At 39.9% G+C, this 68,827-nt stretch overlaps 2 long non-coding RNA genes across 3 annotated transcripts; one reads left to right on the top strand and one right to left on the bottom strand.

Moving 5' to 3' along the window:
* Positions 1-15,537: 15,537 nt before the first annotated feature.
* Positions 15,538-20,776, bottom strand: LOC124856235. 2 transcript variants are annotated; one of them, XR_007035285.1, is made up of 4 exons: positions 20,608-20,776; positions 16,084-16,126; positions 15,684-15,945; positions 15,538-15,588 (listed from the first exon to the last, which is right to left on the bottom strand). It is a non-coding gene; the product is annotated as an uncharacterized LOC124856235 (long non-coding RNA). The 2 variants fall into 2 exon arrangements; XR_007035284.1 differs by lacking the exon at positions 16,084-16,126.
* An 11,971-nt stretch (positions 20,777-32,747) lies between these two features.
* On the top strand, positions 32,748-33,466 carry LOC124857156. The gene is made up of 2 exons (XR_007035523.1): positions 32,748-32,942; positions 33,015-33,466. It is a non-coding gene; the product is annotated as an uncharacterized LOC124857156 (long non-coding RNA).
* The last annotated feature ends 35,361 nt before the right edge of the window (positions 33,467-68,827 follow it).

The raw sequence follows: 68,827 nt of genomic DNA on the forward strand, positions 1-68,827 counted from the left end.
ACTGCTAAACTGTCTATAATGCTATATAAAAACATAAACAGTTGGAAATTATCCATTGAAATATAAGGGGAATGGATACTGCGAGTTGATCAATAGAATCAAATAACACATGTTAATGTAATGACCTCCACAGAGTATTGGCTGAGCAGCAACTGTGATGAAATGTTATTCACTCAGCTTAAACGTTCCCTTACATGGTCCAAACAACTAATACCACAAAAGAAACATGTATTGCTCCAGGAAATGTCGGGTCACTGCTGACACAGAGATTCTTTACTCATGGTGAAATAGGAGGATTCTTATTTAAACAAATCTGTGGTTAAAATAGCCAACATTTTCCTAAATGGTCACAGTAAATTGTGCTTTTTATTTGAATGGCCCTGGTTTTTTAATTAAATCTTTCTTTAAAAAGGGGGATTACAGCTGGGTATTGTTAGAAAAACTATTTTCCACATTCCACACCTTTTTTGGAGCCATGAAACCAGGTCATGTAATCAAAAACTGGGAGCAGAAACCGTTCGTCTCACATCAGCTCTGCCATCTGTGAAACAGAGGCCCTCTTCCATACCACAACGACAGATCCCAGGTGCAGCGGGCGCACAACTAAAAACCGTATCTCCACTGTTTAGGGGGAAGAAAAGCCATCTACTTCTGGTATAACGCTTTGAGAGTGTGCATGCATGTGATTGCAGAATAAACTTCCCCCCTTTGCAGTTGGGCAGATACCCAGAGGATTTTGGCTCAATAAACTCTCTGCCCTTTGCACCTTAAAGGAAGTCCATCTGCTCTGTGGAGCGTTAAGCAGCCTCCGGGCCGCTTAAGAGATGAATGCAGAAGCGTATGTTTTACCACTGATGACCATGTTGAGATTTCCTGTTCCAACATGGCATGTTGTTGCTTTGCAGAAATACTCATGCTCTGTGACATGTTTGAAATTGACTATAATTAATACCGCAAAGGCTGCAACAAAAAAATCTTCATATGAAGATGGAGAGACCCCAAGAGAAAAAAGCAAAACTGACTGAACTTAACATCTAGTTGACCATTTTAGATTTTATAGATGTTCAAAACCTAATATCTAAAATGTAGTTAAAACATATTTTTTTCCCTGTTATATATTTTTTTTCTAATGAGAATATGTGTGCTGGTTTGTGTGCACTGGCCTTTCAGAGAGGAAGTATGTGCAATCACTGTCACAAGTGATATTTTCTGCAGATGTAGACAGCTCAACATGTCTGTCAACATATGGGCATATTATTTGGTGCGCCAAGCGCTTCATAATCCCTCTGGATCCTTCAACACACAGCGTGATGGGAGAATAGTTGCATGGAAGCGCAGTTGGCATATAGCTGCATGCCAATTTTATTTTTCCTATGTCATTACTGTCACCTAGTAAAATATTAATAAATAAAATTTTCTATTATGTGATATGGCCTCTTTCTTTGGATTTTGCTCTTTGTTATTTTGGATTAACCTCTTCTTGGTGAACAGATATGTAGCATCGGCATTTAATTGTCATTGCCTAATTTAATATTTGCTGACGAAACTGCCCTAATTAAATACTGACCCATATCTTACCCATCTTTCCTATCAAAATCTTGAAAAAGTTGCTAATCAATTGAATGATCATTTACACAGTTATCACCTGTTTAAAGAGTTTCACTCAGGTTTCAAAGCTCATTAAAGCAGTGGTGTAAGTAACCTACATTATGGAGTACCACAGAGCTTGGTGCTTGGCCCACTTCTCTTCTGCAAAATTTGGTAGCAACTTTTAAGGTGATTCAATGTTGTGGTGAGAGTTACAATGGGGATTAAAAGGAGGCAATATGTTTCTTCAATTTGAACTTCTCTTCATTGGCTTCCTGTTAAATTCAGAATATCATTTTAAAATGTTCTTCCTACATATAAAGCCATGAGTAATCAATATTCACATCATATTAAATGTCTGATTTGCTCAGTAATGTCCTGAAATTGTGTTTTTGAGGACCCGAATGCAGAGATGAGGAATGGAGGTGGATGATGATATTAATGGTAAGTGAACTCAGGAAACCAAGAAAACAGGCTGGTGACAACAACAGAGGATCTGACACAAACTGAGAAAACCAAGAACTGTTTATGCTGGGGAACATGATTGTTGAAATGCTACACAGCTGAGTTAATGAGCAGATAAGAAACTACTGGGAAGTGCAGGGAGCCGCGACAAAGAGGAAAGGTACTCAGTAAATCAGGGAACACAGGAAATAATAACTAACAAAACATAGTAAACAGAAATGCAAACTTAGGAATACACATAAACTCAAAATACTACCAATCGTGACAGGGATGTTCCTTACTGAGCACTTTGCTTTCAGATTACAGGTTTAATTTTACCAATTGGCATTATAAACCTATTTGGACAGGATTTTATGATAGTTGTTATGTAGGTAACTGAATTTAAATCTGTCAATTTGTTTATATTGTTTCTGATTTATCTGATTTTATTTGTCTTGAAAAGTACATTGAGATGACATTTGTTGTGAAATTCAGTTGAAATATTTTTATATCTTCACAATGGACACTGATATTAAGACTGACCAGAAGTACAGATGGAATTAATACATTTAATATTTCAACTATGCAAAAAAAATAAATAAATATTTGAAAGATACTGGGTTTTAATCTTTCTGATTTTGAGAATATAACTGAATGTTAAAACAGAATTGTTTGTAAATGACTGAAGCTTCTGTCATTGTTGACCTGATATGTTTTTGATGTATATTTATTTCTGAGACAGCTTCAACACAGGGGCAATAAATAAATCACTTCAGCATTTAATAACATTACCCATTACATTGCTTCACTATTCACTATCTCAGGTCTGGATATCACAGAACAAAGGATTAATAGGATTACCTGATCTAAATCTCACCCTTTGAGAGTCAACATGGCCTCTGTGCACCAAATCCACCTGCAGGTCTGACTGTATAATCAGGTAGCAGAGGGCTAGCTAAACCTCTAGTGGTCTGTGTTTCCTGCCATGCAGATCTTCTGACTATTGCTCCTGGCAATGTGTGACGTTTGAAATGTCAGGAATTTGATATAATATTTCAGGGGAAATGTGTCCTCCTACATTTCCTTGTTGCATTCAAGTTCTATATGTGTCCTATTGCTCACAACTGGAAACCCCAAAGCTCTTGTTTGCGGCAACTATTCACAAATTTTGCATGACAGCTACATAAATCCTTTTAACAAAATGTGAGAAGCTTCAGGATAAATACCCAAAAGAAAATGTATTTAGACTTCTGAATTTAAAGAAAATGATAAAAACAATTCTCATTTTCATTCTGGCAATCAGCATATATAAATTATTTTGACAACCCTAACTGACCTAAAACAATAATTTGTCTGATTCATGGTCAGACAATGAGAAACAACATGTTATGTGTCTTTTGATAAAGTATATGTAACATTTTTCCCCATACAGGACTGTACTGAAAGCCCATTCTGAATGAATATATACTCCCCACATCTCAATGCCTCTTTGTTCTTTTCCTGCTGTATCTACTTTTGTCTTTAATACTGTATTTCAAAGTATTTTCTTCTAGAGAAAGCATGAATTGGGTTGAACCTATTTGTACCATAAAAAAAACACATTTATGAATTTGCAAAACAAAGGTCTGAGAGACCTCTACACCATTTAAACTTCATGTACCTGTTTTTTGTCCACCTGAAAGGCTCCATTTCTAAATAAACTTCAAATTACCGTGCAGCATAAATCATAATATGCCTGGTTTTAGTTTAGTCTGTAATTATTCTACATCCTGACACGACTGCTATATTCACATAGATTGTTTCATTCCCGCCCTGACATAGTAGGAATGACAGAGCTGCTCCAGAACAACAATTGAGCTAAAGGGATACTTACACAGGGGAAAGGTGAGCAAGTTAAATGCTCTCCAATCTGCTGCACATGTGTGGTGAAATATATCACTGCTGCAGGAGAACTGACAGCCTATGTCAGAATTAATCAACCTTTCGTGACAGACCCAGGAAATCTCGGAAATAAATCTGCACCTACATGAAATTCAAACAAACATCATTTTACTCACTGATGGAGCTCGTTGTCGATGGGACCTGCTTTTCTCTTCATGCAAAAAAAGTTACATAAAAATGAACAAACTGGAAAGCTGCTGACATACAACTTGCGCAAATCTACGTTCAAGCATCTTTAAAATCAGCTCCACGCAAAAAGGAGCCATCTTTATTTTTTTGCATGAGCCTAAAGAGAGGAATATTCTTTAGATGTGTTTACAGCTCTGCTGACTTCTTTCTGTTATGTGCTAAGGATCTCTGATTACAGAGTCCTTCACATACTGTCCATGCTCACCCCTCACACTTCAAACACACTGCTCCATTCACGCAGTCTGCAAGCTGATAGAATAGCAGCCACAGCTGTCGCAGTGTCATCATGGACTCATCCAGCAGCAGGAGGCCAGAGGTCGAGGACAGCTGGGTTCATGTTTACCTGGAAATACCAGATTCTTTCTCCATGTGATCATAATAACATCAGAATTGTTTTGTTGATGCTACATTAGTTCTACAATAGAGCCGAAAAATTATTAGTTTGATTCAAAATGATTATTCTTGCTATAGCATAAAGTAGCTGACAGTTCTGCAAAAAGTCCTGACCTCAGCCTTATTCAAAAACATTAGGATGATTGAACATTTGTGCACTATCAAGTTTGGACAAATTTCAAAATGTTTCTGCTGTTTAATTAAGTGCAGCTCACTTGCAGCTTAGCAAGGCATCATTTTAGTGGAGAAAAAAGTTTAAAGTTTAATTCGTTTTCAGAATATGCAAAACTTATTATTTAATGTGTCTTTAAACCAACAAAATAGTATTTATCTAAACACTATATTTTACCCAGCATTATGTCAGCAGCAAATACCAATATTTAAGCTTGCCATCTAATATTCAGCAATTTTACAGTCAAAACAAACCGAGGATTGGGCGGTAGATGGAGGTGGAGACCTCGGCGGCCCGATCCCCAGATGCTTAGGCTGGCTCTAGGGACGTGGAATGTCGGCTCACTGGGGGGGAAGGAGCCTGAGCTTGTGTGGGAGGTTGAGAGATATCAACTAGAAATAGTCGGGCTCACCTCCACGCACAGCGTGGGCTCTGGAACCCATCTCCTCAAGAGGGGGTGGACTCTCTTCTACTCTGGGGTGGTGAACAGGGAGAGGCGGTGGGCTGGGGTGGGTTTGCTTGTTGCCCCCCAGCTCAGCCGTCTCGTGTTGGGGTTTACCCCAGTGGATGAGGGGGTCGCATCCCTGCGTCTTCGGGTTGGGGACAGGTCTCTGACTGTCGTTTTGGCCTACGGGCCGGGCGGTAGTGCGGAGTATCCGGCCTTCTTGACGTCCCTGTCGGGGGTGCTGGATAGTACCCCTCCCGGGGACTCCATTAGTCTGCTGGGGGACTTCAACCCCACGTTGGAAATGACAGTGACACCTGGAGAGGCGTGATCGGGAGGAATGGCCTCCCCGATCTGAATCCGAGTGGTGTTTTGTTATTGAACTTCTGTGCTAATCACGGATTGTCCATAATGAACACATGTTCAAACATAAGGGTGTCCATCAGTGCACTTGGCACTAGAAGAGAGGGGCTGAGCTGTCCACTGATCACCACCTGGTGGTGAGTTTGGATCCGCTGGAAGAGGAGAAAAGCTGAACAGACCTGCCAGGCCCAGGTGTATAGTGAGGGTCTGCTGGGAACGTCTGGTGGAGCCCTCGACCAGGGGTGTATTCAACTCCCACCTCATGAGAGCTTTGACCAGATTCCGGGGGAGGTTGGAGACATAGAGTCCGAGTGGACTATGTTCTCCGCGTAGTGACCGGAGGGTGTGTTCCAACTATAGGGGGATCATACTTCTCAGCCTCTCTGGTAAGGCCTATGTCAGGGTATTGGAGAGGAGAGTCTGGTCGATAGGTGCGGCTACCGCAGTAATGGAGGCACTGTGCCGGTCCGTTGTGGTGAAGAGAGCGCTGAGCCGAAAAACGAAGCTCTTGATTTACCTGTCGGTCTACGTTCCTACCGTCACCTATGGCCATGAACTTTGGGTCATGACCAAAAGAACGAGATCTCGGATACAAGCGGCTGAAATGAGTTTCCTCCGTAGGGTGGCCGGGCACTCCGTTAGAGATAAGGTGAGGAGCTCGGCCATCTGGGAGGGGCTTGGAGTAGAGCCGCTGCTCCACCACATCGAGAGGAGCCAGTTGAGGTGGCTCGGGCATCTATACCGGATGCCTCCTGGACACCTTCCTCGGGAGGTGTTCCAGGCACGTCCCACCAGGAGGAGGCCCAGTGGACGGCCCAGGACACGCTGGAGGGACTATATCTCTCGGCTGGCCTGGGAATGCCTTGGGCTCCCCCCGGAGGAGCTGGAGGAGGTGTCTGGGAAGAGGGACGTCTAGGCGTCTCTGCTGAGTCTACTGCCCCTGCGACCCGGTCCCGGATAAGCGGAAGATGACAACGAGGACGACAAACCGTATCTCGTGGGTTAAACAAACTCATGGGTTATTCATGTCTGAATTAAATGAAGCAGATCGCTTCACACATAATTCATTTTTCAGACAGATACGCCTTTAAGGAAGGATTGAAATAAAAAAAAACGTTAACCAGAATTTCTGTAACTGGATCTTTAATTTAGCTATAATAACTCCATATATCTGTCTTGTTTTGCAGGGGGCTGAATACAAAACCAAACTATAGTCATGCAAAAAAATTAAGAAAACCCAATAATCTTCAGGTTTTTACTAAGAAATGTTCACCTATTTAATTTTAATTTAACCTAATATTATTTTTCTAATGTATCTCTTGAAAAGGAAGTGTTTTAATTGCACTTAAACAGAAATGATTGTTTTCATCCTTTAACAAGACAACATAAAAAATTTAGGACACCCTACCCGCTAACAGCAAGTCTTACCCTCTCACTACTACCAGTCTCTGACATCAGTCTGAGGAAAGTTCATCCCACTCCTGACTGTCAGCTGTTTGAAGTTTAAGTTTTTGTTTTTGCATGAACCTCCCGTATCAAATCACCTCACAGTGTGGCCTGGCCAAAGTGGCTGAAGATGGGCAGTAAACAAATGTTGTGCAGCGTAACAGGTGGTTTATTTACAAAATTGTAATAACAAAAGATTTTACATAAATCCAAAGTTGGTTAACTTAAAAGTTAGGATGGGTCAGATAAACATTACTGAACTTAAAGTGACCAAAATTAATGTGCAATCAGCTAGACTGGTAAACCAAATTATTCAGTTTAAATACTCAAGCTACAAAATGATTTCCAAAGGAATATTCCAAATGACAGGTAAGACTAAACATTACAATCCTCAACTTCACACCAGCAACCATTACATGACTTTTAGAGTTCAGCCATTACATTCAACTAAAACATACAAACTATAACAAACACAAAATCCTAAAATTGCCAGCTGGTCACTTCCTGAGACATCAGTTATACACAGGAAGCTATAAATACAGGAAGTGAGGCGGCATTTCCTCTTTTTGCTCCTAGAACACAGGTTAAGTGAGGTAAGTTTCATAAACCAAATAAAGTCCACACATTTACTGTTCTGAACAATAAACTATATGCAAATGTAATACTTGTCTGTGTGTTCATTTAAACCAAGATGTTATCATAAATAATCGGTAAAAAAATGCAAAACATAAGCAACCCTGGGATAATAAATGTTTGGTGATTTCAGAATATTTTATGGGTAAATTAAGCAAACAAGAATCTTAGCTGAAAATAGTAAACTAAACTATTTGGGGCAAATGTTGTTGTCACAGACTTCGTCAGATACCGCATCTTAATGAGATCAAATTCTACAATTTCACTAGGTCCAGGACTTTCTATTTGATCATTCTCACCCACTCCTTGGTGGATTTACTGGTATGTTTCGGGTCATTGTCATGCTACTGTGTCCAGATCTGCTTGAGCCTAAATCTTTTTTACATATGGTCTACCATTTTCCTCAATGACCTTCTGATAGATGGTAGAATTCATGACTGATTCTGTGATGATTACCTGACCAGGTTCTGCAGCAGTAAAGCATCACCAAACCATCACACTTCCCTCTCCATGCTTTGCAGTTGGTATGAGGCTCCTGTCCTGCAATAGCATATGGTTTATGCCAAACATGTCTGCTGTTCTGGTCATCAGATAATTTAATTTTAGACTCATCTGTTCAAAGAAAGTTATTCCAGAAGTCCTGGTCTTTGTCTACATTCTCTCTGTCAAACTGTAGTCTGGCCTTTGTTATTTTTATTAGGGAGCACACCTCCCATGAAATATGAACTTCTTCTGATTGTAAATGCATGCACTTTCACATCAACAGTAGCAGGGGCATGCTGTGGCTGTAAATAAGTCAATTCAAAGTTGAAACCACCAAGGAGTCTGTGATTAGGTCACCCTGCTCTATTTCCTTTTCTGTATTTTCTTTCCAAAGGACTCTTGAGTAATCTCTCAAAAAGAATAACATGTCTTCTATTCAACTTTGACTTTCCGTCAGACTGACATGATTGTTTTGCCTTTGTTGAAGCTTAATTGATTTAACAAGTCTCCTCTCACTGGCAGACTCACCACCACTGGGGTAAAGGTGCTCTCAAAGCTCTTTAGCTTTTTTAGATATAGTTCTAAAGCCTTAACACAAATACAATATTTTAATAATCTACTGCAAACACCTTATGTTCTGATTAATAAATCAAATGGAGATCTGCCTGCAGATTCTGTTGTAATCTGTGGTACAAACCAAGCATACCTGTTGGAACCCAGAAACATTGTTTCCTTTCTGAAATACAATTAATATAATTAAATTAGGGCACTATAGCCAGTGGGTACCCTGGTTCAGACATTTAACTATTAAATTATGTTGGCCTAAGAAGCTCTTGAATTCGAATCTGACTTTGCGCCAATCTTTATTAAATGTCAGCTTAATAGAAAAAGCTGTGTTGCTACAATTAAATCCTTTTATGTGTAGTACGTTTAGTCAGAGGTGAGGTCTGGGTTTGCTTAATTAAAAGTCTGTAAATGTAGTGTAAACTAGAAAAACAAGACACTATAGTGCAGCAAAAAAACAGAGAATGTGATTTTGGTGATTTTGATAATCATTTTGGTAAGAAATGCAAAAGTGCCAAAAAAAATTATTTCCACAGCAAAAGTCATCAAGCACTATTTAACAAAATGCTGGTAATAACGAATGGCTTGATAAACATTAAGATATCTAAAGCAAGATTTATTAATTTACATTCCACACCACAAAAAAGGCCCTTAAAGTGTTTTGATCACTACAGCATATAAAAGCTGGCGCTATATCCTGAATGTGTCCAACAATGTTGTTATTGTTTGACGTTTTGTATAATTTTTAGCGCTGTATTTACTTTAAGCTTGGAAACAGGGCCAGATCCCCATTGAGCTTGCGTGCTTCTTCACCTAACAAAGCTGCCATGAAACAAACATACATGACACAGTGAGTAATGAGGCTTTTGTTTATGTAGATATTCAACAGCAAAGATCTTTTTGTTTGGAGTGTACAGCTGGTCTAAACTAATCACCAAAACAAAGAACCGGATGAAATTTCACCCCTGAGATACTGACTCACCAAGGTAATACTGCAGTGGGTGACAGTGTGAACCAACCATATAGTCATGTCATCTCTCATACAAATTTATGTGAAACACCAGCCATATGTAGTGTGCAAAATCAAGGTCAGTCAAAGTCATATTTCCTCAATGCTTGAAGCTGCTCTGAAACTTTTGCTGATGCTGGAGAACTCTGGACTTTGTCTTTTCAATGATATTACACCTGAGGTGTAGTCACAAGTCAAACGCTTGGAAGAATTTGCTTATTGTTTAAGTTCCTGCTAAAAAAGCCACAGGTTTCTCCAGTTTGCCATGGACAAATTCAAGTTTTAGTAGGAAAGACTTTCAGTGGATTTTTTATTTATTTACAAATGTATTTATTTATTCAGACTGGTAGCTCAGATATTCCAGATAGAACGGCAACATCACATGGCCATATACCACCTAAATAAACAGCCACATTGGATATAAAACTTTGACACAAGGTTTTGCTGTGTTCCTGTAGAATGTCATTTGGACAAAAAAAGATCTGTCTTTTGCACACACCACCCATTGCTACTTCTATAGTTAGTGGATGATTAAAGCTTCTTATAGCATTGATGGGACCCATAGGAGATTATCAAACTTGGCTTCCAAGAGGAAGTAATAGTCGTAACAAGCTTTCCATAGGTGAACTTGCAGAGGGATAAACTTTCTTGTCTCACCACTTAGTTTAGCCAGCCCTTTTTTCAGGCTTGGCTTGCCCTGAGAACCATGGCTTAGTTCCAAGCTGTCATTTCCAGGTAAGAGTCTGAGTCTCTTTCCTGTTCAGTCGAGGGAGCTATCTTGTGTAGTCATTTGGCTGCCCACCCTCTGACCTTCTTGCCGGGGGCTTCAATGACTGTAACCCCAGACACTCTGAGGGGCCCACTGTCACACTGCCTGGGTATCCCATAGTCTAATCACTGTTTGGCTCTGCTGCAATCCAAGCTAAACCTTAGTTCACCGAATATGAGACAGGCTACCTGCCAACACATCTTATTGTCTCCTTCAAAGCCATTTTCCAAAGGAGCACTGTCGTAGACCAGGGTTTTGCAACTTGCTTCAGAGCCTGAAGTGGCTCTTTCCACAATGGCTCTTAATATCTTTGGCTAAAAATGATAAAGAACCAACTAATGGTTTTGATTATAGATATAATAAAAATGCAGGTTGTATAGTTTTTCGGCTTTTTCATGGAATATTTTTTCATGGAAGTGTTTGATTTCCATAATAGAACAACAATAAAAGTACTAGTAATATTTTTAGAGCTATTTTTCTTGTCATTAGGTGGAAACTATGTGCATTCAGCTAAAGTGCTATGTTTTTCTTTTTTAAAACCTTAAATAGGAATAAAATCATGGTTCTTTAAAACAGATAACATATTCCCTATAGTAGATATTTATCAAAAAATTATAAATTGTCCTTTTTCAAAATGGCACCAAACATTTGCGGCTCTAAACTATTTCTATTTATCTCTTAGGATTGTAAATATTGCAGATCAATGTAACAGACCAACAAAAAGTCATGCTTTGTTTTTTGGTCGAAGACAAATGTTTAAAAGGTTTCGCCTAGTGACCAGAACAGACCTATTTTTAATTTGATAAACCCTCGATCAATCTCGCTGGTTGGAAACTCAAAAGTCAGATTTTTTCCTTGAATGCAACATGTTTAAGCTCAACCATGGTGAGGCAACAACATCAGTCTCCATTGTGATTGCTTTTACCAAGTCAAGCAGATTCAGTTAGCTTTTTTTCAGTAACAGTGACAGTAACAGTTTATTACGGTTACAATAGATGAGAGAGATCACGACATCAGCAGATAACAGGAAGGATGGCCGTATTACAACAAAATTGCTTTGTATTATACTTCTAGCCTCTTTTTTTTTTTTTAAGTGTGTTTTAGGCACTAGCAGCCTTTATTTTTTCCAATTTCTTTGAAAGTAGGTTGACAGGAAATAGGGTGGAGAGAGCGGGGGAAGTGTATGTAAATATCGACGGGCCAGGATTCAATCCCGCGACAGCCTGTGTTGAGATTTAAGGCCTCCATGCATAGGTTGCATGCTTGTCCACTAGGCCACCAGCAACCCGCTCATCATTTTGGGTTTAAAATGTATATTATGAAACATGCCAGATTTGGAAATATTGGCGTCATTTTAAAAAATGTAGTAAAATATGGATCTACATTTTCAAACAAACACACAGAGAGATTGCAGCTTTACTAATTCAATTCAATTCAATTCAAAGATACTTTATTGATCCCCGAAGAGAAATTAGAATTCCAGCCTCACTAACCTAGCTAATCGGTAATGTCCTAAGTCTTAATCATTTTGAATGCTATTATTGTTTTTTCCTATATTAAAGTTCTTAACTTAAAACCAAAATACGACAAACTCAGCATCAGTCAGTAAAAGCTTTACAAAACAAAGGGATTGGAAATCGGAAACAATATTCTGAACAGTGCATCCCTTATTGAGGTTTCTTAAAATCTAACCCCTGACTCATGTTTATTTTTCTCAGTACATGATTTCTGAATTGCGAGATAAAGCTGGGTGTTGTCAGCTGTGGTTCAACACCTTGTCACCAGGTATTACAGCGCTCCCCTGTAGGGTTGCAACATCCCCAGGAGAGCCTTTAGCCCATGTGTACACTAATTGGCCATTGATACGTATTATGGTTATCTCTGCTTACGAGGTAATTACGTAGTGTCAGACTCACTAAATCAGGTTTGGAATGGGGCTCTTTGAGTATTAGGGATTGAGGGAGAGAGGGGTGCCTGTCTGGGCTCCTGCGTTATCTCCATTCCTCTCCTGTCCTTATCTTCAGAGCATGAGGCCGCAAGGAAACAACAGCCGGGGCAGACCGACAATTGGAGTGCCAGGCATGCAAGCCAGAGACGCAGAGTGAGAGTATCATCCAGATAACACACACAAAGATAAACGTTTGCATTATTTATTTGTTGCTTCTTTGAGTGCCACGGTGAACAAAAGCTAACACCTTTCATCTCTCATTTGACAGATGAAACATCTTTCAGTGAAGGATGAAACTTCCAGGGAAAACAAAAAAAGTTGTGCATTAGACTCCAATATCTTGTCAGCCGCAGCTTTTGTTTCAATGTTTCACCATAACTTTAACTGGATCCCAGAATTAACACATCCAACAAATTTTTTGTCTAAACTGGTGGTCTACCATTTTATGGCTGGGTGTTTTAACATAACATGTAGTAATGTGGAGCATTTGCTTCACCTCAAATCTCAGCCAAGACTGAATTAGCAGAACAGCTTTCTTTGCCACCATTTCTTAAACTGAAAGAGAGCCTATGGTCCAAATTGACACAAATGCAGTGAATGCAGAAACATTATGTTCCAATGTTACTTTGGGAGCTTTTATACATCTAAACTTTCAGATGGATACTTATAAAATGACTTGTGTATATATAAAATAACCTAACATTTACATTTGACTTGGTTTTTTATCTCGACCACATCTCTGTATTATTATTTATAACAGGGAACAGATCTTTAACTGCAAAATCTCCTCGTTTCCGCATGTCTTTGTGTGCGTTGGCTCAGACTGTTTAAGGAATGCAGGTCAATCACAGCAGCACCAAGAGAGCGACGTTTCCACATACAAAATACCTATAATAATTATTCAGAAACAAGAAGTCTGTCTGAAACTTAATACTACATCAGTGACTTTAGACACCGTTTTTAAGAATAAAGGCTTCTTGTTATGTTAAAGGCACAAAAAGTTCAATCCCAAATCAAATTCACTCATAAAAGTGTAAGAAGAGGCTAAAATTACAGCAGCATTAACTAAAACATAACACTTTGTCCTGTTTCCTTCTGCAGCAACGCTAATGTTTTCAGAATCACAAACTGACAACACTGTTTTAGGGTGATCAGCTCTGATCGGTGATCGACAGGTGGAAAATCTGGGGGTTTTTTCTTCCAATTTGTCCATCCACCTATAAATCAACCAACAGCATACTTTAATGAGCTCTTTAAAGTTTCATAAAAAAATCAGATAAAGGTTAAGGATTTTTGTCTTTAGTTTTTAAACGTGGATAATCTTGGAATTACTTCCCCTTTGTTGGTTTCAAAATGTATGCCTCTGTCAAAGAACGTTTTCTTGCATGTGCTACAGTCCTTAGAAAAAAAAAATCCTAATTGGTCATAATCAGAATTTGCAGGTCAGACCTCCAATAAAGCTGGAAACTAACATTAAAGACCTGAATGTGTTTAAACTAAGTATATAGACAATTCCTAAGCAAATGAAATAATACAATAATACAACAATGATGTAAATATGATCATGGAAACGTGTAGTGTGTGTATTAATGAGCGCTGAAAATCTGTGCAATACGATGGTTCTTAATAGTCCACATAGCCCTGTTAAAGTACCTGTGTTTATGATGTGAAAAAGTGATATGATAAATCATATAAAAATATATTTCCTGATATAAAGTGACATTTAAACCCATACCGTGCAACTAAAAAAAAACAAGCAAATCTGATAGAAGATACAAATAAAAATATAGTTGCATAAGAGTGTACACCAATGGCGAGTCCTGCCTCTCATAGTTTGGGCTTTCTTTACCTAACACCTGAAACCCAGTAAGTGACAGCACAACCACGCAGCCAGTCTACTGACAGACTGAAGATGGTACAACCCAGTAATGGTTTAGGGATGTGCATGTCATTGTTTTCATAATAGAATCAGAATCAGAATCAGAATCAGCTTTGTTGCCAAGTTCGTACATACAAACAAGGAATTTGCCTCCGGTACACTTGCTCTTTTGTTCTGTTTTTGCATTACAGAATATACAAATTTACAATTTACACTTTACAATGTACAATATACACATATCTAATAAAAAAGGTGCATTTGCAACATCTGTATGCTATTGTTCTGTACTCTATTAAATGTTCATTAGAGAAACGGCCTGGGGGAAGAAACTGTCTCTGTGGCGGCTGGTTTTAGTGAACAGTGCTCTGTAACGGCGGCCTGAAGGTAAAACTCTAAACAGTTTATGTGCAGGGTGTGTGGGGTCTGCAGAGATTTTGGCAGCTGTTTTCTTGACCCTAGACCTGTATAAGTCCTGGATGGAGGGAAGATCAGCCCTGATTATTCTCTCTGCATTCCTGATTATTCGTTGCAGTCTGGACCTGTCCTGTTTTGTGGATGAGCCAAACCACACTGAGATGGATGAAGACAAGACAGACTGAATGATGGCAGTGTAGAAGATGACCAACAGCTCCTGTGGAAGGTTGAACTTCTTGAGTTGCCTCAGGAAGTACAGTCTCTGCTGGGCCTTCTTTCGAACAGTGTCTATGTGTGAAGACCATCTCAGGTCCTCAGAGATGGTGGTTAGGAACCTCAAGTGGTCCATAGCCGAAACGGTGTTGGTGAGGATGGTGAGGGGGGTGTATGGGGGTGGTGTTCTCCGACAGTCCACCACCATTTCCACAGTCTTGAGTGGGTTGAGTTCAAGGTAGTTCTGACAACACCAGTGTACCAGCCGATCCACCTGCTGTCTGTATACAGACTCATCACCGTCCTGGATCAGTCCAATGACAGTGGTGTCGTCTGCAAACTTAAGGAGTTTCACGGACGAGTCCGATGAGTTGCAGTCATTTGTGTACAGAGAGAAGAGGAGTGTGGATAGAACACACCCCTGGGGGGCACCAGTACTTATTGATCTGGATCGGGAGAAGATGCTCCCCAGTCTCACCTGCTGCTGTCGGTCTGTCAGGAAGGTGTTGATCCACTGACAAGTGGAGGCTGGGACGTTGAGCTGTGTGATCTTCTGGTGGAGGATGTCTGGTATGATAGTGTTGAATAATAGATCCGACCACATACAGAAGAACACTCTGAGGAACAACTGAATCAGTGAAAGGTGTTTTATTTACAATACGTGAGTCTGGAACATGAATGGATGAATCGCCAACTCTATGAAAAGAGGGGGAATAGAACTGGTGAAACAGGGAACTTATAATATTGCAAAATAATGAAAGGTAACTTTTGTAATCAGAAGAGCAGCTTACTACATGAGTGCAGTCAGGTCACCAGGGGTAGAGGGTGTCAGGACACAGGTGTGCGAAGCAGAGAAAATCCAAATGGTTTACTTGAGCTGCAGAGTGAGTTCTGGTGAGTTCAGGAGTTAGTTCAATGTTCAGGTACTTGCGTTGGAGGGTGGACAGGGTACGCTTTTGCCTTGGTTCAGGAGACAAAGGACAACAGGAAGCTGCCAGCTTGGTACTTGGAAACGAAATCCAAACGTAGGTCATCTTGATCGTCCAGAAACTTCTGGAACAGAAGTCAAAGTTCAACAAAGAATGATCAGAAGGTTCAGGTTTCTGCCACTGAAGGCAAACACTCTGGCATCAAAATGCTGGCAGCCTCCTGCTTAAATACTCCTCAAAGCAATCAGCAGATCAGTTGCACCTGTCATCCAGCACACCTGAGAAACTCCAGCACCATCTGGAAACTGAAAACAAAGTCACAAACAAAGCACATCACACACACTGAACCCAGAACCCTGACAGTGTGTACTTATGCAACAGGGTTTATTGCAGATTTTTATATTTTATATATTGTCATATATTAAAGTTGCATTTTTCCCATGAATTCCACAGGGAATATGTTACAAAAAAATGTGAGACAAGTTTTTTTTGGGATTAAGACTATTTTTCACAGTCTTCTTGTTTTACATTACAGGACAGCGTGCTTGCAGTGGTCCTTGACATTACTTGCACATGACAGCTCTGCTTTAAAAGTTAGTATTAGAGCACCTAGTTTAAGTATTATCTTAACAACTGTGGGGGAAAGAGTGGAATTACAAGTAATTTTTCAGAAATGGGCTTTAGAGTTTATTAGAATTGTCACCTTTTTGTTCTGTGAACTGCATTCCCATATGTGTGCTTTTTTTCTTCTATTCAAAAAGAGGTATTATATCCTCTGTGCATAAAGGATATACTTCCTTCACTGGCAGCGAATGGTGCTGTTGCCATTACAGAGTCATGCTTTATAGACATTGCTCTAAGAATTATGGGTAACACAGGCACTGTGTGACAGTGTAAAATAAATAGCTGCAAGAAAGAGCATCCAAGCCAAAAAAGGAGTGAGAGACATGCACTCCAGCCAAAATAAAAATATGTATTCCATATGTGAAAAGATGAAGAAGAGACTCCATGTTATTTTTTTAAGTCTGGAACTTTTATGGACTAGCAATCTCTAAGTTTCAGAAAAAAAAAAAAATATATATATATATATATATATATGTATATATATATGTATATATAGAGGCACCCCTGGAAATTTCTGCCTTTTTATCTGCTCAGTGTCATAGCATCTGATGATGGCTTTAAGGTTTTGAAATATCCTTTCATTAATAACAGAAACTTCCCATGACCCTGCATCCATTCGTCAAATGATAGCTTACTCTCTCCTCTCAGGGGTCTTCCTGTCATTTGAAGGAGACTTTTTATCTTGACATTGAGATCAGTCCTGTCTCTGGCAGCTACTGCTCAGCTTTGATGTGAATCTCTTGTGAACTGGATAACATCAATGAAGACTGTAACATCACATGCAGTACATCCACTCTGAAAAAAACATACCTTGTAAAAAGTTATTTACATAGCTCAAAGCTTCAAAGACTTTGCATTTGTCGTTTAAACCTGCTAAAATCTAGTTGACTTGTAGCCTTTTGGAACAAAAGAGATCATGTTCGTGGAAGGCAGGAATTAATCTTTGCATCTTATAAATTAGTAGAGATTACATACTATGCAAAAACAAAGTTTTCAAAAAATTCTCAGAAATGCTTTATTAACTGTGCATCTTATGATTTCCAACTGAAAGACTTGAAGGGATCCTCAGCAATATCTCTCAGGCTTTTTAAGTTATGTTTAAACAAATTTTCAAGCTACATTGTTGCTGTGAAAGTTACCCCTCAGAGACTTGTACTGTTTTTATTTTTCTGTTTGAAACTTGTATGTTTCAGATTAAACTAATGTCAATGTCAGATAAGGATATCCCAAGTAAATGCAAAATGCAGTTTTCAAATGATAATGTCATTAATTAAGGGAACAAAGCTATCTAACCAACCCAATCCCACGTGGAACATGACTAAGCCTAATAACTTGTTGTGCGACCCGTTGTAGCAACATCTGTCATCAGCCGTTTGTGATAGCTGCCTATGAGCCTTTAACATCACTTTGGTCCACTGTTCCTGAGCCATGCGTGCAGAATTCAGCCACAATGGAGGGTTTTTAAGTATTAACGACCTGTTTAATGCCATACAGCAGTATCTCAATAAGATTTAAGTCCAGACTCTGACTAGGCTGCTCACAAAATACTTCATTTTTCTTTTTTAACCCTTTAGAGGAGGACTTGCTGCTCTGCTTTGGATCACTGTCCTGCTGCGTTACCGAAGCATGCAGCTGAAGGTCACAAAATCCCAGAAATTTTCCATCAAGATTTTCTGGTAGAGATCAGACAGGTCATTCGGGTCTTGAACCTGCAAAGCGTCCCCAGACCATCGCACTACATTCACCATGTATGCCTGCTATAGCGGAATTTAAAGGTTAGGTTTGACTGAAATCTAAATTTGTTTCATCATCTGAAACATCTAAAGAAAAAAAAAAAAAACTGAATTTTGTGAGGTGGCAAATTGTTCTTAACAGCACTGCAACTGGTTTAACAAAAATTATGAAATGGTCAGGCACATGAAAAAGCGATCAATACAAAAAGAAAACCTATAACAACCAACAGTAATTTTGGAAAAGGTCACAAAGAAATCACTAGAAAGACTGACTCTCTGGAACCAAAATATAAACAATCGAGTCATGCATAAGAAACATTCTCCTTTAATAATAATTGAACAATTATTGAGGCTATGCTCCTTCTAACTATTGTTAGAGCTGCTCTGAATAGGCGTGGTGTATGGTGGAGCGGTGGAGTGTGTGCACCATTTACAGCAGCAATGAGTCCTCGACGCAGCTTTCCTGGGTTCCATTGCTGAGCCTGGGGCCTTTGATGAATGTCTCCCCACCCCCCTTCCCTCTCTGCCCATTTCCTGTCCATATACTGTGAAATAAAGACTCCTAGTGCCACAAAAATAGAGCTGCCCTACATAACCGACTGTATGCCATTATGGATTTATAGTTATGGTATAATTCCAAATAACACTGGTTGTATTTTAGTAACTTTTCAGGGTATTCAGAGGTCATTTGGGTATCAACAAGGTAAACACAAGAATCTAGTTATGGTAAATGAGTAACAACAAATAAAAAACAAAATGATAAAGAATTCAAAACCAAAGGACACAAGAAAACTTTTCAGAGCAAATAAAAAATATCCAAGTCCTCTTTTTCTCACTCTTTTAAAATGTTAGTATTGTGGTACTAACATTTTTGAGAGCCACTGGTCTACTTCAAAGTGATGGGGGGGGGGGGGGGGGGGGTGGGGGGGGGGGGGGGGGGGGGGGGGGGGGGCTTTTATTTAAGTAATAATGAGCCTCGTTAAATCTCCAGAAGGAACATGGTTTAATATTGCCATAGTGAGCCTTGTTTAGCGAGTGTTTGTAAATAAATAAATAAAAAGGTTTATTTTGTGTACACATTACTGTTAATTTGCAGTTTACAGCATTTAGATTGATATGTTTATGTTAAAAAATGTCACCTAACAGCAAAGTTTCAGAAAAATATTTTTATGTTTAAAAACAGAATTTGCATGTTTTCCCTGCGTGCGTTCTGGCTCAGGATCAAACCATAAAACAGCTTGCCAGCATCCACAGTTGTTTACAATAATTAATTTATGACACATAAACATATATATTTCTTATATCTGGAAATGCAAACTTGTTCTTCCATAAGTACAGCCAAGAAAGTACACACCTATTCTTATCTCAAGGTACAACACATGTGTCCTAGTAATGTGCAGTTGGATTGATGAACCTTATCATTCCTAATATCTTGTACCTTGGTCTCCTATTTTTAGTATTGGTAAGAAAACAAATGAATGCAGCCTATATTATCTGAAAATGCTGGTGGAAGATAGAACTGAAATCCTTATAGCTTGATAATCCCTTTAACCACCGAATTGCATTAACAGAAACAATACGCCACATGTCAGCACTGTGAGTATGAAACAAACCTGTAGAATATGCTTGAAGGTCTCTGATTAAATGGTTATCAATGACCTGAAGGCAATACTGGTGCAAAGAATAGTTATCGCCATGCTTCAATGCACTAGGGGTTTGGGTTAAGGTCTCACGGTATTTAGATTATGATGACAACCATGACGCGTTTAACAACTGATTGCAACCAGCATCTATCATGACAGTCATGTTCTTGCTGTTTTGCCTTTTGCTTTGCACGCTATTTACTTCATTGATGTTGTTGGGCTCCCAACTTTTCCTCTTATCCAATGTGCTTATTATCTCCCACTTCAAACAAGAGTCAATCTCAAACCCTAAAAAACATCTAAAAGCTGCTAAAGATGCTCCCGCTGTTTTCAACTCCTTTAGACTTTCCCCCTTCCTTTCACTGTCAGTGCACAGAATACAGATTATCAGTAGAGCATCCCTTTGTTGCTGCACGGAGAGGGGATGGGGGTATTTGAGTTAGATCTCCTGGATAACATTTGAAGCACCCAGATATGCTTTCACGCATGCCTCTGTCATGCTGACAGAGTTGCTCCTACTGGGATGTTAGTGCGGTCTTTAATTTTTTTGGAAAGTTGCAGAATACCTCAAGATCACTAACTTTTCAGAAAGTTATGCATAACAAATGCATGTAATAACAACTGAATGTTTGAGTGTTTCAGTGCTTATGTTCTCATGCTCCCATGTTGACTGTGTTCTAATCTGTTTACTCAAACTCTTTTCTCTAAGAAGTGGGAAAGCTGTAAGAAGTCTCTCCACAAGACAGACAGCTCACAGATGTTGTTCCCTTTCACGGTATGACTTACTGGTCTTATCTGTCGTCCTTCTGGTAAAGCTGACAGACAGAAGAGAGAGATCTGTTCATGTTTTGATTTCCTCAGATCTCTTATCTCTGTAGTATTTGGGTGGGATCCGGACGCAGACGTAATGTCCACAGGAGAACATGACACGCAATGTTGTTATGCATGACCCACCTTGGCACTGGTTCATGCATTTGTTCCCATGGTTACTTCATAATAATACTTTGTGTATTTATGACATTCTGTTTATTTTTGCATCATTCTTGATGTATAACTTTAGTTGTTTTAAAAATACAGTCATATTCAATCAATTTGAATATTATAAAAAAGTTTATTATTTAACTTAGTTTAGTATGTGAGACACATTACATAGATTAATTACACACAGACTGATGTTTTCAAGCCTTTGTTTCTGTTAATTATGACCATTCTCCACTTACTGCTAATGAAAACACGACATTTAAGATTAGGACATTACATCAGACAAATAAAAACATTTTTAATACAGAAATGTGGGCCTAATGAAAAGTATGTTTAATACCTGCTTAAAGGCTATTTTTTTTTTTTTCAAAAGGAACTGTAATCTTACATAATATGAGCCCAATCAGGACCCACATTACAATTTATTGAATATTACTGTATATAACTGTGTTTTAATGTTCCTGTAATTCATAGTAGCATACCGTTTCTACTAATTAGTAAAGGTGTTACTCTTACAAAAGATCAGAGATTAGATAAAAAGATCCCATTTATTCTGATCTCTTTCTGCAAATGTAAAACTGCATAATGTTGCCAGTTAGCTGGGCTCAAATTGTCTTAATTACGTTTTGGCTTGATCCACTTATTTTCTTGAGAACTGCTGTTACTGTGGTGGTGCCAGATAACAAGCAGAGACTCTGGAAAGGTAAGCTTCAGGGCTTTGCTATTCTTAGACAGACTTAGGGTAAAGGTTTCCCTTTTTCAAGCTAATCTGGTCAAATTGATTCCATTAGTGTATGCATGCACCAAGCAGTAAAGATTTACTAGACATATTTGCTGTAAAGGGTTAAGTAAAAGTTGAAAATACAACTTTGTAAAAGGCATTATTATCAAGGTTTTCAAGCAAAGCTAGGCTTTTTTTGTCGTTTTGTATTTACTAAATAAAAAACAACAAAACTAAAAAATACAATTTGCCCTCTATATGGGATGCAAGAAATGCTTTCAAGAGCTATCCAGTTTGGCCAAAGCAAGACCTGTGAGTGGATACTAGTCATAAAGTCGAACTCGTTCTCAGGCGAACTCTGCCAAGGATGCCCTTTGCCTCTAATCCTGTGCATGGTGTTCAAGGACTGGATCCCAATATGTTCCTGGTTGGGAAACTCAGGGTTTTATTTTTGATTGTGGAGATAATGTGGTTCTGTTGGCATTTTTACACTCTAATCTTCCGCATGGTTGGAAACCATGTGTGAAGCACTTTCAACAACCTCCAAAAACGTGTCCTCCATGGACATCTTTTCATAGCTATTTAAGGTTGGACAGTCCTTGTCCCGATTTAGTACAAAAATATGTAAAACATTTTATATTTTTTATCCCAAAGGTCATGTTCAAAGTCAGGCTCACTTAACCTATTTTTATCAATACAACATACATTCCAACCAAATTTAGACATCAGTAGTGATCTTAATGTGAATACCTTTTCACTTTTCATTATTTAACTACAATTCTACATAAGACAGTTTTGTCTCTTCCATGTCTATTTGCTTTGCTTATCTGGTCCGTCATGGTAAAGAAAGTGTTAAACCCAAAGCTTTTGATTTACTGATCTGTCTACATTTTGACCTTCATCTATGGTCATGAGATATAGATTATGATATATCTGCATATACAGTATAGGTGACTTTGTTTTTCAGGGGGTGGGGTGGGATCAATGTCCACCATTGTATATTAGCAAGCTACCTCACAGCCCCTGAAAACCTTCTGGAGGTTTTAGGCACACAGAGTTTAAAGAAAAAGAAGAAAAACTGATACAGTAGATGCGGGTGGATCAGTCATGCTTTCTTTATTCTGTGGTCTATAATGAAGGCAAGACTTCACTTGAAGAAAAGAAGTGTAGATTCAATTAAATACAAAAGCTGGAGGCAAACATTTTCCAAACAAAAAGCTGGATGAAAAGAAGATGACTTCTACTAAAGCATAATAGTCCAGAACAGACTTACAAATTCCACAATAGACTAAAAAAAGGAACAGGCTAATGACTTAAGTCTGTGGGTAGTGCTCAAGAGCGTAGAGCATCCAAATTGACAGGAGACTCTCAGAAATTAGAAACATTTCGAACTTTGCATGTTATTGTAAACGTTTTTAAATCAATTCCATGTGGACCGAACGTGCAGTTTTTTATTCTCTTGGTTTCTGCAGTTAGAAAAATAGAAATTACTGAAGGTTAGGTTATAACATTGATCAATGATTAGGCAAATCACATGCAGCTTCTTCACAGTATCTGCATTTTTCTTAAACTTTATTAGTCACTCATGTGTTGGAATTTAATTTAAGCCATATGGGCACAATGTATTTACAAAATGAATGCTGCAGCGGAAAGTAGGAACAAATATTTTGGATGGTTAATGTATCACCTCGCAGCAACATTCCAGCATGCACATTAATAATCTCACATTGAGTAAACCAATAACTCTCACCTCCATATGTAAACCTTTTTAATGCAGTATTCACAACAGTTCCACCACCACATTTCTGAGATGCTGTCACGCATGAAAGGTTGTTAAACAAGATATGGGATCTCTGGGAGGATTTGTTAAGCTATTTATATTATTTGTCAGAGATTTTTCTTTGCCTGATACAATGTGAATGAAAACATGAAATACTCCTTTAAAAAAAAGGAAGGTTTTATTAAAAAAAGGTGCATTTAATTCAATGATTGCACAAATTTTATCCAGAGAGATTTTCCCTGGGAAGGAGGTAGATCATTTCTCAATATGAAGAGGAATTATTGCCACATATAAAAAAAAAAGAAATCAAGCTCATCTCCCACAACTGGGACATGCTTCACAGAGGACCAAAAGCGTAACTGTTCAGAGCTTTCCAGGATAAACTCATTTCCAGTGAGGAATCATGAAACGTTTATTTCACTCTACAATAAAACCAGATTCATGGTGTGTGGATCAAGTGTCCAGATCTACTTTTTGTTGTCTCGGATCACTAAAGAGCTTCATAAAGTCTTTATGATCGCCCCACCATCTCAACAAAAACAGGCTTTTATTCCCATCAGGACAATTTCCAAAAATAACTTTTGAAATCTAAAATCATTCTTCCATTATCTTCCAGACAATTATACTCTGAACAATCGCTCTGCCCTATCATGCTTTTATCTTTCTGTTTAAATGCCAATGTAATCAGGGTTTGTGCTTTAGTTTGTTTCTACTAAGTTGCCAAGAGATATGCATCCTTGGACCACCTCTTCTGCTACCCTGTCGGATGGCGCCTCTTGTCTCTTTCTTAGTGTGGTTTGATGAGTTAGTGTCATTCAAGGTAAAGATGAGAAATTATCTGTATGAAAACCTTTCTCAAATTCAGATATGTTTTGCCATCAGTACACCAATCAAACCTGCAAATGCAGTTCTTTTTAAAAGTAGTCAACTTGTACTTTCCACATTTTATTTTATAACCACAAACTTCACTATTATTTATTGAATGTTATGAGTTTGACCAATACACAGTAATGCATTAATGTAATGAAGTGGAAAGAAATCATATTTTTGCAAATAAAAATCTGAAAAGTGTGGCATGGATATGCATTAAGCACTTTTAACTCAGAGACGCCTAAATAAAATCCTGTGCACGTAATTACCTTCAGACATCAACTAATTAGTAAGCAGATCACACCAGTGAGTAACCTAATATCAGTATAAATAAAGCTTTCCTTTGAAGGCCAAGGAGATTTGTTTGAGAACATTAGTGAACAAACAGTGAAGACTAAGTGAAGATCAAGGAACACAGCAGACAGGTCAGGGATGAAGTTGTGGAGAAGATTAAAGCAGGATTTGGTTATAACACAATATCTCAACATTTCAATATCTCACAGAATTTAGTGCAATCCATCTTTAGATAACTAATCTTAATTAGATAATAATCTTAAAATAATAAATATTTTCTCTTCTGCTCTCGGTGGGGTCAGACGCTTTTCCACTCACTCCTTGATCCTCCCCCCTTTTTTGCCCTGCTTTTTTCTTAGAGCCTCTGTTCTTTCCTCCTAATTTGTTCATTATGGATTTGGTCAGCTGGTCTCTCAACACTGTTAGGATTATTAATCTGATAAAATTATTTAATATTTAATATTAATATTTTAATATTTTATCAAATAATATTTTGGTCTGTTAAGGGTTGTCCTATGAATACCAGCCCAGTAAGGCGATGGTATTAGGACAAAATAGAAAGGTGTGAGACGAGCTCTGACATTATTGAACAGCAAAAACTCTGCACACACATGGAATGAATTCACACAATTTCTTAAAATACAAGAATTTATTAACAAAAATAAGACAACTCAATGTCAAACATATTTCAATCAACAAACTCTTTACTATGCTAAAGCAATCCAACTAAACTACCAAGCAGAATTAAAAAAACAGGGAAGACTAATGGTCTATGTACAATATAAACAAGTTGATTAACGATGATTGAGAACCATGACTGAAGGAGTGATGCAACATTACCATTCAATGTTATTTATGTTTGGGAACCAAGGATTATCTTGAAGTTAGTCTTGGAACTAACATAGGCAATAATCAGCATACCTTTAGACAACCCTTCACAATGCAAGATCATAAAATATTATTTTAATAAAATGATGTTTTGACAATGATCTGCTGAATAAAACCAACCTTCTGGATGACTAATTCTCAGCGGGGTCTCATAAGCTGCCTTTATTTATTAAAATATTTAAAGAAATATTATTAAAGGAAATGGTAAAATATTTAAGGGAATATTTTGGAAAAGAGCCAAATCTTTCTGGGGAAATGGGTCTTAATGGTGTTTACTTAGTTATCAAATTTAGTAAAATGATGTTAGGGACACATTATTTACTGGATTGAAAACTAAACCTTTCTGGGTAAATATTATTTGGCAGCAAGCACATGTCCTAAGCTGTTAGCAGTTGAAGCTAACAAAGGAGGCTGATAGCTTAGCACCAGAATCAAACACACACCTTTAAAAATACCGTCAATAAAAGGGTTAAAACGCATAAGCGCGGACGGCACGTTATGGCCAATCTTCTGTGTTTAAAATCACCCTTTAAATAAAGTTTGTCTTAACTTTAAAATTACACAAAGAACACAACCTGAACACGTGTGCTGCAGATATTCTGCTAGCACCAAGATAGCTGAGTTCAACACAAACAAAACCAAACTTTATAAATCTAAATCTTTCTATTATTGTTCTGCCCAAACCCTAACCTCATGAACCGTGCTGAGGAGTTGTCCGGGCGACGACGAAGTTTGAAGAAAGCATCCACAGTGAACAATGGTTAGCTACAGCTAACCTCCTTAGCTGCGGAGGGGTTTGAAGGTGCGGCCGCTCTCTGTCGGGCCCACCAAACTGCACGTTACCATGCTGATGCGGCCTCCGTTGCCCTTCCTTGAGAAACTGCAGCACTCGGCGTCGTGCTGGGAACTCTCTGGAAACAGTTCACTTCTGCAGATCTGAGAGAGATCAGTCAAGCAATGCTTGTACCTTGATTACCCCGTTCATGAATGAAAATCGCCGGATACGCAGACAGTGATTCATTTCTACTTATCTTGTGCATATGATCGCATGATCTTATGACACCCCTCCTATCCCAATGATCACCGGCGTGGAAGAGAAAGACTTGTGGGAGAAGTGAGGGGTTTTATGCGGGCAGTGGCATCATGGGAGGTCCGCTGTTACCCCCCTTCCCTCAGTTGCTGGAAGCCAGTTAAATGCGATTTATTTTGAAAGTTCCAGAAAAGTTTGTACTGGAGTTTTAATGATGTTTCCATAGCTGTGGGTCCCAACAACACAATCGATCAAATTTTCCCGACGGGAAGACAGGGTAAAGGAGAACCCTCTCGTCCAGACGGGACGTTCTTCTCCAGATACGCAATGGATTCCTGGCAGCAGTGGAAGATTGTGTGCCTGACAACAATATCAGTCGAGGACGTGGATTTGTACATAATTGGATTTCTGATAACAGGATTTCTGGTTTTTGGAGTTGGCGGTTAACTGGCTTATTGAAAAATTTGTAAAACATCGGCAGCTGTTCAAAGCACTCCAAAGCTGCCTGGATGTTTGAAGGGATCTTTAGAGCTCTCAGCACTCAGACTGATATGTTAAGAGAGCAGAATCGCAAGCTGGACACGATGCTTGAACAGCCCGTAGCTGCGGCCGTAAGGTCTGCCGTGCCTGTCGCAGCGGCAATCCCAGAACCCGGTGGTGGACACCGGCAGTAAGGGATGCTGTCAAGCTGAAGAAGGAGTCCTATCGGCTGTGGTTGGCTTGTGGGAGGCGGCTGACGGGTACTGTGAGGCCAAGCGTGCTGCGGCCCGGGCTGTGGCAGAGGCAAAAACTCGGGCCTGGGAGGAGTTCGGTGAGGCCATGGAGAAGGACTACCGGTTGGCCTTGAAGCGATTCTGGCATACCGTCCGGCGCCTCAGGAGGGGGAAGCAGTGCTTCGCCAACACTGTTTATAGTGGGGGTGGGAGGCTGCTGACCTCGACTGAGGACATTATCGGGCGGTGGAAGGAGTACTTCGGGGATCTCCTCAATCCTGCCATCACGCATTCCGTGGTGGAAACAGAGGCTGGGGACTTGGGGTTGGACTCTTTCATCACCCAGGCTGAAGTCACCGAGGTGGTTAAAAAGCTCTGCGGTAGTCGAACCTCAGCTTCAGGAGGAGCAGTGTGGTTTTCGTCCCGGCCGTGGAACACTGGACCAGCTCTATACCCTCTACAGGGTGCTCGAGGGTTCATGGGAGTTTGCCCAACTGGTTGACATGTGTTTTGTGAACCTGGAGAAGGCATTCGACTGTGTCCCTCGTGATGCCCTGTGGGGGGTGCTCCAGGAGTATGGAATGGGGGCCCTTTATTAGGGGCCATCCGGTCCCTGTACGAGCGTAGCAGGAGTTTGGTCCGCATTGCTGGCACTAAGTCGGACCTGTTCCCGGTGCATGTTGGACTCCGGCAGGGCTGCCCTTTGTCACCGGTCCTGTTCATAACTTTTATGGACAGGATTTCTAGACGCAGCCAAGGGCCGGAGGGGGTTTGGTTTGGGGACCAGTGGATTTTGTCTCTTCTTTTTGCAGATGACGTGGTCCTGTTGGCCCCCTGTAGCCAAGACCTACAGCATGCGCTGTGGCGGTTTGCAGCCGAGTGTGAAGCAGCTGGGATGAAGATCAGCTCCTCCAAGTCCAAGGCCATGGTACTCGACAGGAAAAGGGTGGCTTGTCCTCTTCAGGTTGGAGGGGAGTTCCTGCCTCAAGTGGAGGAGTTTAAGTATGTCGGGGTCTTGTTCACAAGTGGGGGAAAAATGGAGCGTGAGATCGACAGACGGATCGGTTTGGCTGCCGCAGTAATGGGGGCACTGTGCCGGTCCGTTGTGGTGAAGAGAGCTGAGCCGAAAAGCAAAGCTCTCAATTTACCGGTCGGTCTACGTTCCTGCCCTCACCTATGGCCATGAACCTTGGTTCATGACCGAAAGAACGAGATCCCGGATACAAGCGGCTGAAATGAGCTTCCTCCGTAGGGTGGCCGGGCACTCCCTTAGAGATAAGGTGAGGAGCTCGGCCATCTGGGAGGGGCTCGGAGTAGAGCCGCTGCTCCTCCACATCGAGAGGAGCCAGTTGAGGTGGCTCGGGCATCTATACCGGATGCCTCCTGGACGCCTTCCTCGGGAGGTGTTCCAGGCAAGTCCCACCGGGAGGAGGTCCAGGGGATGGCCCAGGACATGCTGGAAGGACTATGTCTCTCGGCTGGCCTGGGAACGCCTTCAGCTCCACCCGGAGGACCTTGAGGAGGTGTCTGGGGAGAGGCATGTCTGGGCGTCTCTGCTGAGTCTGCTGCCCCCGCGACCCGGTCCCGGATAAGTGGAAGACAACAATTACGAATACGAATACTTTGAAGGCAGGTAGAAAATCACAGCCAGCTTGAACCAAATAATTTATTGTTTGTCTAATTCAGTTGCCCCGATACGGGCTTCACAGGCTTTCTTATCAAAACATTTCTCCTGGATGTTCTGTAAATACGACACTCTGCCCCAGCAACCCCCCTCATCTGTGAACTCAACTGTATGGCCGTTTGATAAAACTTCCATGTCTTTTTCAAGGACAATGGCACCTTCGTCAGTGTTGACAGTCTAATTCTTTGCACACATGATCATACTTAAATATCGGCACCCTCATTAGTCCACCATGACCCTGCAAAATCTTTGCTTATGTGTGTTGCTTTCCCATGCTCCTTATTTTATACATAAATGTGGATTTCATGTCTACATTTCTTCTCCTTTTCACACATTTTTTGATTTACCAGTGAAAGGAAAATAATACTAGTTTCTTAAAAATTTTAACAAAAGCTGTTTAGTCAGAACTCAATGATTGCTTAGTTAAATTTCAATGGATGCAAATGACTGTTATTATTAGACTACAACTGCATTATACCAGCGAACCCACGGATTATTCTCTCTTAGCACAAGATTCTTTCCCCTACATACAGGACTTAATGATATAATTACCTCTTTAGAAAGATTGGTTTAGAACCAGCTCTTACCAGTAAAACCCAAAGGATTATTAATGTTATCTGTATCATTGTAATGTTGGCCAGATATTCTTAGATTTCTCTGAAGGATTCATGGATTTTTAGATTTCTTAGAAGGATTGTAATATCATTTGATTAGTTTTTCTGTGTTTATTTTCTTTGTGATTGTATTGTAATTGTATGTACAGCGCTTTGAGTGTCTCGTTACCGAAAAGCGCTATATAAATAAACTTACCTTACCTTGCCTTACCTGATTAACACTCTCCTATGCAAGGAGTGTTAGTTAATCATAGAACTAGCCAAGAAGCCCATGAGAACTCTGGAGGAGCCACAGAGATCCATGCCTTAGGTGGAAGAATCTGTTGACAGGACAGTTATTAATTGTGAACTCTATAAATCTGACCTTTTCAGATGGATAACAGGAAGATAGTCCTTGTTGAAAGAAAGCAATGAAAAGTCCTATTTGAAGTTTGCACAATCCGTATATAACACTGCAAACATGTGGAAAAAGATGCTTTAATTAAATGTGACCAAAATGAAAATTTTGGGTTACATAAAATTTTTTATTTTTGCAGGAATGCATTCCATATAACCCTGAACACACCATGCTCTTCATCGCTCACTCCTTAAATCTGGCCTTTATGTACAAATAGTGAACTTTTTTAATTTGTTAAAAGGCAACCAGAAGAAGCCCCTTAGCAGCCACAAACAATGTAAGGCTGAAAACTAAAATCATGATCACACCATCACAGCATTATGCTGTGGGATGCCTTTTTCATCAGCGACTTGAAAGTATTCCTAAATTGAGGTTCACCTTCCAGAAGGACAACAACCGTAAGCATACAGCCAAAGCTACAATGGAATGGTAAAGAGTAACACATTATCACATGTTAGAATGGCCCAGTCAAAGTCCATATCTAATTTGCTAAACATTCCTGTAGATGTGCTAAGCTGGTAGAGACATAATCCATAAATTTGCATTAAAATGAGGTTCTATAAAGTTTTGATTGAATGCATTTGCATATTTGTAAAAATATTGACAACTAGTATTGACAACAAGTATCATTGTCTTTCCACTTCACAATTATGCATTGGTTTGTGTTTGCTTTCACATAAATCCCAATAAAATACAGAACATTGATGTTTAAATTTGGAACTTGACAAAATGTCAAAACGTTACAAGAGTACCTGTACTTCTGCAAGGCACCGTGCAAGAGAGTCAAACTGGTTGAGGAAGGAGGCACAAGTTCAGCCCACGTGAAGGGAGCTCCTAACGTATGCTGAGTTCACGGGTAGATATTGTATTACATGTAGAGATGAGCAGAGTATCAGAAGTAGCGGTGTCCTCTTCTTAAAAGTGGCAATGTCCCTTTCTTCCTGCAGGGCATTCCACACACATCATATCAAGGGAGCGGCCCATGTCAGATGATCGCCTTGCTGCTTCATACGTCGCCGACAGAGCTGTCGTCAGGGAGATTTACCCGCGGTGTCTGTGAAACCTGAGAGTTGCTGGACAGACTTCACACTGCAGGGGCAAGAGGTGAGGGAGAGATGGTTTAGCACCGTTAAGGGGGTAATGCACACCCAAAGTAGTGGGGAAACCGTGTCTTGGTGGCTGGCCACAGGCCTGCCTGAGTGTGAGGGAAGCCAACGGACTGCCTCTAAGAGGGATCACATTTCCTCACAACTTGTTGTCTGATGCTATATAAACTCTGGCATGCAGTGATGACACCTGATATGGACTAAAAGGGCCGCTGGAGAGACTCTCTGTGCCCACTGTGTTCCATGCTCTTTCAAGTCCACTACTGTCTTCGGTTGCCCATTGGGTTCACCCTCCATGAGGCCTCCACTGCATCTCCATCAGACAACTCACAGTCAGGCTCAGTCATCACTGAGCCGTTAATGAGAGTCTCGTGGGGAAAGTCTACCACAGATAAAGGGAAGTGTAAGACCAGGGAGCTCCCGTTTGTGGTAAGGGAGGATCCTTCCCTGAGCTTAATGTGTCCCAGACAGATGCCTATCTGCATTCCATAGCAATCTGTCATTGAAAACAGATTATATACACTGTATAAAAACACATAATCTGTTTTTCCTCACTGTCTGGCATTAAATCAGACTATTTTCTGTTCTTAGACAGTTGGAATTACAAAAATAATTTATATTTGTTAAATGTCATTTGCCAAATGTCATCTGACATTTGTCAATGTTTGTCATTACTTATATTGATTTGTAATTTTTTTAATTACTTTCTTCAATTTCTTATATGCATACACATTCTTCACAAAAAGAAATCTGCAGTGGAAGGTAGGAAAAAGTATTTTGGAAAGATAATGTACAAATACAAGAATGAACCAGACTTGGGTATAAAAGTACAACTCCAAAAATTACATTTTGTGATAATAAATATGGATGTGAATATTGATACCTATATCTGAAAAGAAAGGTGTTTATTATTAGAAAAATTAGGAGAGATATTCTGGTCAGCACTGATTGGTAGTTTTATTTTGAAGCAACTCATTATTCTCAAAAAGTCTCTCATAATGTTACCTTGCACCTAAATTTATGGCTCTAAAAAAGATTATTTTACAAAATCTCATTTTCTTTTAAAAAAAAATGAGTATAACATTTTAATAAAAGAAAGGATCCCTGAAGACCAACGAAAATAACAATTACCTCCAGCTCACTTTTGTAGCCATGTTTGTCAAACCTACGAGTTATTGCAAAAGAAATAGCAATAGGATTTTGTAAATCTGTTGTGGATGATTTCTAAATGAGAAAACAGACAGTGAAAAATGTTTTCAGGTAAATGTTGTGCTGTAAAAACTGCAATACTATTTTCTCAAATGTGCTAAAGTTAATCAGTTACCAAAACTTCGAAACCTTCAGCAAAAAGTTTGATTTTGCATATATGCGTTCCAAGCAGTCATCAAACTTCAGTTTTATAATCTCACAATGTAAATAAATAAAAAAAGACAACCTTTATATTGAATATGTTATGATTCTGGTCCGTCTGCCTGCTCTGCTCTCACTCATGCAATCAACTCATCTGCTTCACCTGTCTGCTGCGCAATCACCATCATGCCACACACCTGTGGAGCTGCAGTTATATACAGCCCTCTGACAGGCAGATGGTGCCAGATTTTCTAAAACATTTGTGAGAAGTTATCTAGCGTTCCTTCCTGACTGATCTCGTTCTCTGACCTTGCCTTGCCTCACGGATTTTGCCTTCTTGCCTGCCCCTTGTCTGACGGAATGGATTTCTGGATTTCTACTCTGTTTTCTGCCTCTGCCTGCCCCTTGTCTGACGCCTCTAGCCCTGGAACTCGACTCTGTTTCTGTCCCTGGATTTACGCCCCAGCCAAGCCACTGGTTTATTCAACCTGAGCCCGCCTGGCTCTCTAGTCCGCCTGGAATTATTGTCAAGAGGACAAACACAGCTCTCTGTGTTCCGGTCACAGCTTCAGCTGATTCCCCTGAGGATTTGGATCAGTCGGCAATCCGACTTCAGTCTGTTGGACTCTTCCTCATTAACTGTGTGGATCACATACTCTTCTGGATTCTGCGCCTCATTCCCAGACTGAGAAGGTTAGTGGCTTTATCTAACTCTTTGCAAGTCCTGAGTTTTATTCAGCCACTAACTTGTCTCTCTGTCCTCAGTGATTTGTGGAAGCTGACTGCTGCTCTCCTGCTTTCTGGTCCTGAGTTACTGAATAAACCTTTTAACTTTTCACTTTGTGTTTGGCTGAATTTGGGTTCTGTCTCAGGCCGTGATAGAATACAAATTGTAACCTTTACTTAATAGATGTAGCTTTTTGATTGTTTTTACAAAATCATTGGTGCCATACCCACCAGGAGGAGGCCCAGTGGACGGCCCAGGACATGCTGGAGGGACTATGTCTCTCGGCTGGCCTAAGAATGCCTTGGACTCCCCCCGGAGGAGGAGGTGTCTGGGGAGAAGGAAGTCTGGGCGTCTCTACTGAGTCTACTGCCCCCGCGACCCAGTCCTGGATGAAGCGGAAGACAGAGTAGGAGTACTGGTGCCAGACATTAGCGGCACCCCTAAAGATCTAATAAATACTTTACTTTTTCAAAATGAGCAGAGAATTTAAGAACCTTTGAGTAGTGACTTCTTTATTTGTGGTAAAAATATGAGTAGAGGTATTTAAAATATAAAGTTCAGTAAACATGCCAAGTGCTACAAAAAAACTGTTGCTATAACAAAAGCTGTAAAAAAACTGCCAGTAGACAGGTCAAGGCTGACAGGGAGGTCTGGGTGAAGTAATGAGTGCTTCTTGCATCAATTATTCATCTTTATTGAGGATGGAATGAGTTTCTACCACTTCAACAACAGAAACCTGATGACTTGGCAGCTTCTACAGCCTGCCATAAATTCATCACACAGTACAAAGATTCAGCAATCAATATTACATTCTTCTGTGAAGATCAAGCTAATGCAAGTGGCTGGCAAGGCAGAGATGGGCCGAGGAGGTGAGATCAAATGGATACAGTAGAAGCTTCGTCTTCGACCAAATCCAGATGTGAAACAAATCAGCATGCAATTTTGGTACAAGGAAGAAATAATGTCCATGACAATGAGTAGAGCTACTTGGTTTTCTAGCGTTCAACATGTCTGTACATTTAAAAAAGATAGGATGTTTAATATATATTTTAGAGAACTACAGTGCCTTGCACAACTCTTCCGACCATCTGTTATGTTACATTTATTCAGATTAGTGTATTTTAATTGGGATTTTATGTTTGTGACCAACACAAAATAGAGCATACTTATAAACTGGAATTAAACAAAAAAGATATGAAAAATGTGCTTTGCAAATATATTTTGCCCCTCTTACTACTAGTTCAGAGGCTTGTTAGAGAACATTAGTGAACAAATGGCATCATGATGACCAAGAAACACTACAGACAGATTGGGCATAAAGTCATGGAGAAGTTTAATGCAGCTTTGGGTTATAAAACAATATCCCAAGCTTTGAACTATTTACGGGGCACTGTTCAAAGCTTTCATCAAGCAAAAATTTAAAACGTACAACATAACTGCAAACATACCACATGTGAAATTCTGGAGGAGCTGCAGAGATTCACAGCTCTGGTGGCGAAGTCTACAGCTGTTCCTCATGTACTACAGAAGTGGCAAGAAGAAAGCCATTGTTTAAAGAAAGTCACACGAAGTCCTGTTAACAGTTTGCCAAAAGCCATATAGGAGAGACCACAAGTATGTGGAAGATGGTGCTCCAGTTATATGACACCAAATTTGAACTTGGAAAATACTAAATAGTATGGAAAGCTAGCACAGAACATCACCCTTAACACACCATCCCCACTGTGAAACATGGTGGTGGCAACTTCCTGCTATGTGAATATTTTCCTTTAGGAGAGACAGATAAGCTGGTCTGAGTTGATGGGAAGATGGATGGAGTTAAAACAAACGGCAAACCTGGAAGAAAATCTGTTAAAGGCTGAAAAAGACTTGAGACTGGGGTTGAGGTTCCCCTTGCAGAAAGACAATGGCCTTCATCATTCAGCCAGAAGTATAATGCCATTAGAATAGTACGTATTCCTGTGATAGAATAACCTAGATAAAGTTGAGACTTATGTACAACTGAGAATTTGTGGCAGGGCTCATTCTTTCCAAACCATCTGACCAAGATGAGCTGTTTTGCAAAGAAGAAATTGCAAAAATATTTAGATGTGCAAAGCTGGTAGCGACATACTCAAAAAGACTTACACCTGTAATTGCAGCAACTAGTGATTCTACAGAACCAGGGGAGCTGTAAAAGCATGTATAATCCCACTTATCCATGTTTCTATTTATAAAATGTTTCCAAAACCTTAATTTTATTTACACTTCCTGATTATGCACTGTTTTTCTTGGTCTTTCACATAAAATACTAATAGAATACATAAGGATTGTAGTTGTAAAGTGACAAATTTTGAAAAAGTATGAATATCTCTGCTGGGAATTGTATAAGTAAAATGAATTTGTCTCAAACTGTATAACAGTTTTAGTTCGAAACCATAATACAATTGTCTAGATGGCTTTCTGGGTCTTTGCAGTGTCAGTTTGAATAATTCTTCCTTTGACCTCTTGGATGCCTTAAGCTCTTTAGAGAGTCACTTTATATGAGGATTAGGACTTGAGGAATTCACCAACAGGTGACAGCTCTCTTTGTTTCACCGTGCAGGGAAATGGAAAATGACCACATATGTCTTTGAAAGCTGCAAAGTAGAAAACAATGAGAAGAAAAAAAGCAGGATTAAAACACGAGTGGGGCCCCTCCTCTCTCTCTCGTCTTTCAGGATGTTGTTTATGCTGTTGACAGGCTTTTTAACCTCCCTAAGCTTATACTCTGTGAGGTCTCTTTGGGAGCTCCCTTTGGGCTCGCATCCTGTGGAGTCTCCATTCAAACAGTTGCATTATTTATCAGTACCAAGATTGTTGTTCTGATTTCCTTATAGAGGTCGTTGAAACTTTGTCGTGGAACAAAAATAATGAGGGTACAATAAATTTCGGAGCTGTCAACAGTCACTTGAGCAAACTCTGTTTCGGTCATGACATCAGTGATTGGTTTTCCCGTTGGACAGGTCCAATGGATTTGCCTCAAGGCCCATTTCACACTGGATTAGATTCCATTTCAACCCCAATCTTCTATATCAGAGGCCAGAACAAAGGTTAAACCCTCTGAAACTCTTTTCATCATTTCATTTTTCATGGTTTTAAAAGCATTGTGACAGCATTTTTTTAGGGATAAACTAAAACAAGTTAGGCCAAAGACATGCTGTAATCTAACTAAAATAGAAGAATGGATTTACACATCGGCAACAGTATTGTGATTTTTTGGCATGCTGAGTGAAATGACAAGTTCTGGGTCCATCCCACATTCCATCATTTTGTTACTTCCTACCTCCATTTAGTACTCTGAAACAAACCAGTTAGCACCACAGCACAAAACCATTTTAGATCACTTTATTTTGGGTACTCGTCATTCCCAGTGAACATTTCTTTAGATGTAAATAGGTCTTAACAACATCTAAAGTGTTCATAAAGATCTAGGCTAAATTTGGTATATATTTAGTTAAAAACTGACAGATGTTTTGACATCTAAAATTGGCTTCAGATGTTTATTAGAAGTCTAAATGTAGATGTGTTTTAGATGAGGTTCACATGCTCAGAAAAGAAAATGAATGATCAGTAAGCTGGTTTCAATCTCAGGACATTTTGTTTAGTACTTTCACCAGATAATCACAGAACTGCATGCTCTGAATTGTGCAAATAATTAAGCCGGACAGTCAATGTTTATATGAAAAGTTTTTATTGCTGTTGTGCATGAATTAAAGGCTTGTTCCCCATTAAAACTTAAACTCTGTTTTTAAATATTCTGTCAGCGTTGCATTGGCACAGTGTTAAAGACAAACATAGAGATAATGATGTATAAAAGTGAAATTCTGTTTGGAAATAAAAGTTCATGCTGAACAACAATTTTACTTTTATGAAGACAATCTGAAATGTATCTCTGCTGAAATTGAGAAAATAGTGCATAGCTTCTACAGCTGGAATGTTTAACAGCAGTTTAGAGTTTACTGTGTGTTGTTTCCAGCAAAGTACAAATCATATTTCGTCATATTTACAACTATTATCCTAATTTTCAGATATATAATAATTTTAAAAACAGCCTTTTTTTCTTACCTTAATACTATAGCTGCAATGTTACAGCTGTAAAATTTATAAAATCCCTCCATATTGTATCAAATACAATTGTCTTTAAGTTTCAGTTTATATTTGACTGACACTTTTTCAGTCATAACAATTTTTTTATTCTACATTGGTCTGTTTTGGTCGAAACCTAGAAGGAATATATAGGTCTAAATCAGGGCTAAGCATAGCCCTAACAAATACTTGTGTCTAAATGAGGTGCATGTGTGGCCTCAGTGATCAAATCACGTTTGTCAGAGCCAAAAAGATCAGAGGCAAAATAAATGGGAATACAATGTAGTTAGTTTTAAGAGAATAATATACATTTAAATTAAATTACATATGAGATTTGAGAATTTGCATTTAAAAAAGATATTTAACCACAAATAGAATAAACTGATAATCGATGTTTTTTTTTTTTAGATTTTGTGGCTCTAGTGGCCGCTGTTGATCTATTAACAGACAGATGGTAGGGCTGAGAGAGAAGGGGAAGGCATGCAGCAAATGGTCCTGGAGTCAAGCTCTACCACTTAGCAACGCCGTGCCCTTATATGCGATGGTTTGATGATATAAGTACAAAATAGTTTGTAGCAAGCAGGAAAGGATGGAATCGCAATGCAAAGGTACAAAATGATGAAAGGAGAAACTCATCCGAAGCAATTTTTTGAATAGCTATCGGCAATTTGGATCTAATTTGAAAATAAGCATAAACATTTTCAAATCTCTGGTATAATTCAGTCTAATTGCATATTAAGACTTTATGCTGTATCCTTTGTTTATTGAACATAGGTCTAATCCCTGTTAAGGCCACTTGCTTTATGTAATGTGAAAACAGATGATGACCCCTGATCAAACCAAAAAACTTTGAGCAACATTCTGCTGGTAGATATTATTCATTGTCTCTGTTTCTGTCTTTGTTACTGCCTTTATTTCCTAACAGTCAACTATAAATATATTCTTAAAAATTACTTTAAATTCTCAGTTGCCAAAGATCCATTTGAAAGGTCCACCTGGCCAATGGCCACACCAAAAAAGTTAGGGATAAAACAACCAAAATTACAGAAGTATGAAATGGCGAAGGAGCGAAATGACCTGCACGCAAAATTGCAAGAAAAGACAATCGTCTTGACATTTGCAAAATAGTTTGCATTTCTTAGTGTAAATTGATAGCAACACTTCCAGACTACTTGTAGAAAAGACTAAAGATGTACTACAACTATAACCAGTTAGAAAAAAATATAAAGATTCTAAATTCATAGATTTAAGCACAAACTATTATGAAGACCCCAAACATTTTACAAAACTAAAGAAAAGAGATCACACTAAGCAGACTTTTGAACTATACTGGAAGTGGTTTCTTATGAGAGAGGTGTTTTACGCAGGCAGCTGAATGTGAGAGCCATAAACTGTACTTCCAGATGTCCGCACACATCAGTCACAGGCAGCGTTTAGAACAAAACGTGTGTTGTTTCTGGGGAACCATAACAGGAAAAGGACCAACAGGGAACATTGTCCAAGCAGATGGAAAGTTCCAGCACATCAAAGACTCAGGACATACACCTCATCACCATCCGCAAAGACTTTGTGTATAATGGACAACTGCTGATGGCATTCCTGTAATATCAGGAATATGTTTGGTATTATGTATGTTTAGGAACATGACAATGATTACAAGAATCATGGCGACATCGTAGAGGTAATACAAATCATACATCGACTTCAAATAATCTCATTCTGTAACTAATTAGCTCCTGAAGCTGCTGCTGAGTCAGTAATAAAACCTGTGCTGTAACACCTCATCACAATAAACTTCCAGTCACACCACATTAGCTGGACCTTAGTGAGACCAGTTTGGAGAGTAAAACTATTCCCTCCATGACCCTTGACTCTGGTTCATGCATTCTTCACATTCGGTTACTTTCTTGCAGTGCACAACTGCACACAAAGTGAACTTTACTGACATACGGTTCTCCAATACATTGTAATGTTCAGTATTCTTGAAATAAAAATAATATTAAACAAATTTTCAGGTTTCATTGCTTAAAAACAATAATGCCTTTTTAGAATTTTAATTAAATGTTTAAAAAGTTGCAGACATTGACCAGTCTCCTAAAACAGGAATAGAGTTCTAAGAATGTTGGGTAAATAATTAGGAATGTTAATAGAATATTTCTAATTGTAGGACAATAACAGACATAAAAAAAAGTTTTAACAAAGGGATGATCCTATCAGACCCGAAGCATTTTTAAGTTTATTTCACATTTTTCCATGACATTCATAATAAAAGGCAGACAGTATGAGTGCTGCAGCTCAATGTATTTTGTGACCTGCTGTTCTCAATAGCCGCCATTGTGGGAGAACTGCATTGAGCACAACTGAAACAGTAGCCTTTTTATTTTTACAACATGCTAAGTTCATGTAGCAGAATAACTTTTTTCCCACTCTTCTTTTGTCCACACATGATGAACTGTAGCTGCATTGAAGAATGTTGTAGGTCAAATTATCAAGAAGTTGCATGAACACAGAGAGTAAACATGCTAGCTTTTTCCTATCATTTCGGAAAACGGTTCCTGAAGAAAACATTGTCATCAGGAGTTAGTTATATCTGTTGGTACCAAGATAAATTAATGCTGCAACATCCGAAACGTCTTTGAAGCAACAAGTTACTCTTTCTGCATTTGCACGTGTGCGTTGCTCCTCACGAGTATTCTGTTTTTTTTCCTACTGTCCTAAACAACAGATATTAGGTTAAATGGTCTCTTTTAATTACCCTTGGGAGTTAGGGTGTGTGCATGGTTTTACTTCATGTGTGTCTCTGTATTGCCCTGTAATGTATGGGTGACCTCTCCAGGGTGTACCATGGATGGATGGATGGATGGATGGATGGATGGATGGATGGATGGATGGATGGATGGATGGATGGATGGATGGATGGTACATCGCATCGCCAAATGACTGTTCTTAAGGCGCATTTCAGGTCCCGGGACACAAAATCCTGATCAGGATATAGTTAAAATGTGTCATGATGGCCTTAACTTCACAAAACCTCTCTGACTGACTAAGTCATCGTATTATTGATGGGAAAAGACTGCCCTGCAACTGCTAATGGAAACTGCTTCTGTTATATGTAGTCTTCAGCTGAATCAGCTGCTGGACTAAAAACATTATTTTCTTACTTCGGCTTTCCCAAAAAGGTAAAAAAATTCTATTAATTGATTATTATCATGATTTAGTCTGTTGTTTAAAATTCACATTTTATTAGTTGTTCTTTACTGTTGTTCTTGATCTATTGCCTGTCTTTATTACAATTATCTTTTGCTCCTTTATTTTCAGTTGGCACTTTGTAGTACCTAGTGTATGACTAGTGCTATACAAATAAATTTGCCTTGTGTTGGAATCTTGTCATGGAGTTTCACTGTGGGCATCACAGAGAAGGTTTCTGAATGACATAGTTTGCAATCTAATGGCAAAAATAAATGAACACAATCACTAAAAGGATGCACTCGTGTTACCATATGTTTAAAATAGTCTGGTCTGGTATAATTGTCTTGACATATAGAGGGCCTAAAGAGACAAATGCAGCAGGTTACAGATCCCTGACCTAGACCTAATCAAAGAATCACAAAACTCCATACCTTTCTTTCTTTAAATGCAATGTTCATTGAAGTTTTAGATTTTTAAAACGGGAAACTTGTTAACACAGTTTTCAAAAATGATTCTGCGTGTAACTTCACCTGAACCTCATTTGGTAAAAATAAACTTTAGAATAAAACTTTAGAATAAAACACTCCAAACCTGTTCGTCCGGAGAATATTTTTACCTTTTTAACTTGTTTCTTTGTTTTTGTTTTAATATGTTCAAATAAACATTAATTCATTACTTAATTCATATAGCTTCCCAAATTAGCTTTTGTGTTGAAAGTCTTCTGTTTTTATATTATTTAGCCACATAAAGCTAGAGGTATGCAAGTCCTTCAGATAATGTAAGAAAAGGAAAATGGTTAAAACTGTTCGCTGATCTAACAACCAGACCATCTGTAAACTTTAGCTCTTCTGCTGCTCTTTGCATAAAGACGACCCAGTACAATATGTAATTGAAGGAGACATTTTGCTTTAACAAAGATTTTCCCTGGGCCCATTGACAGAGGTTGTGGACCTTCTTAGCTCCTGCAGAGTGGCACATTGCCAAAAGGAAAGAGAGATACAAGAGGTCCTGCTGGCCAGCCTGGCTTCATTAGCAGAGCTAACCTTTAAAATGTTCTTCTGTGTCCTGCTCTGCCCTGGGGTCTGTTATGACTGTGAGGAAGTGGGTGCAAGATTTGTGTCAGTTACACTGTCAATGCGTTAACCAGGAACAGATTGGACAGAGCCGAGTGACAAGCAAGATTCCCGCCGGGGGCAGAAAACTCAGTTAAATTTTACAGGAAGCTTAGGGTTTGTTTTTGAAATAAAACCGCCTTCAGTCTGCATGAAGTGATAAAGCGATTTCCAGGCTCCAACTTTTTATCAATAAAGTATAAGATCTGGAACCATGCAGAAATATAACTTGGCAATAACACAGCCTAATGTTGTTACTCAGGAAATGTACATAAATTATGGATCACTTATTTAAAATTGTGTATAAATTTTATGATTCAAAATACAGCATATGGGAGAACCAGACAAAATTGCAACATGATGGAAAAGATAAATACCAAGAAGTAAATTAAAGAAATAAACAACTGAAGGTATTAAACTCCTGTATGTAGAAATGCTTTCTTTCTTTACTTTTCACCATTGGTTGCTTCTGAATGTTGGAAGAATTGTATAATAAAGGCTAGACTTCTGAACAACTCTCTTTGACATTTAAATTCAATCACTCATAAATTAAAATCTTGTTTTATATTAACAGGCAACATTTTTGACTTTTTGTCAGGCTCTTATATGGACAGACTAAAAGAGCAAATAGAGTAGAATCTTCCAGGTGAAGCTGTCTCAGTCAGGTGTCATACATTTGCTCCTTTAATTTCCTCTGGACAGCACCTTTTTTAAATTTGTGCAGCAGTTTCACGCTTCCACCTTTGCTGGACAAAGACCTGATGAGGTCCAGATGAGATAAATGAATAACAAAAAACTGCCCATGATTCATGGACTCCTCTGAGTGGTCAATCAAACTGTCATGTTTGATTTTTCCAATTTTATAAATTAAAGTTTGAATGTATTAAAAAATATAAGTTTTTACATATTTCCTGGTCCTTCCTAGTGTTTTTTTTTTTTTTTATACTGCCAATGATTATGTTGTGGTCTTGTAAATGCCACATGCTGCATGTTTTCATCATGTTGCAGCAATTTCTAAAGAAACATAAAATATGCTTCAGTTTCTGAATACTCTCTACTAATACAGACTTCTAATGTGGGAACATTAAGTTACTCTTAATGCAGTATTTCCTTGAACGTGGCCACATAAATAACTCATAAACTGTTTTATTAACTAAATAATGCTGTTTTACCTGAATGGACCTAATAACAATAATGTTAATGATTTTTTGAACATTACCTTGATGTACAGCTGATCTCAGAGTGAAACTGTTTACACTTTGGCATAACCACATTTCCTTTCCTGTTCCTTTATTCTTAGTCACACTAGTGGTTTAATTACTGGAAGATGAAATTGAACGCCTCTGTAATAAACTGATATGATAACCAAAAGCCTAGTTAGGGACAGACATTGCAAATTGGCTTAGGCTATAAAAGTTAAAGAGTATGGTATATGTTAATACTTAACACTTGGCCCTTTACAAATAAATAGGTTAAATATTTATTAATTTCTTAGATATTTCTTTCCTGTTAACAGAGCAAACTTCAAGATTCCCATAAATTATATAAAATAAAGATTGCATTAGTTCTTGTTTTTTATTTTTTACAATATATTGCCAAAGGTATTCACTTGTCTGCCTTCACACACATATGAAATTGAATGAAATCTAATTCTTAATCCATAGTGTTTCTGATGCCAGCCAACCCTTTGTAGCCATAACAGTCTTGACTCTCCTGCGAAGGTTTTCCGCAGGTGTGTTTGAGAGAGTTTTCGACCACTCTTTCAGAAGCTCATTTGTGAGGTCAGACACTCCCTTGGTGGATCTCGATAAACGGGGTGCCTATTCGGGTCGGCAGGGGAGCTGGCTCCCTGGGAGAGCATTTTGCCCCCTAGTCATTCCCTCCCCATCCCCGGACACCTCCCTCTGCCTGCACCATCAGACTACCACTCATGTAGGGCCTTGGGGTGTGAGTGAGTTTTTGTGGTGCGGGAAGGGTTTTCCATTTCTGCAGTCCCATGGTGGCATGAGCCCCAATTTTATTGTACAGTTTAGACACTATCATATACGGGTCTGGTGTCAGTATGGAGCTCAGTGGTGTCTGCTCTGTTGTGCTCAGGTGCGGTGGCTGCAGTGGCGTCATGTAAGGCTGTTGCCTTGCCGTCACAGCGCACTGTATGGTGGGGGGCAGGATGCGACAGAGTGTGCTTGGAGCGAGGGTTGTGTGCGGAGATCGCCCTGTGTGGATGTGTCTTCATTGGCTTTTCAAGAGAGTGGAGCTCTCTAGTGGGGATGTGTGCCTGTAGGGAGGGGATTCATGGCATCTGTGTTCGGAGGCATGTGTTCGATATCTGTCTCCTGTTAGGGGGTGGCCCTGTGGGATCCCGGAAAAATACTGTCACATTATGTTGTTTGGGTATTTGGTACACAATCAAATTGAGCAAACTGATATGATTTGATAACATCACATGTTAAGACAAATGTTGTAGTTGGCATAAAAATGTGATGGGATAAATCTGAAGATTTGGATGACATGCCAAATGTGATTTTAGATTATGACATGTTTTTTTGACTTATCTCTTGAGCTCATAGTACAGACTACACAAATGATAAATTGTTTGTAACTTTTTATATAATAATAAAACTAAAAGAAAAGAAAAACTCGATAATATTTTTTAAATAGATTAAAAGACTTAAATATAAACTGTGGATAAGCTCTTTATAAGTCAGAACATAATAATTTAATTAGTTTTGGGTGTTTGACAACTGTTTGATGGATCATGACATTTTTAAGAACAGTCAGCCGAGCAGAAACAGCTATGTAGTGATGTAAAATTTTTATTTAATGCTGTGATAAACCTATTTATACTAAAAAATCAAATTAAGAATGGTCCCATGACAAAAAAATTATTTACATGTTTGAGCAGATCCAATTCTGCCTTGAGAAATGTCTGATTAATCCAGTTTTATTTTGTTGAAATAGTTCTCATTAGCTTCAGGTCAAAATAGTGGAACAGACTGTGGAAACATTGTATTGTTTTAGCAAACCTTGGAAAATGGGCCAATCAAATTATAGAAAAATAAAATTATACATGCTGTCCCATCTGTCATGAAAGCTTTGCTTTCTAAACATGTATTTTATTTATATCTCACCATGTTGGGGAAACTGGTTCCCAACAAAACATTGTGGAGGTGAGTGCAATTTCATCGGCTCTAAACACACCGCAAAATTGCACTACTTCCCCAAACAATAGCCTTACTCAGCATGAGCCACAAACCACACTGCAAAGTTTTTATTTGAGCAGCACCCTGTGAAAGAAAAAGTCCATGTGAAATCTGTCCTTTGAGGTCTGTTCACTGTATTATTTTTTTAATATTTAGCCATACAAAAGTAAACTAAGAAATCATATCTAAAAATCTAGTAATTGTTTGCATTTTTAGGCCCGAGCAGGAAAACTGCAAGGGCCTATTGTAATCGTAGGAATTCTTATTATTATTCTTTTTTACGTTGTGTCTTTGTGGGGCAATATGGGGACCTTGCCAAACCCCAAAATGCACACGATTTTACCCAAAATTGTCCCCCGTGTAAAATTCTTGTTGGACTCATACATCTCTACAGCAAGAACTCCTCTAGGCAAATCAGATCACAATCTTGTTTTTCTCTGCTCGAAATAAAAGCCCCTTGTTCAGAGGCAACCTGTAATAAAGAGGACTGAGAAAATGGTCACAGGAAGCTGAAGAAGCTCTGCAAGGTTGCTTTGAGACTACAGACTGGGACGCATTGTGCCACATGGAGAGGACATCAATGCCATGACTGAGTGTGTAACCGACTGTATAAACTTCTGTGTGGATAACATCATCCCCACCAGAACCGTGAGATGCTTCCCCAATAACAAACCTTGGATCACCAGTGACCTGAAGGACCTGCTTAACAAGAAAAAAAGAGCCTGCAGAGAGGGAGACAGAGAATTATTGAGGATTATACAGAAGCAACGTAAAGTCAAGATAAGAGACAGCAAGGAGGTGTACAAGAAGAAGGTGGAGAGCAAGCTCCAGCAAAACAATATCAGAGATGTGTGGACAGGGATGAAGAAGATCACGGGCTTCAGGCAGAGGGATGATCGGACCGATGAAGGTCTGGACAGAGTCAATGAACTGAACACATTCTTCAATAGGTTCAGTTCAGAAACAAGCACAGCATCCTCTTCTCCTGCTCACAGCCAAACAGACATTCCACCCTCCTTTGACCCACAGCTGTCCAGTAACACCTCAAATGTTTTATCTTTCACCTCAGCCCTAGACCCTTCTGCTTCTACATGTTTGCCTTCAACCATATCAGAAGATGCTGATGCTTCCTGTGCTTCCCCCTTCCACCTGTGTCTCAAGAAGTCAAGTGAAGATGCAACTGGAGAGAATGAATCGGAATAAGGCTACAGGTCCAGATAATGTCAGCCCTAGAGTCTTGAAGGCCTGTGCAGAGCAGCTCTGTGGGATTCTGCAGCACCTCTTCAACCTTAGCCTGGCCAAGAGGAAGGTTCCGGTGTTGTGGAAGACCTCCTGTCTTGTTCCGCTAACAAAGAAAACTCACCCATCAGTCCTTAATGACTATTGACCTGTTGCCCTGACATCCCACATCATGAAGGTCCTAGAGACTAAGGTGAAGACTCAGGTGGAGGCCTCAACAATCTCCTGGATCAAAGACTACCTGACAAACAGACCAGAGTTTGTGAGACTGAAGGGTTGTGAGTCTAACCAGGTAGTCAGCAGCACAGGAGCACCACAGGGGACTGTACTCTCACCATTCCTTTTCACTCTGTACACCTCAGACTTCCAGAACAAGACAGACTCCTGTCATCTGCAGAAATACTCGGATGATTCTGCAGTTGTGGGGTGGATCAAAGATGGACAAGAAGCTGAGTACAGGAAGGTGGTGGCATGGTGTGGAAACAATCGTCTCATTTTGAATGTGACTAAAACAAAGGAGATGATTGTAGATTTTAAGAGAAACAGGAATAAGTCAAAAACTATTTCTATCATGGGAGAAGAATTGGAGGTGGTGGAGGAGTATAAATACCTCGGTGTTCACCTGGACAACAGACTAGAGTGGAGATGCAACTGTGAAGCTATCTACAAGAAGGGACAGAACAGACTGTACTTCTTGAGGAAGCTTAGGTCCTTTGGTGTTTGCAGCAAGATGCTGCATCTCTTCTATAAGTCTGTTGTGAAAAGTGTGATCTCTTCTGTCATCATCTGCTGGGGAAGCAGCATCAGAGCCAGGGACTTAAAAAAGCTCAACAAGCTGATAAAGAAGGCTGGCTCTGTTCTGGGGACTCCTCTGGAACCTCTGGAGATCATTGTGGAAAGACGAATTCTTCATGAAATGAAGAACATTATGGAGAACCCTGAGCATCCTCTTCATGAGACTGTTGTACAACAACAGTGTCTTTAGTCAGAGGCTTCTTCAGATATGCTGTAAAACAGAGCGCTACAGGAGATCCTTCCTGCCCACAGCCATCAGCATCTACAACGGCTCTTTGAAGAAACCTTCATAATATGAGCTATAACAACATTTAATTTCCCTTCGGGATTAATAAAGTATTTTTGAATTGAATTGGCATGAAGGAGGACATTCAGGTTCCCGACGATTCTATGGGGTCAGATGCTGACATCATCAAAGCCACGCCCCCTCAGAACAGGAAGTCCCTTTTTTCACTTGGAAATGTGCCTCTCTGACCCTCTTGACCCAATCAACTTGAAAGTGTGACAGAAGACAGATAACTAGTGGGTCTAACTTAGTTTGAAGCACAGTGACTTTTTATAAAAGGGCGTGGCCGTGGTGGCGCAGCGAAGTTGGACGTCACACCATGGCCATACGTTTGGCTTTAATTTCCACATACATCATCTGATCTGCACCAAATTCAATGTGATTGATCCTAGTCCAGTTACCAACAGAGATCTGATGACATATTTGGTGGGCGTGGCCTAATTCGTCCACAGCGCCCCCTAGAAAATTTAAAAAAATCAGCCCCAAGCCATGTTTTGACCGAGGAATCTGAAATTTGGTACACATATGTATCTTCTCAAGACCTACAAAAAAGCATTGGTGCAAACCGAACAGGACGTCGGCCATTTTGGATTGAAGTTGCCATTTTGACCCTATTTTGGGCGTTTCTAGCCCACACATCTGAGCGAACTCTTCCTACAGCTTTTGACTTAGAGACGTGAAAATCACACAGTATACTCTTAAGGCATTGGGAATCAACAGTTATCAAAAGCTTTTTGATACATGAAAGCGTGTGGGCGTGGTCACGCCTCAAAATATGACTTCTCGCCATAAAAGACTAAACTGACAGCTCCTACAAGGAAAGTCACAGACACATGAAACCTTCTGGGATTGGTCTGCCTCTAGGCCTGAACAATATTTACCGGTCAGATACTGACATCATCGAAGCCCCGCCCCCTGAAACAGGAAGTGTCACGTTTTCCATTAGAGAGTCAATGTTTAATGTTCTTCACCTAATCAATGATAACATGATGGTCTTAGACAGTCGCCAGTACTGACTTCTTTAGCTGGAGAGTGTGGCTATGATGGTTACGCCACGGCCATACGTTTTGGCTCTAAATTTAACATGCATGTTCCAATTCACTCCAAAATAAATATGATTGATCTTTGTCAGTCCCTAAAAAGCTCTATTGGATTACATTGAAATTTGGATCAATAGCGCCCCCTAGGACACTTCAAGGGCTATATCTCCCTCATACATCATCGGATCCACTTGAAATGTAGTATACAGGTCCTTCTCAAAATATTAGCATATTGTGATAAAGTTCATTATTTTCCATAATGTCATGATGAAAATTTAACATTAATATATTTTAGATTCTTTGCACACTAACTGAAATATTTCAGGTCTTTTATTGTCTTAATATGGAGGATTTCGGCATACAGCTCATGAAAACCCAAAATTCCTATCTCACAAAATTAGCATATTTCATCCGACCACTAAAAGAAAAGTGTTTTTAATACAAAAAACGTCAACCTTCAAATAATCATGTACAGTTAGGCACTCAATACTTGGTCGGGAATCCTTTTGCAGAAATGACTGCTTCAATGCGGCGTGGCATGGAGGCAATCAGCCTGTGGCACTGCTGAGGTCTTATGGAGGCCCAGGATGCTTCGATAGCGGCCTTTAGCTCATCCAGAGTGTTGGGTCTTGAGTCTTTCAACGTTCTCTTCACAATATCCCACAGATTCTCTATGGGGTTCAGGTCAGGAGAGTTGGCAGGCCAATTGAGCACAGTGATACCATGGTCAGTAAACCATTTACCAGTGGTTTTGGCACTGTGAGCAGGTGCCAGGTCATGCTGAAAAATGAAATCTTCATCTCCATAAAGCTTTTCAGCAGATGGAAGCATGAAGTGCTCCAAAATCTCCTGATAGCTAGCTGCATTGACCCTGCCCTTGATAAAACACAGTGGACCAACAACAGCAGCTGACACGGCACCCCAGACCATCACTGACTGTGGGTACTTGACACTGGACTTCTGGCATTTTGGCATTTCCTTCTCCCCAGTCTTCCTCCAGACTCTGGCACCTTGATTTCCGAATGACATGCAGAATTTGCTTTCATCCGAAAAAAGTACTTTGACCACTGAGCAACAGTCCAGTGCTGCTTCTCTGTAGCCCAGGTCAGGCGCTTCTGCCGCTGTTTCTGGTTCAAAAGTGGCTTGACCTGGGGAATGCGGCACCTGTAGCCCATTTCCTGCACACGCCTGTGCACGGTGGCTCTGGATGTTTCTACTCCAGACTCAGTCCACTGCTTCCGCAGGTCCACCAAGGTCTGGAATTGGCCCTTCTCCACAATCTTCCTCAGGGTCCGGTCACCTCTTCTCGTTGTGCAGCGTTTTCTGCCACACTTTTTCCTTCCCACAGACTTCCCACTGAGGTGCCTTGATACAGCACTCTGGGAACAGCCTATTCGTTCAGAAATTTCTTTCTGTGTCTTACCCTCTTGCTTGAGGGTGTCAATAGTGGCCTTCTGGACAGCTGTCAGGTCGGCAGTCTTACCCATGATTGGGGTTTTGAGTGATGAACCAGGCTGGGAGTTTTAAAGGCCTCAGGAATCTTTTGCAGGTGTTTAGAGTTAACTCGTTGATTCAGATGATTAGGTTCATAGCTCGTTTAGAGACCCTTTTAATGATATGCTAATTTTGTGAGATAGGAATTTTGGGTTTTCATGAGCTGTATGCTAAAATCATCCGTATTAAGACAATAAAATACCTGAAATATTTCAGTTAGTGTGCAATGAATCTAAAATATATGAATGTTAAATTTTCATCATGACATTATGGAAAATAATGAACTTTATCACAATATGCTAATATTTTGAGAAGGACCTGTACATGATCATCACTTTATGATGGACATGTTGACACAGTCAATTGTTGATGACTGCAGCTTCCATCTGGAAGGTCCGATTTACTCCAAATATTGAATGCTTTTTGCCAGACCAAAACTCTGCATGACCGAAGATCATATGACATGTTGCTCACAGTGCCACCTACTGGCGACGTGTTGAAGTGAAGCGGTGCCATCGTGTGTGGCGTGTAGGAGGCAATGCCAGGCTCCCGCGGTCGCTGCACAGGCCGAGTTGCGCTGAGGTGCCAGGGCCTTCAAGGATGCTTGCAGCTTTAATTCTTTTTGTTTTTAGTATAAAACAGACTATCTTAGATCATTAGCATGTAGTCACATGCATGCATATACTAACGACTCTGAAGTTCTTCTATTCTGAATGATTTAAGATATGTCCTGTGATTATCAGGGCTTTAAATTGTACTAAAAATCAAACAAATGCTACCTAAGCCTGCGTAAGATATGATTATTATTTTTGCTCTTAAATTTTGATCATGAAATCCCTGTTTTTGTATTTTTTTACTACAGTAAAATTTGATGGAAATATGTTTAGTAGATCACAAAACAGGAACAAAATACATTAAATCTGAACCAGTAATGAACTAAGCAGAAAAAAATGCTTGGACCATATTGGACCATTTGTACGTTGCTAGATGCCACTATGCTGTTCAGCGTCATCGGCCATTATGTACCCCAGGATAGTCTGCTACTACAAATCCCAGCGGGCACCGCAACTGATAGGACGGGGCGTCGCAGCTCTGATGTCACAGTGGGCTATATAACATACTCTGAGACGTCCCCATGGCTTTTCAGCTTGGAACCGAGACGCGGTTACCTCGCAACTGGAGCGTCATTCTGGAGAAGAAATCCCACGTGGATTTTCATTCATTCTCCTCCGAGAAGAAATTCATGAAAGAAATTTCTGGAATAGGAAGGCCAGAAATTTCACTTTACCGATCGAAGACGTGAGTTTAACACGTAACAGAAGAAAAACCCCACGGAGGGTTCAAGGAGACGAAATCGCCACCCTTGTTTTTGTTCCAGACGACTGTTGGCAGTCCGTCATATTGTTCCTTTTCACCAAGGAGGCCAGAGGACGAAACTGACCGCTCTCCTGAGTTATCCACGGACGCGTGGAAACTTTTCCCCCTCTTTCTCTCCCTCTGCTCAGAGGAGACAACAACCAAGTAATCCCGTTTTATTTTATTTTTATTTTTTAGAAATAGCTTGGGCAGGATAGAGTAGGATTTTAGGGAGATTTAGAATCACCACTTATAGTCTAATGTGTTCGAAGTGTATTTGCATGCCAAGTGTTATTGAATTTTGATGATCGCTGGACTCTGAAGCCGCCGAGCTTCGCAAGTTGTGTTTTACTGTTTGAACCCTGAGCACAGGTGCGCTGTAAAGCAGAGCTGCTATAATAACCTTATGGTGAAAATCAACCATTTTCTTTGTATTCAACTTCATGTTTTATTGGTTGCCGCCAAAAGTTTTATAACTCTTTGTGTGCGCTGAGCTAGCAGCGTTGGCGGAAGTTTTACGACCCTTGACCCCTGGTGGGGGAAGTTATGCTCACAGCTTCTCTTAGCATAATATTCCCCTTGTATTTTGCCATAACTGTCATAACTGCTGGTTTGATTTCATCCACACTCAAGGCTTTTTTATTGTGTTTAAGTTATATAATTTTTCCCTTTTGAGTAGAACTTTGCATGTTTGATTAGGTGAAGATTATTGAATCGGAAGAGCGAGTTGTATCAGGGCTGTTGATTTAATAAATATTCACGTAGATAAAGAAAAAGCGTTTGTGTTTATTTTGTGCAGGAGTGATTTGTCAGTCAAAATAAGGTTAAAGTTCCCCACGTTTCAGCAGAAACGGTTGATTAAACAGTGACATCTAGTAATAGTTATCAACTATTACTGAGAATTTAATAGTTGTAATAATCAAGGGCTTTAAGCCACCATTACAACACCAGAGGACACTTCTGGTTTCGATTCATAAATGAGGATTTTTGGTTAAGAAATTAATTTTCTCAAATTATGATTTTAAATAATAATTCTTGATAAATATTAATTAATCAATAATCATAATCCCAACACTTTGCATGTTTAATAGTTATTAACAAACACATTTTAAATTATAATTACAATTTAACTCGTACATCTCATGAAGTTAATTTTAATTACACCAAACCACCTCAGAAGAAAATCATTGGACCATTCAATAAAAGCAAATTTCTTATAAAAAAAAAGTAATTTCTTATATTTTTAACTCAAATCAATTCAGTTCAGTTCACTTAAACTGAATGTGGCTCAGTTCAGTTCAATGAAATTAAATTTAATTCAGTTAAAGTTTTTGTTTAATTCAATCCCTTTCTGTATTGTTAATTGTTATTCAGTTGATTTCAAATAATTCCAGTTAAGTACAGTTCAAGTCAGCACAGTTCAGTTTCATTTATATCAGTCAATTAAATTACTTGTACTCGTAGTCTTCCGCTTTATTCAGGACAGGGTCGCAAGGGCAGTAGGCTCAGTAGAAACACCCAGACTTCCTTCTCCCCAGACACCTCCTCCAGCTCCTCCGGGGTGAGCCCAAGGCGTTCCCAGGCCAGCTGAGAGACATAGTCCCCCCAGCGTGTCCTGGGCAGTCCCCTGGGCCTCCTGCTGGTGGGACGTGCCTGGAACATCTCCTGAGGGAGGTGTCCAGGAGGTATCTGGTATAGATGTCAAAGACACCTCAACTGGCTCCCCTCGACGTGGAGGAGCAATGTCTCTACTCCGAGCTCCTCCTGGATGGCCGAGCTCCTCACCCTATCTCTAAGAGAGTACCCAGCGAAGAAAGATCATTTCGGCTGCTTGTATCCGGGATCTTGTTCTTTTGGTCATGACCCAAAGTTCATGGCCATAGGTGAGGGTAGGAACATAGACTGACCGGTAAATCGAGAGCTTCGCTTGTCGGCTCAGCTCTCTCTTCACCACAACGGACCGGCACTGCGCCCCCATTACTGTGGCAGCTGCACAGATCCATCGGTCGATCTCCCGCTCCATTCTCCCCTCACTCGTGAACAGATACTTGAACTCCTCTACTTGAGGCAAGAACTCCCTTGCAGCCTGAAGAGGGCAAGCCACCCTTTTCCAGTCAAGAACTATGGCCTCGGACTTGGAGGAGCTGATCTTCATCCCAGCCGCTTCACACTCGGCTGCGAACCGCCCCAATGCATGCTGCAGGTCTTGGTTAGAGGAGGCCAGCAGGACCACGTCATCTGCAAAAAGAAGAGACCAAATCCACTGGTCCCCAAATCAGACCCCTCCGGCCCCTTAGAAATCCTGTTCATAAGAGTTATGAACAGGACCGGTGACAAGGGGCAGCCCTGCCGGAGTCCAACATGCACTGGGAACAGGTCCAACTTAGTGCCAGCAATGTGGACCAAACTCCTGCTCCGCTTGTACAGAGACCGGATGGCCTCTAATAAAGGGCCCCCAACTCCATACTCCTGGAGCACCCCCAACAGGGCACCTTGAGGGACACAGTCAAATGCCTTCACCAGGTCCACAAAACACATGTTGGGCAAACTCCCTTGAACCCTCGAGAACCTTGCAGAGGGTGTAGAGCTGGTCCAGTGTTTCACAGCTGGGACAAAAACCACACTGCTCCTCCTGAAGCCAAGGTTCAACTATTGGCCAGACTCTCCTCTCCAATACCCTGACATAGGCCTTACCAGGGAGGCTGAGAAGTGTGATCCCCCTATAGTGGGAATACAGCCTCCGGTCACTACGCGGAGAACATATTCTACTCGGACTCTATGTCTCCAACATCCCCCGGAATCTGGTCAAAGCTCTCCCGGAGGTGGGAGTTGAATAGATCCCTGGCCAAGGGCTCCGCCAGACGTTCCCAGCAGACCCTCACTATGCGCTTGGGCCTGCTAAGTCTGTCCGGCTTTCTCCTCTTCCAGCGGATCCAACTCACCACCAGGTGGTGATCAGAGGACAGCTCAGCCCCTCTCTTCACCCGAGTGTCCAAAACATGTGGCTGAAGGTCTGAAGACACGACAACAAAGGTAATCATCAACCTCCTGGCTAGGGTGTCCTGGTGCCAAGTGCACTGATGAACACCCTTTTGCTTGAACATGGTGTTCATTGGAGACAATCCATGACTAGCACAGAAGTGCAATAATGAAACACCACTCAGATACAGATTGGGGAGGCCATTCATTCCAAACACGCTTCTCCAGGTGTCACTGTCATTTCCCACATGGGTGGAAGTCCCCCAGTAGAATAACGGAGTCCCCGGGAGGGACACCATGCAACACCTCCGACAGGGACACCAAGAAGGCCAGGTACTCTGCAGTACTGCTAGGCACATAGGCCGAAACAACAGTCAGAGACCTGTCCCCGACACGAAAGCGGAGGGAATCGACCCTCTCATCCACAGGGGTAAACCCCAACACGAGACGGCTGAGCTGGGGGGCAACAAGCAAACCCACCCCAGCCCACCGCCTCTCCAGAGTAGAAGAGAGTCCAACCTCTCTCTCCAGGAGCTGGGTTCCAGAGCCCATGTTGGAGGTGGAGGTGAGCCCGACTATTTCTAGTCTAGTCGGGAGGTCGAGAGATATTGACCTCCCGCACAAGCTCAGGCTCCTACCCCCCCAGCAAGGTGACATTCCACGTCCCTACTGCCAGCCCAAGCATCCAGAGATTGGGTCGTCGAGGTCTCCACCTTCGTTCGCTGCCCAAACCTCTTTGCACCAGTCCCTCATGGTTCCCCATGCAGGTGGTGGACCCACTGGCGAATGGGCTCGCGCCTCTCATTCAGGCTTGGCCCAGCCGGGCCCCGCAAGGAGCAACCCGGCCATCAGGCACTCTCCGACGAGTCCCGACACCATGCCTGGCTCCAGGGGTGGGACCCCGACTCTGCCGTATCAGGCAATGTCACGTGGCTCGATTTTGTGGTCCCCGTAAAGGCGTCTTGAACCGCTCTTTGTCTGACTTGTGACCCAGAGGCTGTTTGCCATGGGAGACCCTACCAGCGGCATTTAAGCCCCGTACAACATGGGCTCTAGGATAATTCGAGCACTCAAACCCCTCCACCACGTTACGGTGGTGGTTTAAGGAGGGGTCAATTAAATTAAATTTAGTTTAATTCATTGCTTGAACCAGTTCAATTACATTGAATTCTGTTTAATTTAATGCTAATCAATATTTGTGAATTCACTTCACTTTTTATTTTACTTCAGTTCAATTAAGTCTAAATTAGTCTAGTTGAGTTCAGTTTAATTAAATTTAAATCAGTTCAGCTAAACTCTATTCAATCATATCTGATTTAATTTAGTTAAATGAAGTCTCATCCAATTCCGTTCAGTTCAGTCACTTTATTTAAATTAGTTTATTTCAGCTCATTTCAGTTAAGTTAAATTCAGTTAAGTTGAGTTAAGTTCAAGTAAATGAAATTCAATACATTTTATTTTATTTCACTCTATGTAATTTAGGTTTAGTGAGGGCAGTTCAAATGTGTTGCTATATATAGGAGAAACTTCATCACAGTGCAATGGAAATCTATGCAGTTTTCTGAAACCTCAGATTCAAAATAAAATTTTAAAGAATATAGAAATACAATTAAAATATCCACTTCAAATAAAATAAACATCTAAAACATAGCAGTACATGTATAAATACCATTAATAATCATGAATACAGGTTGACCAAGAGAGATGCAAACTAAACAGCAGATTAATAATTACAATGAAAATCCAGTGACTAAGTCCATAAGAAAATATGGTGTAAATTGATTGTGCTCCATTTTTATATCCGTCTTAGGATATGAGTAAGACAATATCTCATTTGCAGTCTCAAATTTGTAGATTTTCTGAATTTATTATGCCCCCAGGACCTGCAGTGTTCACAAGCAATAAAAGTATTCAATTTAAACATACAGAGCTTAACAAATCTAATCACATGTTGTTCATACATGTTATTTTATTATATGAGAAGCTATCTGAAGAACAGTTTAAGAAGATTATTTATGTACCCAGCTGAACAACAGAGTACATTCATCACAGAACATTTTTCCCATGTGTGTTGCATTCTTTTTTTCGTTTTTTTGAGGATGATGGCATGAAATCACATTCACATCCATTAAAGTATAATATTACTCACTTTTATCCAAACTGGCTCCAGCATCAAAGCATGTATTGTGACTGAACACAGAGAGCATCCAGGTAGCTTTCTAAAGCAGAGGAGTAAGGAGAGGGAGACAAAATAAAGCTCTGATAATTATTGGCTGTCACAGAATACGGAGGGGATGCAGAACGATTACAGATGACACATAAATTGCTGTGTAATTTCAGACAGGCATTTCGGCTGGAGCAGGTCTCCTCTTGTGCTACTTGGCAAATAATGTTCAAATGGAAGTCAAGGCCGGAGTGATAGCATGCCATTGTTGCACCATTTGATATGCCAAGGACATATTAATGGTGCAGGCCACATGCAGAACAGCAGATCAAACACCTTCTAAGGTTTCAGGAGAACTCTGTCCCAAAACAAGCTCCTTGAAGTTAGACATGTCTTGGGACTCACGTGTAATTTTAAAAAAAATAATGGATACTTGCTGATTTATCTAATATAGTAACAAGGAAAATAACAGAAATCAATTATACTGTCACTAATGCTCACTGATTAGTGAAATATGCCCATACACTGTCCAAACGGAGACTTCATCAGCACTGATTTATTCAAGAACAGCTGCAAATGTGACATACAGGGCAAGCAGGCCTGAAACACACGCATAACACTGACGATGGATCTCCTCTGTCCTTCAGCCACTGCAGACCCCACGTCATGATCTTTGCAAGCTTGTCAGGGAGAAGTAATACTCTGAGAGGCACAGTGAATTGTGGGTTGTTGGAGGTGATCCAGATAAATTGTAAACAGCTGAGTTCATGGGTCAGAAGCATGATTAACTGACTAATAGCACAATATTACCACTGCAGGTTTTAAATGAATGGTCTCAGAATCTTGCAGACACAAAATGGCTTTGACAAAACTAGAAAAGTAAATAGAGTGAACTGAATATGATTTTAAGGACACTGCATTAGTATTGCAATTTAAGTTATCAGTAAGTTGCTACATTAAAGAAGTTGGAGCTTTTTAAATTAACACTTTCATCCTTTTTGTTGGCTTCTAACAAAGATAAGCAAAAAGAGAACATTTTAACGATCATCGTCTCCATCTATACTTGGGATGGCTCTGTGATTTAAGTTTAAGCCATCTTTTTCTCATGTTGCGTCAATGCACAGGTTTTAGCCCTTCTAGTGATGTGGCAGTGAAGATTTTCATATCGTGAAAAACGAAATGTTTAAAAATTTTTCAACAAAAACTTCCATGTGATGCAAATTCCTTGTTTAATGAGTGCAAACTGTAAACATTTCATTGTAATTTGAAAAAAGGAAAACAACAAATATGCAGTTGACAAATTACTTACTACTGCTTACTACTGTCTATATAGGCATATACAGTATGTTGCGTCATTAAAGCTAATTGTATTGTGGAAAACGTCTTTAAACAGTGGACTCAGTGCACTCATATAATGAAAAGAAACAAAATCATGAGCAGAACATGAGTTCTTTCACTCGATAAATGTTTCCATGCCCTTTCTCACAGATAATCATTGTATGTTTATCTTGCTTTATGTTTAAAGATTAGAAATAAATTGCATTTTACTCTAACATTAAGTTTCCTTGCAGTAGTTGTTTGCAAAAAAAGAAAAAAACACAGAGTATCTTCTTTTCCCAGTTGAACATTTTCTTACTTGAATAAGTGCAGATTTATTTGATACAGAAATTAATCGTTGCTTTTATTGATTGAAATTACAGGGTCATCACATGCCATCACACGTCTGCTACAATATGCTGGTGCATGCAGCACTTGACATTTAACAGGCTTACATTAAGACACACTCACACCCACGCTGCATTCAGGGAGCGTTAGCCCAAATGGCTTTGTTGTTGTTAAGTGCTGTCTCCTGGAAGGGTGTAGAGGTCCTTTCTTTGATAACTGGATATGTGAGGTATTGCATGCATTATATTGCAGACATAGACTGCATCTTATTAAAAATAAAGCTGTTTTATTAAAACCTTATTCATCTAATGCACTATAAAGGCGTTTTAGAAGAATCCAAAATAATTTACACATGGACACGTCATGTTAAACAGACATGAAAACCATCTGTGGAGGATGAGTTTCTTGTATAGTTCATTAATGTCAGAAGAAATTTGCCTCTGGTTTTAAATAGAGCAGAAAACTGTGCCACTGACACAGACCTGTTCTTGTTCTCAAACCATATTGCCAACAGTGCAAAGCCACAAATAGAAAGTAGAGGGAATGAGAATGCCTGAGCTTGCATTGCATGATTCCCACCTGTCCTATCCATTCTCATTTGTGTTAGAGCGCATGCAACTTTACGGATCGCCATAATCTCTCAAAACTCACATTTGTGAAGCTGTAAATGTCGGGCCTGCAGGACAATGAAGGATTTGTGCAGTCGTTTTCCACTCAAAAAATTGGTAATGGTGCAAGTGATTGTGTTCCTACAACGCTGGTGTAGAAAAAAAAATGCACCGAACATTAATGAAAATATACTGAAGTCAGCTTTGCATAGATCAAGCTGCTGAGTGAGTGACAGGTGGGAACAATGCTACATCTCCATCTGTTTTCCAGCTCAGTGCTGATAGGTTTATCATTTGAAGAAAACTCATGAAAATCTAGTGTTGCTGCAGCTAAGCGTGTGTCCCTGACCTCCTTCTACATAGGGACAACCGAGAAGACCAAGGAAAGGTTCTGTTCCTGAGAAAAGGTTGGTGTTGCAAGAAGCTTTCAGCACCTTCTGATTCAATGCACATTTAACTAAAAACACAGGTAAGAAGTCTGTAAGGAGGCTGAAAAACACAGCCAGTTTCTGTCATCAGGGGATGGTAACTGGGATCTGAGTTCCAGCTGTTCCAAAGCATTTTTGAAATATAAAGCGTCTGTGATACACTGAGAAATAATAGTACAGCGGCAGCAGGAGATTATCATTGTCACTTCTGAATTTCCCTCAGCCTGTTGGAGCAGATTTGCTTATTAATTTCAAAAAAGGAGAAAACATACACAGGGTACGAGAAAATGGGTAAGCCTGCATTACACATCCTCATATGTTGATCTTGCCAAAAGACATTGAGAGGCGTGGTTCTCCTGTTGGTTGTAAATTAAGGTTAATAATTTAAGGTGAAAATAACAAAAGGGCCCCACTGAGCTCGAATGATGATTTTTCTCTTGCGTTAAAGGTTTTCATGGTTTAAAGAGGCCAGGTCTGACAATTCTCCCCGACACTGACCTCAAAATCCAATATGGCTGACTTTGGCCTAAAATACAATGAAATTGAGTGTGAGGTCATTGCCAGATACAACTTCAGAGACAAGTTCAGAGTCTAAATGGAACCCAACAATAAGGTTTCCCTCTATTTTGATGTAGACAGTAAGCATAAAAACTGGAGAGACTGACAGGACTATAATAACTACATAATAGTATATACACAGCATTAAAAAATGGCTTTTTGTTCATAAGTGGAGATACTATTAACAGTTCTATTAGCAATAGCAATGTTAGAATAGACAAAAAGAAAACTGATACAGTAGAAACCAAATCTTAACTTGTTTCTGTTTAAATCCCATTTTTGTCACTGCAGCACAGCTTGTTTAGGAAGTTGGAAGAGTAGCAGTTTAAAATCCTAATAAGCCATTTCTGCAAACATTGTCTTGTAGATGCACAGAATCTGACCTTTTGACACAATCTGACAAAGAAGATGTGTCCAAATGGGCCTTCACAGACTGTGTTCTTGGAAGCACGTAGCTCCTTTTACAAAACACTTCCAGTCGGGACTAAAATGTTTCTACAGTCTAGGTATGTTTTGTGAAAAGACCTAATTAGCAAGGGTGTTTGAAGTCAACCCATCGCTGCTACGCTCCTCACTGGCCTAGCAAGGTAATCCCATATAAGCTGATTTGTGAAAGAGTTATCCAATTTTGGAGTTTGACTTTGTGATGTTCTAATTACATTTAATCTGTGCAGCAAACCTGTTTTGTGTGTATTGAGGCACATCAATTCTCAAATAAAACAAAAGAATGTTGATTATGACAGTGAAGCATCCATATATCTATTGTCAACATGCACTTGTCCTTGCAGGGTCATAGAGAGGCTGGTACCTGAAATGGTTATGATGAATCTTATTTGGGTGCCTGTGAATATAAATATATATACAGGGGTTGGACAATGAAACTGAAACACCTGGTTTTAGACCACAATAATTTAGTATGGTGTAGGGCCTCCTTTTGCGTCCAATACAGCGTCAATTTGTCTTGGGAATGACATATACAAGTCCTGCACAGTGGTCAGAGGGATTTTAAGCCATTCTTCTTGCAGGATAGTGGCCAGGTCACTACGTGATACTGGTGGAGGAAAACGTTTCCTGACTTGCTCCTCCAAAACACCCCAAAGGGGCTCAATAATATTTAGATCTGGTGACTGTGCAGGCCATGGGAGATGTTCAAGAATGTTCCTCAAGAATGGTTCGGTAGTTCACACGACCACATGTTCATCATGTTCATGTTCATCTTTCACCAGTCTTGCTGTGTGTATTGGTGCATTGTCATCCTGCTACACGGCACCGCCTTCAGGATACAATGTTTGAACCATTGGATGCACATGGTCCTCAAGAATGGTTCGGTAGTCCTTGGCAGTGACGCGCCCATCTAGCACAAGTATTGGGCCAAGGGAATGCCATGATATGGCAGCCCAAACCATCACTGATCCACCCCCATGCTTCACTCTGGGCATGCAACAGTCTGGATGGTACGTTTCTTTGGGGCTTCTCCACACCGTAACTCTCCCAGATGTGGGGAAAACAGTAAAGGTGGACTCATCAGAGAACAATACATGTTTCACATTGTCCACAGCCCAAGATTTGCGCTCCTTGCACCATTGAAACCGACGTTTGGCATTGGCATGAGTGACCAAAGGTTTGGCTATAGCAGCCCGGCCGTGTATATTGACCCTGTGGAGCTTGCGACGGACAGTTCTGGTGGAAACAGGAGAGTTGAGGTGCACATTTAATTCTGCCGTGATTTGGGAAGCCGTGGTTTTATGTTTTTTGGATACAATCCGGGTTAGCACCCGAACATCCCTTTCAGACAGCTCCTTCTTGCGTCCACAGTTAATCCTGTTGGATGTGGTTCGTCCTTCTTGGTGGTATGCTGACATTACCCTGGATACCGTTGCTCTTGATGCATCACAAAAACTTGCTGTCTTGGTCACAGATTCGCCAGCAAGACGTGCACCAACAATTTGTCCTCTTTTGAACTCTGGTATGTCACCCATAATGTTGTGTGCATTTCAATATTTTGAGCAAAACTGTGCTCTTACCCTGCTAATTGAACCTTCACACTCTGCTCTTACTGGTGCAATGTGCAATCAATGAAGACTGGATACCAGGCTGGTCCAATTTAGCCATGAAACCTCCCACACTAAAATGACAGGTGTTTCAGTTTCATTGTCCAACCCCTGTAGTTCAGATAAACTTGTCTAGTGATTTTATTATAATAAATCCCAGTTTTTCCCAAATCTTTTCAATTCAGCTCACATTTGGATGGTAAAATAACGTCAGAACTGACAAATACTTAGGGATTATGTGCTGACAATTCAGTTTAAATTTAAGAACTTCATGCCTCACAGAAGCGAGTCTGTTCAATTACTGTCAACAGTCATGCAAATCTTTCACATACAAGCAAATACATGGGCGCTTGATCAAAATCTGTTGCAATGTAAATGCTTTCAATTGATTAATGCCCCAGATTACAGTGACATACAACCAAGAAGAGAATTTTGTGGTGATTTCAACCAATCAGTGGGATACATCCGAAAATGTGGAAGTAATTTAAAAACCTTTGCATGTGATGTTTGATATCATAGACGTCCAAGCAATCCTTCTTTCCACGGACACATGGACCAACAGCGACCACAAAGAATTTATATACAACTGCTTGCACCCTTAAACGAAATCCATTTCAGTCTGTTGCCTTCAGAAATGCAGTCATTCCGTTTACTTTTTACAAACTGAAGTTAGGCAGGCAGTGTTGTGCCAGTTCACCTTTAACCAGATGTTTCTTTTTTTCTGGTCTAGCCAAATGGGATTGCAAGTGAAGATTTCTTCCAATTTTCAATTTATATATATTTTTTTCTGTGTGGACTGATTTCCACTTATATTTTCTTAGCTCTGCCAAAAAGACCTAAAAGAAAAAAAAAAAACATCAACAGCTCCTGGTGATTGATGTCATTATCCAGTCCTAATGGCCTTGGAATTAGAATTAATGTTCAATTAGTCTGGCAAGATGAGGCCAAACTAAAAGCAGAGAACTTTCATGTTTCTATTCACTCGTCTGCATGAGGGAGAGGACTGGATTGCTCCGAGGATGGACAGGGGGGCCAATTATCCCAGCTTGATGTCCTTTAGCAGCTGGCAGGTGAAGTCCGAGTGAGACTGGCAGCAAGATAGAAGAGACAGTCAGTGGGTGTTGCAGAAGTTCAGATGTGTATAGAGGTGAGAGGAGAAAAGGAAAAATAATAATTTGAGGTACTCACCTTTGACAGTCCCAACAAACATTTTATGCAAATTGACAAAGGTAAGTTGAAAAAGATTTTTTTTTAAATGCAACTGTTTGGAAATTTTTCTCTTAAAGAAATGACATATAGAAGAACATTTTCAACATTTGTCACATTACAACCACAAACTTCATTGTATTTTGTAGAAATTTTATGTGATAAGACAAAAACAAAAAAGCTCTTAATTATCAGCTAGAAGGAAAATACATGGTTTAATATTTTATAGAACTACATTTTGTGATAACTATTGCTGCACATTTTTTAAGGTATGTCTATGCACACCGAGAGAATCAGATTGGTGTCTGTGACACTCCCATTTTCAAATATTCCCACAGTTTCACGATACTTTTTTTCACGTGTCTTGTCTTGGAAGTTCAGGCATATCATGCAGAGAAGCTGATTGCCTACATGTGTAAGGGCAGATTCGCTCTGCAAAAAGGATATATCAAGACAAAATCCTAATTGGTTGTTTACCAAATAAAGACTGGGTCCAGCATCAAAGTAGGCAGGCCAGACTGATGTAATAATAAACTGTGTTTGTATGACCTTCAACTATTTGGATTATCTGTGTATGTGTATGGGTGACAATATGTGTAGAAATAAGTGTGTTAATGTTGAGCAGGTGTGCGTGTAAGTTTTTCACCTTGAGTTGCATAGTTGTTAGAGTGACGAGAACGGTAGAGGGCCTGTAACATATAGCACCCAAGACCAGCAAAGGACAGGTGGACTCAGCTCTGGAAGGCAGCAGCAGACCCTGGCATACTTACACAGGGTGCCACCCCAGGGCAGCCATGAGCCTCACACAGCGTTTGGTTGTCATAAAGCAGAGGAGAAGCAGCCCGTAGGCCAAAAAGGCACTGGTGAGACATGGGGGACCGAGTCCCCCCAACCCAGCCAGGCAGGCCAAGCATGGGACCCAGCCCCCACGGCAGAAAGACCACCCAGCACCAAAAAGGGGAGACCTCCCCAGATCCCTCAAAATGCCGGGCAGGCAGAACTATGAAGGACCAAGGTAGGGGGAGCACATTACCATTCCCACCTGGTGAGTTGTCCCATGTACCTCACCAAGGTACCAAGGTGAGGCACAGGGAACTTTTTAACCAATTTGAATAATAAACTGAATCTGACTGCACTGTTTGATAGTTAGGATTATTTGGAATGTATGTACACGACTTGAAATCTGTATGATTCAATTGAACTGAGTTTTTTAAAGTGCCTTGAGACGACGTGTTGTGAATTGGCGCTATATAAATACAACTTAATTGAACTGAAGCCCCCTGCCGGTACCCCAATGATGCCATCAGAGATCCTCAGGCCATTGCCACACCAAAACAGCACAGGCACTGGGACAGGAGCAAAGGATGACCGTGCTGCACACCCCAAGCCCCTTCACTCCACGGTGTTTGCATGTGTGTCTGTGGTAATGTGAAATTTTTCGATGAATGCAGATGTGCATGTCTGATCTGTTCCTTGGATTTTATGATGCTGTTTGTTCACTAATGTTCTCTAACAAACATCCGAGGTCCTCACACAACAGCTGTATTTATACTGAGTTTAAATACATGGAGCTGCCAATGAAAAAAGTTTATTACCCTGGATTTTACATAGGGGTATCAGAGAAAAGGCGACAGAATACACAGACACAGAACAATTTCTAGATTTTTAATTGTAAAAACTTTAGAAATACAATTTTCTTTTCACTTCATAAAAAATAGTAAGGTTTGTGGTTGTAACATGACAAAATGTGAAAAGTTTAAGGGGCATGAATACATTTGTAAAGCCCTTAATATCCACACGGTATAAAAGAAAACATTTAAAATATGGCAACATCTAGGATGTTTGTAGGGTTTTCTAAAATATTTTCTTTGTCCACTACGATCGAGCATCGAAAGCTTATCCCAGTGTAAAGTGTCTCCGTTAAGGAGGTGCATGTGTTTGTGGTTACCCAAAGCAAACAAAGAGACTGTACAATCACATGATCTGTGCAAAATTGTGTTTGTCTGAGCAAATTTTACCATGTGGTTTGTGTAAACTGAAAATAAAAGTGTTTTATTGATTACTAATCTTTAATATCATCTGTGAAATGTATTAAAGATACTTTGGGACATACTACATCAGAGCACTGAGTATATTGGGGGGAGTTTAGAAAACTGCTTGAGCCAGAACTGGTCTATGAGAGCATTACTTTGAAAACTTTGAAAATCCCACCATGGTGTTGCACTCCATCTTTGACACAGAAACAACAGCTGTAATAGAAACAATTCAATATAATGATCATTTGGTTGGAAGATTTCCCCTTTTGTTTTAAAAAAATATGTAATTTCTCAGAAAAAGTCTTTAAAATTCTTGAATGATTTGCAGCTGTCTCATGTAATTGTCACTCAAAAACCTTTGTCATATTCCTAACACAGCTGCAGTTGTCTGTGCTGCACTGCTTTTAATCAACACTGACTGCGAATTGTCAGAGATTTTTAGGTATCTCTGAAAATTTCAGATTTTTATGATGAAAAAAATTCTAAATTTGTCTAGTGTGACCACCCGTTTTTTGCCACAGCATAATAGTTTCTTTGAATACATAAGCTCTCAGTATTGCCTTCTTATAAGTAGCCTGAATTAAAATAGCTTCACTGTAAGTCGTGTGGCTTTCTTTCATACAAAGTGCTCTGATGAAACTAAAATTTAAGTGTTTGGCCATAATGACCATTATTATATTTGCAGAAAAAATGGGGAAGCTTGCAATCCTGAAAACAACATCCCAACTGTACAGTACAGGAGTAGCAGCATCATGTTGTGCGAGTGTTTTTCTGCAAGAGGGACTTGTTCACTTCACAATATAGATAAGATCATGAGGAAAGAACATTATGTGGAAATATTGACGCATCATCTATAATTGGGTCTTTCAAATGGACAATGGCTCAAGTTAGTTACACAGTGGCTTAAGGACAACGAAGTTGATGTTTTGTAGTGGCCATCACAAAGCCCTGAATTCAGTCACATGGACAATATGTATGCAGAGCTGAAAAGGTGTTTGTGAAATGGAATTGTCCAAAGTTACAGTAAACTATTGTGAGAAGCTTGTGGAAAGAGACCTAAAACATTTGATCCAAGTCATTTGAATGAAACAAACAAAAAAAATGTCTGTAATTGTTTCTATATTTACTGTAGAAATTATACTGATTAGGTGACATCTATTGATCAATTGATTGAACTGAGTTGTATTTAGGGGTATGATAGAAAAGTAATGTACATCACACTTCAGATTTTTTTTGTAAAAACAAAAATTAAAGGTAAAAACTGAACCTTTAATCTGAGCACATTTATTCAGTGTGAAACAAATCTCACATCTGGGACCATCTGCCCCTCCTCTTCCTGAGCCAGGAGTTGTAAAGCTTGATGGCATGGGGGACAAATGATTTTTTAACTCTAGTTAGTCTTGATCTAGGGGAAAAGCAAGTTATTGTTGAGCAGGCTTTTCTGGTTGTTGAAGGCATTATGTAGAGGATGACAGGAGTTGTCTAAAATGGCCAACATTTCACCTCTCTGTAACAGCCACCAGAGTTCTGTTCCATGCCAACCATAGAACATGCCTTCCTGATCAGCTTGTCCAGTCTGAGTCCTTGTTTGATGTTCTCCCACTCAAGCACATCACAGCATTAAACAGGACACTGGTAAGCACAGTTGTTAAAATATCCATAAAGGTTTCTTGCAGATTTTAAATTATCGAAGTCTCCTCAGAAAGTACAGCTGGCTTTGTCCCTTCCTGGACAGCTGCTGTGTGGATACTTGTAAGTATCTACAACCACCACCTTCCCTTCCCCAATATGAACTGGTTGCGAGCTTGGTTTGGACTTAGTAAACTGTATTACTAGCTCTTTAGTATTTGAAGTGTTGAGCTGAAGATTGTTAGTGTTGCACTAGACCACAAAATTCCTCAAAGACTTCAATACCCATCCTCTTGGTCTTCCTTGATATAACCCATGATGACTGTGTCATCTGCAAACTTATGAATGTGGCATAATTAAGAGTAGTACCAGAGGTATGCAGTGTACAGAGTGAAAATGAGAGGGGACAGCACAGTGCCCTGAGGTGCTCCTATGTTGCTGACCACAGTATCAGATGTGACATCCCACAGCCTGATCTATTGTGGTCTGTCAGCGAGGTAGCTGGATATCCAGGCAACCAAGTTGTGCACTTGCATTCATATCAATTTCTCAGTAAGTGTATGGAGCTCGATTGAGTTAAAGACAGCAATCCTAACTGTGTCACATCCCTTGTCCAGGTGTGAGTGGGCTCTGTGAAGTAGGTATAGGATAGCATACTCCACACCAACATTTGGCCAATAGGCAAACTGGAAGGCATGGTGGGCATGCTGCACCTGGGCCCTGAGAAAGCTGCCGAAGAGCTGCTCCAGTTCCTTCATTAAATGGCACTTCCGTGCCACTGGTTGAAAGTCATTCAGCTTGCTGGGTTGAGGGAACGTTTAGTTTTTAGTTTCATGTAATATTTCACAACTGTCAACCATTTTCTAATAAGTATACGTTAGATTTTTGTGCCAATAATTTTGACAAATGTACTTTTCATCTTGCTGACTCTTTACTAGCCACAAGCAGAGACATGCAAGTACATCTGCTAAATGCATTGGGGGTGGGGAACAGGAGGATTGTTTTTTTATGAAAGCTGAACATGCATAATTAGGAGGAAACTACTTTGCCCGAAGGCAGCAAAATATTCCCCCCTCAACAAAAGCAATAAAATAGTAATAATCTAATTGTGTGTTCCAGTCTCAGTCACAAGATTAGATTTAAGTGCTGGAATGACCAGGGATTCCTTTTGTCTCATGTTACAGACAAGTTACACAAGTACAGACAATCACTATTTTAGTCACATAACAATGTTCCAGGTAAGAAATGTCTTACTTTACCAATCCATGGCTGAATAATGTGAGCAGATGATCCTTTACTCTATGCTGTGAAAAGTGTCGATGCATCACTTCTTTACTTTCGGAGATAAAAAATACAAAGGTGAAATAAATTTGTAAAACAAAATATCCTACTTTTGAGTAGTGCCTTAATTTGATAAAATGCAATAGGGTGTATTTTATCTGTTCAGAAACACAAACACATTTAAAGTCTCAAACTTTCCATTGTAGTTGTTGTCCTAATAAAATATGAATGAAAAATAAAGTTATTGTCAGAACCATTGCTGTTTTTACAGGAATGAGTGAAATGGCCCTTGAGGTGTGTATTTTCTGTCAGCTTTTTTGATTAATGAGAGTTCTCCTGGCCATCAGGTTCAAGCACAGAGATATATTGGATTTTCATCCTTTATAATTAATGGCCCAATACATTTTTAATGTAATATAAAACATGGGGGTCGGTGCAAAGGGCCGAGGAAGTCACAGACATAGGAGAGCAAACAATATCTGAAGTCATGAATGGCAGGAGGAAATGTAAATCCATAATTGCATAATAATGTTGCTCTTTTTCCCTAGGTTGGAAATAGCTGACAGGAATGCTGCTGTTATTTTGGAACAAGTGAAACAGATGGTAATGTTTTAATTAATTTTAAAGTGAGGCCATACACTGATATCCTTTGGAATCTGGTGGTTGCATTTATTTTGATGTGTAATTTGTTGCTTTTGCTTCATGTATTCTGTGTGAATCATCCCTCAGTATGCATATAGTTCCTCAATGGTAATTGCTTCTTGTTGGATCCTGTTGGGACATAGTTGCCTATCTTGCCAACTCCTCTACAAATTCACCAATGAGTTCACATCCAGGAAAATGGGCATTTTTAAAAATATAAATTCAGTCCCTTTACCATTTTTACCATTGGACCATTTCATATAAACTATTGTATGTTTAGAGTTCTTAATATCTGTCTTAACTTGAAGGAATGTTTGGAGAAAAAAGGGAAGGAAATAACTAAGGGAATGAAGTAGGCCTGTAAGGTCTGGCAGGTTCTGATGCCAGAAAACAGTCTTAAAGATAAAAAAGGACAAACACCTACTGTTGGGTCAGACACTGTTTGCTTTCTCTGAACAAACTTAGGTTTCTACTCTGGGCTCTGTCAGTTCTCATCTCTCCCTTTTAACCCATCTTGGCTTCAGGCCCTGTTCTGTCTACATGGGTACATCACTCTTAGGCTGAGAGGCTTTTCGTTCTGTGGTCCAGTCCAAATGTCTTGGTGGTTCCTCTCTCTGGATTCAACCTGTTACCTATTTAAAAAAGTTATTTGCTGAATTCTCTTTACTGCATGTGAATGGAGGCAAAGCAAAACAAACCTTACTGGAAATTTAAAGAAGAAACCAAAAATCTTGGGCTGTGGACAATGTGAAACATGTATTGTTCTCTGATGAGTCCACCTTT

Source organism: Girardinichthys multiradiatus, chromosome 20 (genome assembly GCF_021462225.1).
Source record: "Girardinichthys multiradiatus isolate DD_20200921_A chromosome 20, DD_fGirMul_XY1, whole genome shotgun sequence".
NCBI lineage: Eukaryota > Metazoa > Chordata > Actinopteri > Cyprinodontiformes > Goodeidae > Girardinichthys > Girardinichthys multiradiatus.